Source organism: Rhinoderma darwinii, chromosome 8 (assembly GCF_050947455.1).
Source record: "Rhinoderma darwinii isolate aRhiDar2 chromosome 8, aRhiDar2.hap1, whole genome shotgun sequence".
In the NCBI taxonomy this organism is placed as follows: domain Eukaryota; kingdom Metazoa; phylum Chordata; class Amphibia; order Anura; family Rhinodermatidae; genus Rhinoderma; species Rhinoderma darwinii.
In genome coordinates this window covers 101,958,720-102,030,519 of record NC_134694.1, presented here as the reverse complement: position 1 = coordinate 102,030,519, position 71,800 = coordinate 101,958,720, and the positions used below count along the sequence as shown (strand labels likewise).

At 44.7% G+C, this 71,800-nt stretch overlaps 4 protein-coding genes and 1 long non-coding RNA gene across 5 annotated transcripts in view; 2 read left to right on the top strand and 3 right to left on the bottom strand.

Annotated features, from left to right (window-relative positions):
• LOC142660009 (vomeronasal type-2 receptor 26-like) overlaps positions 1-9,906 on the bottom strand; it is a 13,224-nt gene extending 3,318 nt beyond the window's left edge. The window contains exons 1-3 of the mRNA XM_075836660.1: positions 9,779-9,906; positions 7,805-8,096; positions 5,180-5,980 (exon numbers count right to left, since the gene is read on the bottom strand). Of these exons, the coding sequence (XP_075692775.1) occupies positions 5,180-5,980; positions 7,805-8,096; positions 9,779-9,906 (1,221 nt within the window). The remainder of the gene's footprint in view (positions 1-5,179; positions 5,981-7,804; positions 8,097-9,778) is intronic.
• A 9,976-nt stretch (positions 9,907-19,882) lies between these two features.
• LOC142658808 (uncharacterized) lies at positions 19,883-22,447 on the bottom strand. The gene is made up of 5 exons (XR_012850183.1): positions 22,199-22,447; positions 21,166-21,847; positions 21,000-21,073; positions 20,817-20,909; positions 19,883-20,027 (listed from the first exon to the last, which is right to left on the bottom strand). It is a non-coding gene; the product is annotated as an uncharacterized LOC142658808 (long non-coding RNA).
• Positions 22,448-25,709: 3,262 nt separating this feature from the next.
• LOC142660008 (uncharacterized) lies at positions 25,710-41,241 on the top strand. The gene is made up of 3 exons (XM_075836659.1): positions 25,710-26,212; positions 26,951-27,820; positions 41,195-41,241. Exons 1-3 carry the CDS (start codon positions 26,077-26,079, stop codon positions 41,239-41,241), a joined length of 1,053 nt encoding a protein of 350 aa, XP_075692774.1. The 5' UTR covers positions 25,710-26,076.
• A 383-nt stretch (positions 41,242-41,624) lies between these two features.
• On the bottom strand, positions 41,625-44,603 carry LOC142658807 (3-galactosyl-N-acetylglucosaminide 4-alpha-L-fucosyltransferase FUT3-like; the record flags this gene model as incomplete). Its single annotated transcript, XM_075834427.1, has 2 exons — positions 41,625-42,790; positions 44,488-44,603. Coding segments are annotated over 2 exons (1,212 nt in total), but the record flags the coding sequence as incomplete, so codon positions are not given.
• A 13,061-nt stretch (positions 44,604-57,664) lies between these two features.
• RSPH6A (radial spoke head 6 homolog A) lies at positions 57,665-65,090 on the top strand. The gene is made up of 7 exons (XM_075834425.1): positions 57,665-57,903; positions 59,246-59,480; positions 60,685-61,143; positions 61,233-61,520; positions 61,610-61,754; positions 64,164-64,281; positions 64,752-65,090. Exons 1-7 carry the CDS (start codon positions 57,803-57,805, stop codon positions 64,984-64,986), a joined length of 1,581 nt encoding a protein of 526 aa, XP_075690540.1. The 5' UTR covers positions 57,665-57,802; the 3' UTR covers positions 64,987-65,090.
• The last annotated feature ends 6,710 nt before the right edge of the window (positions 65,091-71,800 follow it).

Genomic DNA, 71,800 nt, shown 5'->3' with positions numbered 1-71,800 from the left:
TATGATTTCGGCGATATCAAATATGTATTTTTTTTTTAAATACTTTTTTCACAAATAAAAGTACTTTATATTAAAACAAAATTTTGATTATAATTGCCTCATTCTGAAAGCTATAGCATTTTTTAATTTTCCATTGACTTAGCTGTATGAGGGTTTGTGTGTTTTTTTTGCAGGATAAGATATAGTTTTCATTGGCACCATTTTGGGGTACTAGAACCTATTGATTCATTTTTATTCTTTTACCCACAAAAAAGAGTTCAATCGTTAATCAATAAATTCTATGTACCCCTAAAATGGTGCTATTAAAAAATACAACTTGTCCCGCAAAAAACAAGTCCTTGTACAGCTATGTCGACGGAAAAATAAAAACGTTATAGATCTGAATGCGACGATGGAAAAACTTAAAAAAATTGCTTGGTCATTAAAGAGGCTCTGTCACCATATTTTGCAACCCCTATCTGCTATTGCAGCAGATAGGCGCTGCAATGTAGATTACAGTAACGTTTTTATTTTTAAAAAACGAGCATTTTTGGCCAAGTTATGACCATTTTTGTAATTATGCAAATGAGGCTTGCAAAAGTCCAAGTGGGTGTGTTTAAAAGTACAAGTCCAAGTGGGCGTGTATTATGTGCGTACATCGGGGCGTTTTTAATACTTTTACTAGCTGGGCGCTGTGAAGAGAAGTAACATCCTCTTCTCTTCAGAACGCCCAGCTTGTGACAGTGCAGATCTGTGACGTCACTCACAGGTCCTGCATCGTGACGGCCACATCGGCAGCAGAGGCTACAGTTGATTCTGCAGCAGCATCAGCGTTTGCAGGTAAGATCGACTTACCTGCAAACGCTGATGCTGCTGCAGAATCAGCTGGTGCCGATGTGGCCGTCACGATGCAGGACCTGTGAGTGACGTCACAGATCTGCACTGTCACAAGCTGGGCGTTCTGAAGAGAAGAGGATGTTACTTCTCATCAGAGCGCCCAGCTAGTAAAAGTATTAAAAACGCCCCGATGTACGCACCTAATACACGCCCACTTGGACTTGTACTTTTAAACACACCCACTTGGACTTTTGCAAGCCTCATTTGCATAACTACAAAAATGGTCATAACTTGGCCAAAAATGCTCGTTTTTTTAAAATAAAAACGTTACTGTAATCTACATTGCAGCGCCTATCTGCTGCAATAGCAGATAGGGGTTGCAAAATCTGGTGACAGAGCCTCTTTAAGGCCTAAAATAGGCTGGTCACTAAGGGGTTGAAGTGAAGGTTAACCTATAAATAATAATTTGTTTGTATTTTTTAGATTTATTTTTTTTTAGCATCCTTTAAAGAGGCTCTGTCACCAGATTTTGCAACCCCCATCTGCTATTGCAGCAGATCGGCGCTGCAATGTAGATTACAGCAACATTTTTATTTTAAAAAAAACGAGCATTTTTGGCCAAGTTATGACCATTTTTGTATTTATGCAAATGAGGCTTGCAAAAGTCCAAGTGGGTGTGTTTAAAGTAAAAGTCCAACTGGGCGTGTATTATGTGTGTACATCGGGGCGTTTTTACTACTTTTACTAGCTGGGCGTTGTGTATAGAAGTATCATCCACTTCTCTTCAGAACGCCCAGCTTCTGGCAGTGCAGACACACAGCGTGTTCTCGAGAGATCACGCTGTGACGTCACTCACTTCCTGCCCCAGGTCCTGCATCGTGTCGGCCACATCGGCACCAGAGGCTACAGTTGATTCTGCAGCAGCATCAGCGTTTGCAGGTAAGTAGCTACATCGACTTACCTGCAAACGCCGATGCTGCTGCAGAATCAACTGTAGCCTCTGGTGCCGATGTGTCCTCGCTCGTCCGACACGATGCAGGACCTGTGAGTGACGTCACAGCGTGATCTCTCGAGAACACGCTGTGTCTGCACTGCCAGAAGCTGGGTGGTAACGAAGAGAAGTGGATGATGCTGATTCGTCAGCATCATACACTTCTAGTCACAACGCCCAGCTAGTAAAAGAAGTAAAAACGCCCAGATGTTACACACACAATACACGCCCAGTTGTATATAACTTTAAACACGCCCAGTTGTACTTTAGAAAGCCTCATTTGCATAAATATAAAAATGGTCATAACTTGGCCAAAAATGCTCGTTTAAAAAAAAAATAAAAACGTTACTGTAATCTACATTGCAGCGCCGATCTGCTGCAATAGCAGATAGGGGTTGCAAAATCTGGTGACAGAGCCTCTTTAAGCAGTTTACCGGTATAAATAACATTCACTTTAATCAGCGGGTCGTTACGATTGCGGAGATACCATATTTATATAGTTTTTTTTATGTTTTACTACTTTTACACAGTAAAAACACTTTTCAAAATTATTTGTTTTTGCGTCGCCATATTTTAGGAGTAATAACTTTTTTATTTTTCTGCCGATGTGGCTGTATGAGGGCTGTTTTTTGCGGGAACACTTGTAGTTTTTGTTGGTACCGTTTTGGAGTACATGCGACTTTTTGATCGCTTTTTATCAAAAATTTTTGAAGGCGGGATGAACAGAAAATTAGAGTTCTGGTATTGTTTTTTATTTAATTTTTTTACAGTGTTCACCGTGCGGGTTAAATAATGTAATTGTTTTAAAGTTGGGGTCGTTACGGACGCGGCGATACCAAATATGTGTAACTTTTTTACTTTTTTTCATAATAAATTATTTTCTAAGGGGAAAAAGTGGGTTCTTTAATTTTTTTTACTTGGGACTTTTATTTATATCAAACTTTATTAAACTATTTTTTTTTTTTTAGTCTCAGTAGGGGACTTTACTGTGCGCTCTTTTGATCGCTTTTATAATACACTGCAATACTCCTGTATTGCGTTGTATTATTATTGCCTGTCAGTGTAAAACTGACAGCCATCTGTTCGGCCATGCCTCTGGCATGGCCTACCAGGCAATCACTAGAGGCAGACCTGGGGGCCTTTGTTAGGCTCCCGGCTGCCATAGAAACCATTGACACCCCGTGATGCAAACCACTCAGATGCGGCACTCGTTATTGAGGGCGTATAATTTATTGTGCATATAATATATTGATTAACTTTTATTAGCTTTTATTTTAGGAGAGAACTGAAAATAAGTGGCTATTCCAGCATTGTTTTTTGCGTTATAAATTTACGCCATTCACTCTGCGGCATAAATAACATGTTAACTTTATTCGATGGGTCGGCTCGATTACGAGGATACCAAATATGTACAGGTTTTATATGTTTTCCTACATTTACAGAATAAAAACCCTTTTAAAAAAAAATTACTTGGTTTTTGCATTGCCGCATTCCTAGAGCTGTACATTTTTATTTTTCTGTCTATGTAGCCATATGTGGCCTTGTTTTTTGCGGGAAAGGGTGTAGTTTTCGTTGATACTATCTTGGTGTAAACGTGACATTTTTTATGGGTGGAATGGGATTAAAAAAATAATTTTGCTGTTTTTTTTTTTTGGACGCCGGTTTAATTAATGTGTTCATTTTATTGTTCGAGTTACGATGGCGGTGATACCATATGTGTGTACGTGTTATTTATTTATTTTTTAAACTTTTATTAAATAAAACCACTTTTTTTTTTTTTCATAAACGTTATTTAACTGTTTTATTTTTGTCCTTTTGACTTCACTTTGCGATCTTTTGATCGCAGATATAATGCTTTAGTATACTTAGTATACCAAAGCATCTGTCAGTGTAAAACTGACAGGCAATCTATTAGGCTGTGCTTCTGGCATGGCCTAATAGGCAGATGCTGAAGGCAGACCTGGGGGCCTTTGTTAGGCCTCCGGCTGCCATGGAAACCCATCGGCTGACCACGATCTCGTCGCGGGTTTGTCGATCGGGTGACAGAGTGAGCACCCTCCCTCTGTCAAACACATTAGATGCCGCGGTCGCTATTGACTGCGGCATCTAAAGGGTTAAACTGATGGAATCGGAGAGCGCTTCGATTCCGGCAGTTGCGGAAGGAGCCTGGCTGTGTATAACCACCGTGCTCCTGCCGCTGATCTCGTGGGTACTATCACTGCACCCACGAGATCAGAGTGACGGATTTATCCGTCGCTATGCGGGAACTAGCTCCTGTTTGTGACGGATATATCTGTCACCCGTCATTAAAGGGTTAAGTTGTATATGTGATGTTGACATGTTCTCCATGCTGTTGCACTTTGTTTATCTTTAAGAAAATTATCGGCAGATTTTGGACCAGGAAACAGGGCAGGGTCATTATGGAGCGTCTCTAAGATGCTTCTGGGAAAAGGGGTGGAGCTACAGCCTGGGTTGTCTGAGTCTGACCCCTCCCTATTGACAGTTGAGTCTTGGGCAGGATGAGGTAAAGTAAGGAAGCTCTGAGGCAGGAGCTGAGGGAGAGTTTGTGAGGTGAATATTCGTTGGACTTCACACATAATACTAGGTTACTAGGTCACTGGCCTAATCTAGCAAATTCTGCGGCCTTCATGCTGCTCTGAAGTTCATAGTTTGGTGCCACGCAGACGGAATTACCAACCAAAAAAAGTTGTGCATTCTGAAAGTGGAAACTGCATATCTAGAATACTTGAGCCTAGGGAGGGATCCGTGAAAACGGAAGATAATAGGACAGGTAATATTTTTCAACTGACCCCTTCACACGGTCCGTTGTATTTTAACGGCCATCACACGGACGTATTCAACGCCCGTGTGAATAAGGCTTAAAAGTGAGTTCACCAAGTAGCATCTGTGTCTCCTGCCTTATTGCACTACACCATCAAGGGTACCCCAACATACACCAGGCTGGGAGACAAAGATCCAAGTGTGTGCCCGGGAGACTACTACTACCACCACCATACTATATTTCCCCCCACTCTTCCCAGTGCCAGCCGTGGGAGAGAAGATTGGTTAGACGACCCTAGCCAATGTGAACACCGTGTCTTACTACTACCACTACTACTCCCATCCTCTCCACGCTCCCCTCTGGGCTGCCGCACAGGCAGCTCGAATTTTAACGTTTAACTCTATGTCTGTGCTAGGGATTTGGAGCCTGTAGTAGAAAAACAGAGCTATAAGCCTTCTAAAGATATATTAAATTAATCGGCTCAGAATATTGGTCCTAAAAACAAGGTGGATATTCACTTTAAGGCTAAATTATCTCTCTTGGCTATGGCGTATGAAAAGAGGTCCTGTTACTTTATAAACTCAAGGTACCTTCCATGGACGTTGGTAAGATAGAGCTGCTCCCTGTCTGTGCGATTCCTTCCAGTACTTGGATGCCATAAACATCTGGAGGGCGTGAGCCAGGGCATATATGGCATTATATACTCTATAACTTTCCACAAGTGTCTCTAAACCCATCAAAATCTTCTTCTTCGTCTTGTTGTGTTTGCAAGTATAGAGCAAACCATCTTTGCATCTTTCACATTCATATATGAAGAACTTATAGTTTGAAATAAAATTGCAAAAGGCGTAATGGTCCAATGTTACGTTCCAGAGGAAAGGCATGAGTCCAGGAATTTCCAATTTTTTCACCTTAATTGCCAAGGTTCCATGGAAGGGACTGAGGTCCAAGATGTCTAGGGTTGGGATCAAAAGATGGTCCATGTCTGTAAGGAGGATCCAGACTTTCTTCGTCTTTGTTAATTCATGTAGTAACAAGTATAAATTATATGTAAACTCCAGGTCAGCCCAGAAGATAATAATGGTCGCTGAGGAGTCAGAAATTACTTTGGCCATTCGTACATGTTCAGTGAACCTGTAGTTAGTGGAACTCAGGAACTTTTCTGTGAACTCAATACAACCCCCTGCTCTTGTAATGGACAATTTTATCTTCTGGATTGCATTTTCATTGCTTTCAACATCTGAATAAACTATTCCAACCCAAGTCCAACCAAAGTGCTTCAGCACTGAATTTAATGTATCGTGCAGGTGGACTGAGCTGGGGACAGTGCGGTAGAAATACGGAAACATCAACTTATCACTCAGAAGAGGGTCTGTGGCACCATAGCTGATCTGTAATGCAAAATAACCCATATATCACTGATATGTGTCCCCATACAAGGTGTCCATTAGTAAACAAATTGGACTGGAATTGATTTATTTATTTAAAAATATGAAAGGTTATGCACAAAAAATAAATATTAGGTGACCTCCTCCATGGCATCCATATATCCTACGGCATATGGACAGGGGTTGTCTTCATTAGACAACTTCTTTAATGCAATACAGTAGACTAAAGGGTTTTTCTGACTTTGAAAAAAATAACAGCAGCAAATGTTATAAAATAGCCCAAAAAAACAATACTCACCTCCCGGATCCCTTGCCAATCCATCACAGACAGTTGGCGGTTCCCCGGTCTTTGTTAACAAGCAGGCAGCACGTAACCGCTGCAGCAAATCCGTGTCCTCATGGGTCACGTGCAGTTCTATTGGCATCACCGCTCAGCAAGGGGAGCCATGATGCCAGTAGTATGACACGTGACTACTGATTGGCCACAGTAATCATGTGCTAGCCAGGAGGACTGGCTGCGCTGGATCGGCGGAGGATCAGAGAGATGGTTATAGCTTTTTTAACTATTTTCTGCTGTTTTATTTCAGAAGTTGAATGACCCTATTAATGGGCAGTTGTAATCGCGATTGTACTATAGAATATAAGAAAAAAGGTTTTAGCATTGTATTAGTCATTGCACATTTTTGTTAGGGCTCATGCACACTGTTGTATAACAGATATGTGGACATACTAAACGCTTTTGTGCTTCCAATTTTATACAAAATCTGTGAGGAAAAATTGTGGCATGCTCCTTTTTTGGAGGGGGGATATGGTGCTTCACAGAGGCCTCATGCGGAGTCTTTGCCATATACAGGCACAGTTTCTCACCAGGACAACCCCTATTAGGATATATGGACATCATAGAGGAGGTTCTCACCAAGCCAATCCATATAGGGGAAACATATGGCCAGACGCAGCTATCCCTGCCTGTTATGGTATGTTCACACGCTTAACAAAAAACGGTATTGTATATTCCCAGAAATGTAACGACGGGCTGGTTCCCGTTATACCCTCCTAGTTTTAAACAAATATATATAGAGGAAGGAATAATTATAAGATATAACTTTTTTAATTTTTAAATTCTTGTAAAAATGGAATAACAATGATGATATAGTTGCTATTAGACCGTATAGCATATACACAGTTTAGTATTCGACTTGCCAGGTATTGATTTTCGTTCCATATTAGATTCAGCAGGATTGCTCAGGATCAGTGGAGTTTCACAGTGGAATTCTGCCTGTCCCTATAGCCTAATATATTCCTAGCTGTTGATAACGTGCCAGGCAACCGTTCTGAGAACGACCCCGTTGTCTCTGCAACCTGTCCCTGTACTAATGTCAAATTAATGCTACGGAGCTGTTTTCAAGCGAAAACCGCCCCTGATTTTCAGACGTTTTTTAGGCAACTAGCGTTTTTTGCGGCGTCTTTTACGGACGTTTTTGGAGCTGTTTTTCTATTGAGTCAATAAAAAATGGCTTTTTACGACCCGTCATTTGAAAATGAGGCGTAAAAAACGGCCCGTCGGAACAGAACGCCGTATTTCCCATTGAAATCTATGGGCAGATGTTTGTAGGCGTTCTGCTTCCGATTTTTCAGCCGTTTTTTGGGACATTTACAGCTTGAAAAAACGGCTGAAAATAGCACATTTGAACATATCCTTACAGCCGGAACTTTTTGACTCTGAACCCTGGGCGATCAACAAGCTGTAAACGCAACTGTGAGGTTTCTTGAACACATTGGTCATAGATTTCTATTAGACAAATAAGCCGCATCCATAACATGACCTACCTGTGGGTAACCATAAATTCCAAATGTATTTGCCACTAAAACAGAAAGAACTGAGGATGCAAAGCCCACCATAGCAACCAAATGTCCTTGGCTCTTACATTTATAATTGGGAATTTGGAAGCCCCATCCGCTTAATATTTTTATGTAAGCTTCAAGTGTTTTAGCTTCATTTAACAATGATTCAAATAGGTGAAATCCCAAAGTGATGTTTGGTAGAAGATCTTCATTCCTATTAATTTCTTCAACGGCAAATAGTACAGTGAGAGCTGTTTGATATTTTTCTTGATAGACACTACATGGATAGTGACAGGGATAAAAATCAGCATGAGGGAACATGTTCTAGTTAATATAAGTTGTGGTCGTGTCAGGATAGATCACGTGGATCCACCCCATGTGAATGTGCTAGAAACTTAAATCCAAGAACCTAAATAGGTGAAAAAGCCCTGTGACTACTCCATATGGCAGGTTCACAGCACCCAGAAGATGGACATCTGTGTACTGTAAGTAGGTGGTGGATGCATGTAATACATGGATAACCCAAATCCACCCGATCAAGAGCCACTAACAAGTCCCTCTAAGATGCCCACGTTCCCTATGGGGGACAACCCCAGTCCATATGTCTGGGGCCACCCTTTATTAGCCAGTGGAGAGCCACTCCAAAGAGCAGTTTCCGCTCTGGGGGCCTCAGTATGACATGTATTAAAAAGTGGAGAGGACCTGTCCCATGACTATTCTGCCCTTAAAGAGGCTCTGTCACCAGATTATCAAATCCCTATGTCCTATTGCATGTGATCGGCGCTGCAATGTAGATAACAGTAAAGTTTTGCTTTTTTTAAAAACGATCATTTTTGGCCAAGTTATGAGCAATTTTATATTTATGCAAATGAGCCTTTCTAATGGACAACTGGGCGTGTTTACTTGTTTTACTAGCTGGGCGTTGTGAATAGAAGTGGATGATGCTGACATATGATGCTGACAAACACTTCTATTCACAACGCCCAGCTAGTAAAACAAGTAAACACGCCCAGATGTTACAAACACAAGACACACCCAGTTGGAAATAAGAGAAAACACGCCCAGTTGTCCATTAGAAAGGCTCGTTTGCATAAATATAAAATTGCTCATAACTTGGCCAAAAATCATCGTTAAAAAAATAAAATAAATGTTACTGTTATCTACATTGCAGCACCGATCACATGCAATACGAGATAGGGATTTGATAATCTGGTGACAGAGCCTCTTTAAAGGGAAACTGTCATCAGATTTTACCATCCTCATGTGGTCCCACCAAACTCTAGGTCATGTACATCTAAATGTATGCCTGTTTGTCCCCAGTAGTGCAACATACCTTACAGAAAGCAGTTTTAAAATGTCCCGCACTGTATGTAAATGAGGCCTGAAGTGTCTGCAGGGCGTTTACTTAGCACAAAACTATCCAGCGTTTTCATCTCTAACCCAACCCTGCAGTGAATCGGCGCATTCATATGAACGCTCGTTCCCGATCATTGCCCTGTGTAATAAGGGCAACGATCAGCCGATGAATGAGCAAACGCTCGTACATTGGCTGATCTGTTGTTTTATGGAAAATTAAAAATCATCGCTATCGGCAGCACATCTTCCTGAGTAATCAGGGAGATACGCTGCCAACATGATGAAAATGTATAGGGACGAGCAATCGTAGTAACGAGCGCTCGTCCCTATACATATCCAATTGCTCCATGTGATAGTACCATAATGTAATATGTGTAATAGTATCTGTGTAATAGACGAAAGGGAAGATGAAGGATTTTAAATTATATAATAATTGTATTTGTACTGGGTGTGAAGCTTGAGTAACATATTATGTAGCAAATAAAGACAGACTTTAATGTAAAAGGGGTGATGGACGTGCGATAATTTAGTCATTACAATCTATCGAAATCCTAACTCAATTATTACAGAAGGACAAGACACAATGGCTCTATTACTACTTACAATAATGAATTTCCATTCTTTGGTTTCTTGGTGAAGGTCAGCTTTCGATTATTACGCACCAACCCATTCACTGATACAATGGCACCAATGATAATTTCTCCGGGATGGTATAACCCATGTGATGCCATGTTGTTTTCCGCAACACTTGATGTTTGCCGAATGAAGAATAAAATACATGACAATATAAATAACCGCATATGTGTGTCAGATACAAAGTACATTATTAATCCAGCTTTTCGTACCAAACGTCAGAATAAAAAGAAAGATTCTTCTGCTCTTTTTCTTTTGGATATGGGTTTCGGATAAATATATGAAAGGCTCCATAAGCTACGCACACATAAACCGAATGACTTTGTCTCATTGATGTCGGTAATAAATGTAGGGCAGGAACCAAACATTTATAAGCCCGAGATCTGTGGAGACGACATGGTAGATCCTTTTTCTGTAACTTACTCCAATTATTGAAGTGACAGGTTGTTATTTTCCTATATTCAGATACAGCTAATATTACGTTAGTCACTGTGAACACCCACAACCCTCCCAGCAGTGTGCTTAAGAAATGTCTGGAATATGAAAAATAAGATGATTATAGTGGTTTGTCACCAAGAGCATCTGTGCTCTCTAGACGGACAAGTTTTTTATATCACGTCTAGAAAGTTGAACTCTATAATAATAATCATGAGCAAACTTATATCTATGTATATTTTACTTTATTTCTTTACGTGACTGATTTCATTAGCGCTCTGGGATGTGTTTGTAGATACCACGAGCTGGAGATCTCTGATTCATTTGTCCATTTTGGTCTTGTTTGGCGCTATTTCGTTTCAGTTTATGAGGGCTGGATTAAGTCTGTTAAACAAAATATTGTGTGGGCCTTCTTTTGGGAGAAAACTGTGTTATACAATGCCCAAATAATACCTCATATACAGTTCCCAAATAACAGTGGTAGAAAATGTACAATTAAAACCACCATACAGTACCAAAATAATACAACCTTACAGTGCTTAAATTACCGTAAATTGCCTAAATGGCGCAGGGTGTGGACCCACTGGGCCGTACCGCGTAGCGGGGTAGCAGCTGGCCAACAAGGTACAAAACAATGTCTATAGTTCAGAACGGGTACCTGAGACAATGTAGACAGTAGCGGAAGCACGACTTGACTTTCACAGCAGGTGGCACCGTGGATGCAGCGGAAGACACAACTTGACTTTCTCAGTAGATACGATAGCACAGGGTACAGACAGCAGGAACGGGTAACACTGGGAACTAGGAAACACTGGGAGACCATTTGCAAGACAAACTTAGGTATACAACAACGCTCAGACGAGGAACACAAGTGGGCAGAGCCCCTTTTTATAGTCCAGCAGCCATTTGGACTAATTATTGGTTGGTGTCAGCTGGACGCGTACTGGCCCTTTAGGGCCGCGCTCGCGCGGGCGGGCGCGCCCTCCCGGAAACAGTCCGAGGACCCGGAAGTGAGTGCTGGCGTCTCCCTGGAGGGAGCTGACGCCAAGAAGACAGATGTCCGTGGCCGGGGCCGTCAGAGGGTAAGTCTGAACGACGGCCCCTGGCCATAGATATTACACTAAATAACATTACTGTACAATGTCTAAAATACCAATGTTACACAGAGTCCAAGTACGACCCAATAATTGGCACTAATAAGTGCTATACAGTGCCAAAATTACACCATCTCTATCTCATATACTTTACATTCAATCATGTATGCATAATTCACAAACTTTGATGAAGAAAGAAGTCAGGATTCCATCCAAAATACAAATGCGTTTTATTTCTCCATATCCCATATCCCAACATCATACTGAGCAAAATATTAAAAGCATCACTACGCGTTTCGAGCTTCCCTACCGCTCTTAGTCATAGCATAATGTTTAAAGGCTATGTAAACCCTTGAAAGGGATTTATTTTTTTAAATAATAAAAATGTCTATCAGTGTGTTTTATGCAACTTTCAAATTAGTTTTTATTAAAAATTATTATTACTTTTTGAGATACAGCTGCTCTGTATTCTGTATATAGAGCAGGTGTATCGTTCACTCAATGCTGTATCCGTCAGGTTCGCAGGACTGACTGGTTCAGTGAAAGCGTGTCCTGCGTGTCTCTGACAATCAGTATTGAGCTGTTATCTATCACATCTAAGTTCATAACTTACATGTGCTAGATTACAGGTGGATCCTGCGTGTCATAGACAAGCACGACCCGCTGACACTGAACCTGTCTGGTCCGCGGAACTGACAGATTCTGGTCTTAGCGAACAATATAACTGCTCAGTATACAGAATACAGAGCAGCTGTATGTCAAAAAGTAAAAATATATTTTTATAAAAACTAATTATAAAGTTTCACCAAACACACTGATAGACATTTTTAGTAAACAAAAAAAAATCCCTTTCAAGGGTTTACATAGCCTTTAATGACCCCTTAACGTCTTTTCAAAGAGAAAGCACCTGCGTTTCTTGACCATAATGCATTACAGATACCTGTGTTTTCCAGGTGCTCTCTCCTAAAGTCATGAAGGGATCATTAAAATATTATGCTATGCCTAAGAGCGGTGGTGACGCTCAAAACTCTTAAACAATGTTTTTGATATTTTGCTCATTATGATGTCAAGATACGGGCAGTGGCGTAGCTATAGGGGTCGCAGCGGTCGCAATTGCGACCGGGCCCAGAAGCCAGGGGGGCCCGCAGCCCCCCACACCACATCAATGAAAAGTTACTATAGTAACTGGGGCCTATGTAATAAACTACACGGGCCCCGGTTACTATAGTAGCTGACAGTACTTACCCCTCCTCTTCCTGGAGCGCATCGGAGGTTCTGACGTCACAGCGCTGTGCGCAGCGCATAACGTCACGATGCTATGCGCTGCGCACAGCACCCCGACACTTGATAGAGTGGGGACCTGCGGCCAAAGAGGAGGTAAGTTTAATGTCTTGCTGATGGGTTGGGGTCAGACACCCGGGACCCCCGCCAATCAGTTGTTTTGAAGGGGTTGCAGCCGCTCGTACGAGTTCTACTTCCCCTTCATTCCGGTCACTTTCTCACACTGAATCACCGACACGGACGTGTCATCGATTCACAGTGTGAGCAAGTGAGGGAACTGAAGGGGAAGCAGCACTTGTACGAGCTGCTTCAACCCCTTCAAAACAGCTGATTAGCGGGGGTCCCGGGTGTCTGACCCTAACCCATCAGCTATTGATGGCCTATACTGAAGATAGGCCATCAATGTTTAGGGACTGGACAACCTTTAAAGCCTACCGTGTGTTAGGCTTAGGTACAGGGCCCCGGCTTATACTGCATAAGAATACTGTCTGCTGTACCCTGTATCTAAGCCTACATTAGGCTTAGATACAGGGTCCAACATACAGTATCACACATGCACATGGGCCCTGTATCTAAGGCCCTGTTCACATCACTGCTGCCCTTCCGTTGAGAGGTTCCGTCTGGTTAACCCCTCAACATAAAGGCAAACGGAAACCTTAGCTTCTGTTTGCATCACCATTGATCTCAATGGTGATGGAAACTTTGCTAATGGCTTCCGTTTGTCACCGTTGGGAACGGGTTCCGTTGTTTTGTCGGAATCCGTAACGCAGTCGACAATGCAAAACAACGGAACCCTGCCACAACGGTGAGAAACGGAAATCTTTAGCAACGTTTCCGTCACCATTGAGATCAATGGTGAGGGAAACTGAAGCTTAGGTTTCAGTTTGCCTTTCTGTTGAGGGGTTAACCCGACGGAAACCATCAACGGAAGGGCAGCGGTGATGTGAACAGGCCCATACTAATGGTTTTTTTTGTGTGTTTTTTTACAGGTTCGGTTGTTGGACTACGTCGGATTCGAGGACTACTTCAATGACTGCTTTTTTTTATTCTCAATAAAATGGTTAATGAGGGTTGTGTGGGTTTTTTTATTTCAATAAATCAATTTTTTCTATGTCTTTGGATTTTTATTTTTTTTAACTTTATCGCTGCCAACTTACTAATGGCCACTGACAGATTGACAGCATCCATTACTAAGGCGGGGCTTAGTGTTAGCCGGTGAAAAGGCTAACACTAACCCCCATTATTACCCTGGTACCCACCGCCACCAGGGGTGCCAGGAAGAGCCGGCAATACCCGACCATCTGTAGTGATGGTTGGATACTGGGGTGACCGCAGGCTGGTATTATTAGGCTGGGAAAGGCCAAAAACAGTGGCCCTTCCCACCTTGGTAATGCTAGCCTGCTGCTGCTGTTTTGTATCTGGCTGGTTATGAAAAATAGGGGGGGACCCCACATCATTTTTTTTATTTTTTTTTTTTAAATAAATGGACAGTACGATGTTGGGTTCCCCCATTTTTATAACCAGCCAGATACAACATAGCAGCAGCAGCCTAGCATTACCAGGGTGGGAAGGGTCACAGTTTTTGGCCTTTCCCAGCCTAATAATACCAGACTGCGGCCGCCCCAGTGCCACTACAGATGGTCGGGTACTAGATCATACCCGGCTCTAACTGGTGGTGCTGGGTACCAGGGTAATAATGGGGATTAGTGTTAACCTCTTCATGTCTAACATTAAGTCGTCCCCCCCCTTAGTAATGGGCGTTGTGAATCAGCCAGCGACAATTACTAGGGCAGTAGTTATAAAGTTTAAACAAATACAAAGACATAGATAAAATATTTTATTGAAATTAAAATTGAGAATAAAAAAAACGCAGTTATCGAAGTAGTCCTCGAATCTGAAGTAGTCCAACAACCGAACTTGTAAAAAAACAAACACACAAAAATAATTAGTATCATGTCAAAAAGGAAAATAATTATTATTCTTACTTTTCCTGGGTCCAGCGCTGGAGCTGGAATGTCAAACATGTTTTCAGTACGGGACAGTTGTCCGGCAGCGAGGCAGGGACTCCTAGCGTCGTACATAACTATGATGCTAGGAGCCCGGCTCCCTGCACTGTGTTCGGTCCGGTACTTGCGGCCAAAATACGTCCGTCAATTACGGATGTAATGACCTCGTGTGAACATACCCTAATCCTATCATGTGTGATACTGTCTGCTGAGCCACTGTATCTAATCCTATCATGTGTGATACTGTCTGCTGGGCCCTAAATCTAATCCAATCATGTGTGATACTGTCTGCTGGGCCCTATATCTAATTCAATCATGTGTGATACTGTCTGCTGAGCCACTGTATCTAATCCCATCATGTGTGATACTGTCTGCTGGGCCCTATAGCTAATCCTATCATGTGTGATACTGTCTGCTGGGCCCTATATCTAATCCAATCATGTGTGATACTGTCTGCTGAGCCACTGTGTCTAATCCTATCATGTGTGATACTGTCTGCTGAGCCGCTGTATCTAATCCTATCATGTGTGATACTGTTTGTTGAGCCACTGTATCTAATCCTATCATGTGTGATACTGTCTACTGAGCCACTGTGTCTAATCCTATCATGTGTGATACTGTTTGTTGAGCCACTGTATCTAATCCTATAATGTCTGATACTGTCTGCTGAGCCGATGTATCTAATCTTATCCATAGCTTTATGGTCGTAGCGCTATAGATATGCCATCGGCCCTGAGAGGTTTTGGGGGGGGCCCAAGAAGAACCTTTGCATTGGGGCCCATGAGCCTTTAGCTACGCCCCTGGATACGGGATATGAAGAAATAAAACAAATTTGTATATTGGATAAACCACAGAGTTCTGACTTCTTTCTTCATCCAAGTTTTTGCTGACATAACTGCGGGGATGAGCCTGTGGTAACCCTTCCATTGCTGTCATCAAGGTGGTTGAAGTCAGATGAGCTGACAACCCCTTCAAGAAATGTGTGAGGAAGGGGAGAAGATGGGCACGTGTGCCGCAGATCGGCACTATCTACATTTGTAAGTTGAATGTGGTTTCAAGTTATGTCCCAGGAAAGGCCATTGTAAGTTGAAAATATTGGAACCTGAGGCCGTTATAACCTGAGGGACCACTGTATAGGAAATAGGACTATTTTAATTTGGTAAGATAACAAAAAGGGTACATTTTTCCTCGGCTCTATCCTAATAGAAAATTAATGTGTAAACCCAGCTTTATTCATACTTTACATAAACAACACAAGTTGTCATATGAATCAATAGTTCTTCCACAACTTCTCCCAAAACCCCTACTGTCACTCCTCTATTACTTTGAACTGTCCTCAGAATTACCTGTACATCTGGTTTACATACTCATTAACCCTTTACGAGGTCCGCCATGCTTGTGCACTAATTATACTGTTTTATCTATAAGGGTATGTGCACACGTAGTGACCATAAACGTCTGAAAATCCAGAGCTGTTTTCAAGGGAAAACAGACCCTGCTTTTCAGACGTTTTTTGACCAACTCGCATTTTTCGCGGCGTTTTTCGCGCCGTTTTCGCTGCGTTTTTTACGTCCGTTTTTGGAGCTGTTTTCATTGGAGTCTATGAGAAAACAGCTCCAAAAACGTCCAAAGAAGTGTCCTGCACTTCTTTTGACGAGGCTGTATTTTTACGCGTCGTCGTTTGACAGCTGTCAAACGACGACGCGTAAATAACCGGTCGTCTGCACAGTACGTCGGCAAACCCATTCATATGAATGGGCAGATGTTTGCCGACGTATTGTAGCCCTATTTTCAGACGTAAAACGAGGCATAATACGCCTCGTTTACGTCTGAATATAGGTCGTGTGAACCCAGCCTTAAATGTGACAGCCAGATACATTTGGAGCTGTCAGGCTGTCATAGCCCCACCTGTTACTGCCCTCACTTAATGATATATTTAAGAACAACTTATGTATAATTAAAGGATAATGCCATATTTCTGTAACTATTGCTCATTTTTTACAATTCCTTAACTATTACTCCATCAGAACAGACAGAAGAGGTAAAAGAAATGAGTCAAATCTTATTTCATTCATATAAGAGTCAATAGACATAATCGACACATTCCACTCTCCATGGACATGGATACATGAAAACATACAGTAGTGATAGCTGATGAAGACTAGGTCCATGTAGTCCATTGGTGGCCAACCTGACAACTATTGTGGGGGTCTCAATTAAGGCCCCTGACATAAAAAGAGAGGCCTATTCCTATTTTTGGTGAAACACTTACGGAGGGTACACAGATCACAGAGGAATAAAAAGAAGCCCATACATATATACATTTAGGCCCTGTTCAGTGGCGTAACTACCGCTATAGCAGCCGTAGCGGCTGCTACGGGGCCCGCGGCATGAGGGGGCCTGTGTCGCACGCCAGCACGGGCCCCCACCATGGCCAGAGGCTCCGCTAGCAGCCGCTATGGCTGCTACAGCGGGACGCCACTGAACACTACGGCAGAGCAGGGAGGTGTCTCCCCTCTCTGCCATTAAACAAAAGACATATATCCCCTATCCACAGGATAGGGGATACATGTGTGATCGCTGGCAGCGATAGGGAGAACGGGGGGACTAAAAAGTCCCCTGAAGTTCTCCATCAAAAACCTCGGACTTCCGGGGTCTGTGTCGGCAGCTCCGTAGAAATAAATGGAGCGCCGGTCGCGCTTGTGCGCATGCGTGACCAGCACTCCTTTCATTTTTATAGAGCTGCGCAGACTCCGGAAGTCCGAGGTTTGTGATGGAAAACTTCAGGGGACTTTCAGTCCCCCGTTCTCCCTATCGCTGCCAGCGATCACACATGTATCCCCTATCCTGTGGAGAGGGGATACATGTCTTTTGTCTTTTCACACTGTAGGTCGCATTTTTTTGGGGGTTTGGGGACGCTGTATGGCATTCCCTACAGGGGGGGGCTGTATAGCGTTCCCTACAGGGGGGGCTGTATGGCGTTCCCTACAGGGGGGCTGTATGGCGTTCCCTACAGGGGGGCTGTATGGCGTTCCCTACAGGGGGGGCTGTATGGCGTTCCCTACAGGGGGGGCTGTATGGCGTTCCCTACAGGGGGGGCTGTATGGCGTTCCCTACAGGGGGGGCTGTATGGCGTTCCCTACAGGGGGGCTGTATGGCGTTCCCTACAGGGGGGCTGTATGGCGTTCCCTACAGACCCCCCCTGTAGGGAACGCCATACAGACCCCCTGTAGATAACGCCATACAGACCCCCTGTAGATAACGCCATACAGACCCCCTGTAGATAACGCCATACAGTCCCCCCTGTAGATAGCGCCATACAGCCCCCTCTGTAGATAACGCCATACAGCCCCCCTGTAGATAACACCATACAGCCCCCTCTATAGATAGCGCCATACAGCCCCCTCTGTAGATAACGCCATACAGCCCCCTCTGTAGATAGCGCCATACAGCCCCCTCTGTAGATAACGCCATACAGCCCCCCTGTAGATAACACCATACAGCACCCTTCTGTATATAGCACCATACAGCCCCCTCTGTAGATAGTGCCATACAGCCCCCTCTGTAGATAACGCCATACAGCCCCCTCTGTAGATAACGCCATACAGCCCCCCTGTAGGGAACGCTATACAGCCCCCCCTGTAGGGAACGCTATACAGCCCCCCTATAGGGAACGCCATACAGTGGCCCCTGTGGATAGCGCCATACAGCCCTCCTGTAGAGAGCGCCATACAGCCCCCTCTGTAGATAGCGCCATACAGCTCCCCTGTGGATAGCGCCATACAGCCCCCCTGTAGATAGCGCCATACAACACCCCTGTAGATAGCGCCATACAGCCCCCCCTGTAGATAACGCCATACAGCCCCCCTGTAGATAACGCCATACAGCCCCCCTGTAGATAACGCCATACAGCCCCCTGTAGATAACGCCATACAGCCCCCTATAGATAACGCCATACAGCCCCCCTGTAGATAACGCCATACATCCCCCTTGTAGATAGCGCCATACAGCCCCCTTTGTATATGGCGACATACAGCCCCCCCTGTAGATAACGCCATACAGCCCCCTTTGTAGATATCTACAAAGGGGGCTGTATGGCGTTATCTACAGGGGGGACTGTATGGTGCTAGCTACAGAGGGGGCTGTATGGCGTTATCTACAGGGGGGCTGTAAAAAAGGCAATATGTACAAGGGGGGGATTGTGTGACACCCAGGGGAGGGGGGGGCCCAGTCAAAAGTTTGCTATGGGGCCCAGTCTTTCCTAGTTACGCCCCTGGCCCTGTTCACACTGAGTTTTTTGCAGGCAGAAAATTCTGCCTGTAAAAATCAGCTCCGGTTTTTTTTAAGTGGTTTTGCACCACAGGCTTTTTTGTGACGCATTTTTCCCCGCAAATTTTGCTGCGTTTTTTTAACCCGTTTTTTGCGGCGTATTTTTTGCTCTACACAGCCCCCCTGTACATGTCGCCAGACACAGCCCCCCTGTAGATAGCTCCCTGTAGGTAGCGCAAAACAACCCCCTTATAAGAGGTAGCCGGTCCTACTGCTGCCACTCTCTGCTCTGCTTTCACTCACCGCCAGAAGAAGGATGGAGTCTTGCAGCGGCGTTCTCACTGGTGTCGATGCCGGCCCGGGAGTGGACCAGTCCAGTCACCTGACCGGTGAGGTCAGATGACAGGTCAGGTGACTGGACTGGTCCACTCCTGTGTCGGCATCGATCCCAGTGAGAACACCGCCGCAAGACTCCTGCCTTCTTCTGAACGCTGCAGCGATCGGCTGTTTTGATACAGCTGCAGCGCCCAGCGGATCCGGGACGGTTGGGAGGTATGGTGGTAGGTGACGCCAGGCCCTTTCAGGCTGGGAACAAGCGCATGCACCCTGACAGACAGTTTAGAGCAGAGCGGCCGCATGTGCTGGCGTCTCAGAGGTGGGAGATGGCAGGAACACGGGTCGCGGCCGTCGAGAGGTGAGTGAGGACAGCGGTCCATTACAATTGTGATGTTCTGCAGCAGCTGAGGTGTGTATCTATGAGGTTCTGCAGCATCTGTTGTATATATTTTGATGTTCTCCAGAAGCTAAAGTGTGTATTTATGAGGTTCTGCAGCAGCTGAATTGTGTACTATGATATTATACAGCTTCTGAGGGCTGGATTATGAGGTTCTGCGGTAGCTGTGGTGTGTAGTATATATAGTAAACAATAACTCCACAGACCAGATATAAAGATGGTAAATAGATTTTATATTTAGAAATAATTTTCCACTGAATAGAATGTATGACAACATCCAGGACAGGAGATGTCGCTGTTCTCAGGATCACCGCACATGGTGGGATCAGTGTTCCTATGCAGCAGGTGAGGAATCCTCCGATCATGATGGACGTGACCTGGAAGTGACTTTTTATAGATTTCTGAAAAGAGAAAGAGAACATGTTATTATATCACATCTATGGATTCATGATAAATGTGGGCAGCGTTAGGGGTGATGTTTCTCGGTCACGTGATTGCAGTGTGACATGTAGCGCATTCTACCATGGACACAGCCGAAACGCTCCATCTGCTCCCCTGTCGGGTGATTTGCACATGCGTAGGGTCAGAGGTAGCAGTGCTTTGGCGCATGAGCTGTTAATAATGCCAGCGGCAGTCAGCATGCCAAGTCCTCTACCATGCTGCCACCTCTCCTCAATGCAATGGTAAGATGCGGTGCCCTGATATGTTTATACATCTATGGAAGTTAATGCCGGGAATTCTGTTCCTTTATTAATATGGTTTACTTGTTAGGGCAGCATATCCATCACCTCTACCCGGTTATGTCACTATTTCTGTGACTCTGCAATTCTTACTGTTATGTCAGTACAGGAGCTATTTCAGTAATTCTGTCCACTGGAAATATATATTTGTTTTGGCAGTGTCCCCATAACTTGTACAATCCTCCCCCATTTATTTCTTATATTGCTATGTATATTCTATTCTGTGCTACCTGAGGACGATGTGGAAAGTTTTCTTTTTGCAGCATAAATACAAGTATTTTTATTGTCTCAAGGCTTCTTTACTGGGGTGTTTTGTTAATGAGTATTAATTCGTGTGAACTGGTGCTTGTTCTGTTCTTCGTCCCACCGGGGGATAAGCCCCCATTGTATGCTGCCTGCAAACCCACGGAAAGAAACATTTTAGTGAGTAAATTTGAACTATCTACTTACTTGTAGTTCAGGTCGTTCTGATCCGATTTTTCTATTTTTTCCAGACTTGGTGATTCCTTCCTCCTCAATTATTTTCAGACTTGGAGATTCTTTCTGGAAAAAGGAGAAAATATACATTATTTCTATGTCACATACAATGTACATCTCATAGGACGCAGATAGAAGAGGGAATAGGTGACTTACCGTCTGGTGTTTTTGGGATCTCCCTGTTCATAGCCCTTCATGCTTGATGAGATGAGACCAAATCTGATGGTAAACTAAAGAGAGAACAAATTGTCAGGAAATAAAAATATTTCTTTTTCACCAGCTTTGAAAATAATGGAATATTAATGTATCTGCGGTCTCTTACCAGGGCTGGAATATAAGCCGGTCTCTTCCCCTGTCAGCGCCATATTCTTCACTTCCTTCTTGAAGCTGTTAGTTATTTTTAGTGCTTCATTGGAAGCAGCGGGCACGACACAGGGGGCACTGAGGGTTGGAGCGGAGCCAGGTAGAAATGCAGCCCTGATGGAAGTTATGGGAGCACGGCAGCACTGTGATCTGCTCCCCGATCTCATATTCAGTCATACAGATGATACATGACTGCGCCTCCTCTTCAGATGTTACATTTCTTGTTGGGAGGTTCTGGATTTGCAGCGTTCTCCTGCCGGGCCGTGGCGTTGCCTGTGGCGGTGTTGGCAATAAATTCACCCCCCGCCGTGTAATCAGCGTGTAATATAAATAATTTGGATTTTGAGGGTGTTCTGGAGAGCTGATTGGAATCTCCCTAGGGCTGCGGTTTGGTGGAATATGACTTGGTCCTGGAATTTCATATTCAGGTCTGGCTGCAGATCCACCTGCTGGACGGCTGCTCTCTCCTGTTCTCCTGGAGGGCTCCGCAGGGACGGGTCTTTGTGGAGAGCGGCTTCGCTCTCTGGTCCCTACTTGTCCGCTGCGCCGCGGAGGATCTCTGGTCCGTCCCCCTGTCCTCGCAGTGACAGCATTTGTGGCTCTTTGGGTAGACCTCAGTCTTTCAATAAATATGGCCTGACCTATAAAGAAATTGCAAATTTTTTAAATGTAATAAATTGTATCACTTTTTTAGCCATAGGGACGGACCCTGCTGCTGTTGCTGTGGGGTTTAGGGAGAGGGGAACCTTAGCATAGATTAGTGTTACTTCGGGATGAGTAAATCTGCTCTGTACATCTCTTCTCTGTAGACATCACAAGGCCGGGGTAGAACTGGGCTGAAGGTAAAACTGCCCCCAAGGGATAGGAATGGGAGGTGGAGAATGCGCTGTCTGTCCTAAAACATTGCCCAACAGACCCCAGGGATAACCTCTCCCAGGAAAGCTCCTCTATGGGGGGAATATTGTCTATCTCTATCTAAACATTTCACTTACCTTGATTTTCCGGTCGGCTCAGCCATGCGTCATTGTCAGCGATCAGCTGACGCAGCTCTCGGGCACTCATGGCTTAGTAACCCCCGAGGTTGGCTTGTTGGAAAATTGGAGAACTAAGTTCTCAGGTGGCCCCGGTGTTATTGGGCCTTGATCAAAGATCAATAAGAATCTCGGGAAGTAAACACTAGATATGTAATACAAACTAGTTCGCTCTTCCACAAACCAAAATGAAGTATCAGCAAAAGCATCAACTCAGGAAATGGCGGTGATGTCACAGTGCTCAGGCCTTCTATAACTTCAAGACATTATGACATCATATGTGTGACATCACAATCCACACCTGAACATATCTTTGTGACATCACAGCACTCAGGCGGCCATCTTGCTTGCTTGATTCATAGCTCTGTGACATCACAACACTCAGGCGGCCATGTTGCTTGCTGCTAACTGCTGAATATCAGAATATGGCTGAAAATTGTTCCTTACTGAAACATGTAGAATGGAAAGATCTCATCTGTTATAATACAATATGCGTGTATGTGTACATATATACTGTGTGTGTATATATATATATATATATATATATGATGTCTGAACACACACACAAGTGTGAGTGTGTGTGCGTGTGCGTGCGTGCGTGCGTGCGTGCGTGCGCGTGCGTGTGTGTGTGTGTGTGTGTGTGTGTGTTTTCTGATATGTATAGGTAGAAATACATAAAAATATAAGAAATACAATCTCCCCCTTCCCCCCCCCCCCCCCCCCCACTTTATTTATCCTGCTCGGTCAGTTACGTCAATTTCTTGATGATGTGTAATTTGTTCTACCTAGACATCTAACTGATCCTCTGGACTGTTGATTGTATTACATTGTTCCCCCTCCCTTCTTTCCTTCTGTTTTCCCCACAAACGGAATTGTTTGGAAAAATGTTCAATAAAAAGAAGTTTTAAAAAAAAAAAAAAAAGAAATACAATCTCTATCATTTATATATATGTAAACATTTCTAAGCATTTTATTTTAAAAAGGTAGGATACGATTTTTAGGTTTGCTCCAAGTTTGTAAAAAGCAGATAATCCACCTTCTATTAGATAATATATAGGATAATGTATCTCCTGCTGTAAATTATAAGAATATTAGACATTCTGTGACTATTTAAAAGCACAAGGTCACAGGTTACTGCAGAACCTCTTTCTGAAGAGTAAGGGCTTGTCCACAAAGTGGAACGCAGCAATTCTGGCCACTTTCCGCAGCAGGAATTGACACGCTGCAGTACGAAAAATACGCACCGCAGCTCAATTTCTGCTCTGAATTTTTACGCAGATTTGTTAAATCTCATCCAATATACAGCTACTGTATTCTGCTGTGTTTTTTCTGTCCGAAATTCCGTCCGGAAAAAACGCGGCAATTCCGCCCGGAAAAACGCGGCAATTCCGCAGTGTGTGGACGAGGTCTAAGGGGTAGTTTCCTGTTCACCATCTATTGATATGTAGCAACATCCTTTCTTTCATAAAGGTCTACAGTGGCTCAAACGTGTATTGTGATATTCTGCAGCAGCTGAATTGTGTATTAGGATTCTCTGCAGCTGATGTGTGGGGTATGAGGTTCTGCAGCAGCTTTGGTGTGTAGTCTGATATTATGCAGTTTCTGATGAGTATATTATGACCTTCATCAGCTGTAGTATATTTTATGTGGTTCTGCAGCAGCTGAGGTGTGTATATTGGTGTTCTGCATCAGCTGTGATGTATATTATGTGATTCTACTGCAGTGTGTGTTATGATGATGTTCAGCAGCTGAGGTGGGTATTATGAGGTTCTGCAGCAGCTGAGGTTTGTGTAGTGGTTCACAGGGTTCCCACCAGACTGGTGAACTAAGAGTCCAGCCGGCATTTACACTTGGAGGCTAGAAACTGCCGGGATTTTTGCAGAATAAAACAGTGTGTGCTCTTAGGTTATTTTATATTTGGATTGGATACTCCTCCTTTGCTAGACCGCCCAGCCCGAGAAACATCATCAGCGCCTGGACTAGGTCAAGTGTGAGATTGGTGCCAGCGGAGGAGGATACTGACTGAGGTACAGCGAGTCATTGTCTGACCAGAACTAAGGCCCCATGCACACGAACGTGCTTTTGCGGCCGCAATTCCCCTGAAAATCCACGGGAGAATTGCGGCCCCATTCATTGCCATGGGGCCATGCACATGACCGTGCATGGCCCAGGAGCCTGGACCACGGTAATGTCTTGTTACGGCCGTGTTCTGCGGACCAGGCTCATAAGAAATAATGGACGTGGGTGACACTCCGCTGCCGGCTGACCCGAAAATCACGGCCGTGCACATGGCTACGGTCGTATGCATGAGGCCTTAGTCATGCCTTCAGAGCCATACCCACTTTTTACCCATCGGGTGGATTTACACATACTTTTTTTGTGCAAAATTGCTGCAGCACTTACGTTGAAAAACGCAGCCATTCCGCTGCGGCAAAAATGCACCATTTCCTGCGGTTTTTATGGCAGCAAATGGTGCGTATTTTGCTGCGTTTTTCACAATGTAAGGAGATGGAGACGTCTCCTCTGAAAAATTTGTGGGACACAGTGTATGGTGCTATTATAATCAGGGACACAGTGTATGGCGTTACTATAATTAGAGGTGCAGTGTATGGTACTATTATATATAGGGACGTATTGTGAGTTATCTTTGTTTATAGATGCAGTGAGAAAAGTGAGAAGCCCAAGTCATCTGAGCGGAAAACTGCAGAAATGGGTTGTGGCCAGGAGAAGTCATAGAGGTCTGGACCGGATCGAGAAGAAAAGAGACAAAGAAGAACTAGAATCTGAAATGAAGTCACCGGTAAGTCACTTAACCCCTTTCTCTTTGGCCACTTTTGACCTTCTGACTGAGCCTCATTTTTTAAATCAGACATGTTTCACTTTTTGTGGTAATAACTCCGGAATGCTTGTACCTATCCAAGCGAATCTGAGATTGCTGTCTCGTGACTTATTGGACTTTATGTTACTGGCAAAATTTGCCCGATATATTCAGTATTTAATTGTGAAAAACACCAAAATTTAGCGAGAAATTGAAAAAATTAGCATTTTTCTCAATTTAAATGTATCTGCTTGTAAGACAGGCAGTTATAACACACAAAAATGTTGTTAATTAACATCCCCCATATGTCTACTTTAGTTTGATATTGTTTTTTGAATATCCTTTTATTTTTCTAGGACGTTACAAAGCTTAGAACTTTAGCAGCAATTTCTAACATTTTCAAGAAAATTTCAAAAGACTATTTTTACAGGGGCCAGTTCAGTTCCGAAGTGGCTTAGATATTAGAAAACCCAATAAGTCGCCCCATTTTAAAACTGCACCCCTCAAAGTATTCAAAACAGCATTTAGAAAGTTTCTTAACCCTTTAGACATTTTGCAGGAATTAAGGAAAAGTAGAGGTGAAATTTACAAAGTTCATTATTTTTTTCCAGAAATTCATTTTGAATCCATTCTTTTTGTACCGCGGAAGGTTTTACCAGAGAAATGCAACTCAATATTTATTGCCCAGGTTCTACAGTTTTAGGAAATATCCCACATGTGGCTCTAGTGCACTACTGGACTGAAGCACCGGCCTCCAAAGGAAAGTAGCACCTAGTGGATTTTGGGCCTTGTAGACACTGAAGCGCCTAGGGAGAGTGTCAGGGACTGCAAGGGGTTAAGAAAGGATGGAACGGTTTAAAATAATGCCCAGGACCAGGATTGGTCAACAAGGGGTAAGAGGGGCGTGGTTAAGAAGATATAAGGCAGGGGTTTGGAGCGGGAAGCCCTCTTACCTTCAAGCTGCAGTGGAAGAAACACCTTTGCTGCTGCTGTGGAGATTCAGAGCGTGGTCGTTGAGAAGATGGCAGAAGAACTGTTGCGGAAGGTGGCACAGCGGGTAGCGTCGGAGGGACCTGCCTGGCTGGAATCCCTGTTGGAGGAAGGAGAGAAGCGAGGATCTGAGCGGGGCACGGAACAGTCGGGAGCGGCTACCCGAGGTAGGCCGCAGCGCGTTACACGCCCTCCGGTTCGACTGAGCCCTAGCCCTGTTGCTATGAGGGGTGCTGTGACTGCTGCACAATCATGCGGTGGTCCCAGCAGGTCCCCTAGGCCTATGTCGACGGGTGCTTCGTCGGTCGACATAGTGCCCCCCTCCCCCCCGCCCACTCGTCGCGCTGGCGTCCTTCCCCATGGCGGTAAGAGGGCGGCTGTTAAACCGGCACGGGCACGGTACAACCCGCCTCGAGCTGCTGATGCGGGCGCGGAGGCAGCGGCCGACTATCGTGACAGCGGGGTGAATATGGCGGACTCAGGCGACTGGTCCGACATGGTCGCTTACCATGCGGCATGTTCACAGGAGCTGGGACTTGCTTCCGGGGCCTGTGTGCAGCCGGGGTCGGCGCCATCTTTCCCCGTGCTGTTCGCTACGCAGCCAGAATTGGCGGCGGGGGGAACAGGGGCGGGACGTCCTGGCAGGCGCAGTGCGGCCAGGACACAAGATGGCGGCTCACGAAAAAAGAAGATGGCGGCGGGTGCGGGGAGGCGGACGGTGAGCAAGCAGCCCAGCCAGGGGGCGGGGGCTTCTGCGGTGCCTGTCGCTTCTCCACCCCGGTCCCCCCCGGGCCCCTGTCAGCATGGGTCAAGGCCAGGGGGGGAGTGTGCTAGGAAAGATAGGGTTGAGGATGTTTTGGATTCTATTTGCCCTTCTCCTGCCTTGTCATCTTTCTCTCCTGCAGGTCCAAGAAGGGAGCGTTCCAGGCGAGGGAGGAAACGCCGGGCTGGTGGACATCGCCGGCACGGCCATCATGGACGTCGCAGGTCAGGTGACGGGAAGAGGCGTGGTCGACGGTATTCCTCGTCTTCCAGCGATGGTTTCTCCTCCTCGTCTGCGATGACGTCCGCATCATCCGGATCATGGAGGAGGTCGTCGAGGAGATCCTCACGGCCGCAGAGACGCAGTCGACGCTGGGAGGTGCAGCGCTTGTCGGTGGATCAGGAGCAGCTGTCCCAGGTTGTCCCTCCCGCCGGGCCGGTGGAAGAGGTGCAGGCCGTGGTTCCAGTGCCGCGGCAAGTGGCTGAAGGACCCTCTGGAGTCGGTGGGACCTCTGGGAGCGGTGAGTCGGCCTGCGGTGACGCATGGCTTAATAAATCTAATGCAGCGGGTGCGGATTTGATTTCTGTTTTGAAAGCCGTGGTGGCTGGGTTAAAAGTGAATGAGGGAACGTCGTGTCCCTCGGTGCCACCAGAGGGAGCTATGCCCCCGTCTGAAAAAGAGAATGCTTTAGCTAGTTTGACGTTTAGAGATTCATTGTTTTGTGGAGTCGCTCCTCTCGGGACTCATTTGTCAGCTGAGATCAAGGACAAGATTTGGAGGAATGAATTTGTGGATATTTGGTCCTTGGTCTCGGTGGAGCAGGTGACTGTCGACAAGGAGCGGGGTTTTGAGAGAGGGTCAGATAGGAAAGCGAAAGTAGCAAAAACATTTGGCAACTGGGTACAGTGTTACGCTACACTGGCTCATGTTATTTGCCAACGCTATCCTGGGAAAGGGGCCGAGTTGTTTGTCTATTTTGACACAATTTTCAGCGCCCACAGGCTGCACGGTGGTGCGGCCTGGTGGCGTTATGATGAAGAATTTCGGCGTCGTTTGGCTTTGTCGCCTGATATTAGTTGGGCGACGAAGGCAACGGATGTGTGGTTGCAGCTTATCTTAGCGCAAGGGAGCAGGCAACAACGCCCCTTTCCCAGTGCGGCCGCAGCGCCGGGCCCCGCCCCTGGAGTTGCGGCCGCTAGGCCCACGGGTGCCTGTTGGCTCTACAACGAGGGCCACTGTCGTTTCTTTGCCACGTGCAAATTCCGACATGAATGCTCCATCTGTGGGGGCGCTCATGCGGCGCTCCGGTGTTTCCGGAGAGGTAAGCAGCCGGTTAAGGCACCTCCTTCCGGCGCAGCGGAGAACGCCGGTGAACGTGCTCGAGATGGGCCCATGGTTAGAGCGGTACCACAGGAGGCGGGAAGCAGAGGTGCTCACTAGCGGGTTTTCGTTTGGTTTTGAGATTCCTTTTGAATATTCTGCGACATTGTCATTGGCTGACAATTTGAAGTCGATCAATGAGAATGTGGGCATTGCGCGGCTAAAATTGGCAAAAGAGGTGGAATTAGGGAGAATGGCAGGTCCATTCAGTGAGCCGCCGTATACGAATCTGCGAGTTTCCCCCCTTGGTTTAGTTCCAAAGAAGGAACGAGGAAAGTTTAGGCTGATTCATCACCTTTCCTTTCCTCGCGGTGGTTCTGTTAACGACGGTATTTCTAGGGCAGAGGCGGCGGTTTCGTATACGTCTTTCGATGTTGCAGTAAGGCTGGTACAGGCGGCTGGACAGGGGGCGTTGTTAGCTAAATCTGATATTGAAGCGGCTTTTCGTTTGCTGCCGGTTCATCCGGAATGTTTTCACCTGCTGGGTTGTTGTTTAGACAAAGGGTTTTACGTGGATATGTGTCTTCCCATGGGTTGTTCAATATCATGCAGTTACTTTGAGATGTTTGCGTCATTTTTAGAATGGGTAGTTCGTTTGGAGTCTGGTTGTGACTCGGTTATTCATTATCTGGATGATTTTCTTTTTGTGGGCCCGGGGGGCTCTGGGTTGTGCAGCACGTTGCTGAGAGTGTTTCGACAGGTGATGTCGCGTTTCGGTGTACCTATTTCCGAAGATAAGACGGAAGGTCCTGTTACTGTTTTGTCATTTTTGGGTATCGAAATAGATAGCGAGCGGATGATTTTTCGCTTGCCCGATGATAAATTGGCAAGGCTAGTGATGCAAGTTGACCAGGTCATGGGGTCGAAAAAAGTGACGTTAAAACAGTTACAGTCGTTAATGGGATTGCTGGTGTTTGCTTGTCGTATAATTCCAATGGGTCGTGTTTTTTCTAGGCGTTTGTCTTTAGCCACTAGAGGTATCTCGAAGCCAAATCATTTTATCCGGGTAACTTCTTGTATGAAGAAGGATTTGTTTGTCTGGCATTCTTTTTTGAGTTCGTTTAATGGGAGGTCGGTGTGTCAGGAAGCTGAGTTGTCTAATGTAGACTTGGAAATGTTTACGGATGCAGCCGGAAGTGATGGTTTTGGAGCAATTTTGGGCCGAAGTTGGTGTAGATCCCCTTGGCCTTTGCATTGGAGTGATTTGGGAGTTTTACGTAATTTGACGCTATTGGAATTGTTTCCTATTATAGTTGCGATAGAGTTGTGGGGTAATGCAATGGTGAATAAGAGGATTGTATTTTGGACAGACATCATGGCGGTGGTGCATGCGGTGAACGGGTTGTCGTCTAGTTCATTGCCGGTATTAGCTTTATTAAGACGGTTGGTTTTGAAGTGTTTGCGTTTGAATGTGTGGTTTCGTGCGAAACATGTTCCGGGTGTCCGTAATGTGATGGCTGATGCTTTGTCTCGTTCACAGATGTCCCGGTTTCGGGAATTGCACCCGGCAGCTTTGGCAGAAGGGGTGTCCCCCCCCCCCTTCACTTATGGGCCCTGGTCGAGGACAACTTATGAGGCTGTTGAGGGGTTCGGTGGTACCGGCGACTTGGAAGAGTCATTGCAGAGCGTGGGATCGGTGGTTGGAGATTGCGGGGAATAACTTCCCATCACAGGATGGTTGTCACCTGGACGTCACGTTAGCAAGTTTGGTACAAATACGTCAGGAAGGGGGTAGTGCGGCCACAGCGAGCAAGTTTTTAGCAGGGGTGGCCTTTATGTTAAAATTGTGGGGATGCAGAGATGTTACAAAAGAATTTGTAGTTCGGCAGTCTTTAAAAGGGTGGAAAAAAGAGGCGTGTTCCAGGGACACGAGGCGGCCAGTATCTTTTTCGCTTTTGGGTCGGCTTCTAGCCGTTTTATGTTTTGTGTGTCGGGATGAATATGAAGTGTCCTTGTTCGGCGCGGCGTTTTCTTTGGCTTTCTTTGCCGCATTACGGGTTAGTGAGCTGGTTCCGCACAGCGTAAGTGCAAGCGGTGGTCTTCTCGGATCGGATGTAGTGACGTTGGGAGATTCTCTCAGGGTCTGTGTGCGGCGGTCAAAGACTGATATGGTAGGGAGGGGGGCTTGGTTGTCGATTGGGAGGATTGGGGGGCAGTATTGCCCGGTAAAATGGGTCCAGGAATTCGTGTTGGTCCGAGTGCCCGGGGCTCAATTCTTGATCCATCAGGATGGATCCGCAATGTCGCGTTTTCAATTTGAGGCGATTTTTAAGGCCGGTTTGAAGTACCTAGGTTTGCCACCGGGCGAGTTTGGTACACATTCGTTTAGGATAGGCGGATGCCTTGGGCTTGGATTCAGCGGCTATCATGAGTCTGGGTAGATGGCGTTCTAATAGCTATAAGTCATATGTGCGACCTGATTTGGTTTTAAAGAGTGTGTAAGCTGGAAGTTTTCATAGTAAAAAATGTCGCCCCTTTCCCCCCCCCCCCCATCCCTGTTTTCCTTCCTTGTTTTATATGGAGTGTTATGTTAATCCTGCCTGTATCTTCATTTGACCGGAATGTAGCTTAATTTCTTTGTTAGGGTCGCGGCGCCCCCAAGTGTGGATCTTGGGGCATTCGTATGTGCATTGGGCAGCGGTTCGAGCGGGTCGAAGGCCATTAGGTCCGAATTTGGGCCTCGCACAGGCCGACGTCCATTGGAGAGGTGTCCGGGGATTACGGTGGGTGCAGTTACTGCCAGAAGTAGTGGCAGTTACAAGGCACACGTACGGACCTGTTGTCCTGATCATACATGCGGGTGGAAATGATATCGGCCAAGTAAAAATGGCTGAGTTATTGTCATTTATACGGACTGATTTGGCGCGTTTTCAGGATCTGTTCGCCCGTTGCGTGATAGTTTGGTCCGAAATAGTGGCGCGTACGGTGTGGCGAGGAGCGAGGAATATGGCAGCGTTGGAGAGAGTGCGCAGGCTAATCAATGTGCGGGTGTCGCGGTTCATTCGCTCTATAGGGGGGATTGGGTTGCGACACCAATCCCTGGAGGGGGATAATGCAGATCTGCTGGCGCCGGATGGAGTGCATCTGAATGATATCGGGCTTGATATCTTTTTATTGGATCTCTTGGATGGTGCCGAGAGAGGGTTGGCGTTGCTTGGTGGGGGTGGTCGGGGGACTGAGTAGGTTTCTCAGTTCCCCCTTCTTGGCGGAAAGTACGGCAGATGAAAACGGAGGTAGCACCCTACATGCCTGATGGAGACAGGGAGCATCGGCATTTCAGGAGGAGAGAGAGAAAAATAAATATATTTATGTCTTCATGCCGATGTTTGTAAATAAGAATAAAGCTGTGGCCACTTCCACATTTCCATAAAGAAGGTGTTGGTGTGTTAATTCAAAGAAGGATGGTTAAGGTCCTGGGCAGGTAAAGTGGATAATGGGTCCTTGCAGTCTTGTAGACACTGAAGCGCCTAGGGAGAGTGTCAGGGACTGCAAGGGGTTAAGAAAGGATGGAACGGTTTAAAATAATGCCCAGGACCAGGATTGGTCAACAAGGGGTAAGAGGGGCGTGGTTAAGAAGATATAAGGCAGGGGTTTGGAGCGGGAAGCCCTCTTACCTTCAAGCTGCAGTGGAAGAAACACCCGCCCTCCCTCCCCTGGTGGTTTTGGTTTTGTTTTTTAAAAGATTTTTCTACGGTTATATTCTTGTTCTGGCGTTTTTTCTGGTTTTTCGTAGATGTCACAGCTGGCGGAAAGTACGGCAGATGAAGACGGAGGTAGCACCCTACATGCCTGATGGAGACAGGGAGCATCGGCATTTCAGGAGGAGAGAGAGAAAAATAAATATATTTATGTCTTCATGCCGATGTTTGTAAATAAGAATAAAGCTGTGGCCACTTCCACATTTCCATAAAGAAGGTGTTGGTGTGTTAATTCAAAGAAGGATGGTTAAGGTCCTGGGCAGGTAAAGTGGATAATGGGTCCTTGCAGTCTCCTTTTTAATCGAATATATTTTAGGCACCATGTCAGCTTTGAAGAGGTCTTGTGGTACTAAAACAGTGGAAACCCCTCAAAAGTGACCCCATTTGGGAAACTACACCCCTCGAGGAATTTATTTAGGGGTGTAGCAAGAATTTTGACCAGCCAGTTTTTTTGCAAAAATTTTTTGAACTAGGCCATGAAAATGAAAATCTAAATTTTTTTCAAATAAAATGTAGGTTTAGCCAATTTTTTTTCATTTCCAAAAGAACTAAAGTAGAAAAAGCAGCACAACATTTGTAGAGCAATTTCTCCCGAGTAAAACGATACCCCACATGTGGTCATAAACGGCTGTTTGGATACACGGCGAGGCTGAGAAGGGAATAAGGGCTATTTGGCTCTTGGAGCTCAAATTTAGCAGGAATGGTTTGCGGTGGCCATGTCGCATTTGCAAAGCCCCTGAGGGGACAAGACAGTGGAAACCCCCAACAAGTGACCCCATTTTGGAAACTATACCCCTTGAGGAAATTATCTAGGGGTATAGTGAGCATTTTGACCCCACAGGTTTTTTGCAGAAATTTTTGGAAGTAGGCTATGAAAATGAAAATCACATTTTTTCAAATAAAATGTAGGTTTATCTAATTTTTTTTTTTCATTTCCACAAGGACTCACGGAGAAAAAGCACTGTAAAAATTTGTAAAGCAATTTCTCCCGAGTAAAACAATACCCAACATGTGGTCATAAACGGCTGTTTGGACACACGGTAGGGCTCAGGATGGAAGGAGCACCATTTGGATTTTTGAATGGTTTCTGGGCTCCATGTCACATTTGCTGAGCCCCTGTAGTACTAGTACAGTGGAAACACCCCAAAAGTTACTCCATTTGGGAAACTGCACCCCCTGAGGAATCATCTAAGGGTATAGTGAAAATTTTGATCCCAAAGGTTTTTTGCAGAATTAATTAGCATTAAGTCATGAAAATGCAAAAAAATATTTTTTCCAATAAGATGTAGTTTAGCACAACATTTTTCATTTTTACAAGGAATACAGAAGAAAAAGCACCCCAACATTTGTAAAGCAATTTCTCTCGAGTACAGTAAAACCCCATATGTGGTTATAATCAGCTGTTTACTTATATGGGAGCATTCAGAAGAAAAGGAGCGGTATTTATCTTTTGGAGCGTAGATTTTGCTGGAACGGTTTGCGGACGCCATGTTGCATTTGCAAAACCCCTGATGTACCAAACAAAAGTGACCCCATTTTAGAAACTACACCCCTAAAGGCATTTATCAAGGGGTGTAGTGAGAATTTAGACTCCACAGGTGTTTTGCAGAAATTAATACGCAGTGGATGGTGCAAAGTGAAAATTGAAATTTTTCCACTGATCTGCCTATTCACTGAACGATATGTTGTGCCCCTGGAGAATCTTACCCTATAAATTGTTAAGTGGGTTCTCCCGGGTATGGTAATGCCTTACTTGTGGACATAAATTTCTGTTTGGGCTAAGCTGTAGGGCTAAGAAGGGAAAGACCGCCATTTTGAGCATGGATTTTGCTTGGTAGTTTTGTTTGAGTTTTGCTGGTATTTCAGTTTATAATGTGGGGGCATATGTAATCTGTGCGGAGAACATCAGGGGATAATAAGAGGGTATAATAATGGGGTAAATAATACAATTATCCATAGATGTGTGTTACGCTGTGAAGCGATCCGTTATGCCAAGGCCAGTGTCGCACTGATAAACAGTTTTCTTTCTTATCCCCCTTTTGTAACACTCTGCACATTTTGGGGACTTTTTCTCCTTCGTAGTTTGGGAAATATTGCTGGGAAAGTTTTGCGCTGGTATAATACGGGCGCCCTCGCTTCCAGCTTATGTGCTATGTCCATTCCCTTTCCTAGTTCCTAAATACTAGTGCACTGAAACTGAAGGAATCTTCCCCTCCGGCCTGCGCATTGAGATGTTTTTCATCACCGCATTACTAGTGCCATAACTTTTTTATTTTTTTGTAGATGGAGCTGTGTGCAGACTTGTTTTTTGCGAGACGGGCTGTAGATTTTATTGGTACCATTTTGGAACACATACGACTTTTTGATCACTTTTTATTTCTTTTTTTGTTAAAGGAAATTACCAAAAACAAGCAATTCTGGAAATGTTTTTTATTGGTTTTTTATTCGGCATCCACAGTGCACCATAAATTACATGTCGACTTTATTCTGCGGGTCGATACGATTACGGCGATAGCAAATTTATATAGTTTTTTTTATGTATTGCAGCTTTTGCACAATAAAATCACTTTATTTATAAAATCATTTGTTTTCTGTGTCGCCATATTCTAAGACCCATAACTTTTTTATTTTTGCGTGGACAAAGCGGTGTCAGGGACTATTCTTTGCGGGACGGATTGTTGTTTTTATTGGTACTATTTTGGAGTAAATGTGACTTTTTGATAATTTTTTATAGAGTTTTTTGGGAGGAGATGTGACCTAAAAACAAAGATTCTGGTGTTGTTTTTCATGGTTTGTTTTTACGGTGTTCACAGTGCGGGATAATTTACATAATATTTTTGTAGCTTGGGTAGTTACGGATGCGGCGATACCAATTATGTATAGTTTTTTTAATTTTCTACGGTTTATCCCATAATAAAAGTCTTACTAGAAAGGCAGTTTATTTTTTATTTTTTTACTTGAAACTTCTGTGTTTTTATTGTTTTACAACATTTTTATTAGCTTTTTTTTACTTTTTTTACTTGTCCCACTAGGGCACTTGAGGGCCTGATGCCCCGATCGCTTCTCTAATACACTGCACTACATACGTAGTGCAGTGTATTAGCGCTGTCAGTTATTCACTGACAGCAAGCCTATGAGGACTCGCCGCAGGCGGGTCCTCATCGACTCCCGTACAAGGCAGACTCGGACGCCATTAATTAGCCTCTGATTGCCATAGCAACCCAGTGATTACGTCGCTGGGTTGCCGGTCGGGTTAAAACCCATCAGATGCTGTGCTCTATTGAGTGCAGCATTTGAGGGGGTTAATCAGCCGGATCGGAGAATAGCTCCGGTCCTGGCAGTTACAGGAAGGTGCCAGCTCTATAATACAGCTGTCACCCCATGGTGATGGTGCCGGCTCTGCTTCTGAGCCCGCACCATCACTGCGACGTAAATGTACTGCGGTTTGCGGGAACACCTTCCCGACAGCGCCGTATATATATGGAAGATGTCGGGAAGGGGTTAATGCAAATTTTTCTTCTGCCACTAATCAGTACTGTAGTCACTGTATGATCTGCAGTGAGATGATGGGGGAAACAGCAACACCCAGCATATCCTTACCATTGTTCGGGCCATGCTGGAAGCTGTAGTTTTATCCATGCAAACCTATACAGCAGGTCTTGCACTAAATTGAGCTGTATTTGTGCTGGTGCTGTATTTATGTACTGAGCTTTGTTCTGGTGTTGTATATATGTAGTGAGCTTTGTTCTAGTACTGTATATATGTACTGAGCTTGGTTGTGGTACTGTATATATGTACTGAGCTTGGTTGTGGTGTTGTATATATGTAGTGAGCTTTGTTCTAGTACTGTATATACAGTGAAGGAAATAAGTATTTGATCCCTTGCTGATTTTGTAAGTTTGCCCACTGTCAAAGACATGAACAGTCCAGAATTTTTAGGGTAGGTTAATTTTACCAGTGAGAGATAGATTATATAAAAAAAAAAAAGAAAATCACATTGCCAAAATTATATATATTTATTTGCATTGTGCACAGAGAAATAAGTATTTGATCCCTTTGGCAAACAAGACTTAATACTTGGTGGCAAAACCCTTGTTGGCAAGCACAGCAGTCAGACGTTTTTTGCAGTTGATGATGAGGTTTGCACACATGTTAGATGGAATTTTGGCCCACTCCTCTTTGCAGATCATCTGTAAATCATTAAGATTTCAAGGCTGTCGCTTGGCAACTCGGATCTTCAGCTCCCTCCATAAGTTTTCGATGGGATTAAGGTCTGGAGACTGGCTAGGCCACTCCATGACCTTAATGTGCTCCTTTTTGAGCCACTCCTTTGTTGCCTTGGCTGTATGTTTTGGGTCATTGTCGTGCTGGAAGACCCAGTCACGAGCCATTTTTAATGTCCTGGTGGAGGGAAGGAGGTTGTCACTCAGGATTTGACGGTACATGGCTCCATCCATTCTCCCATTGATGCGGTGAAGCAGTCCTGTGCCCTTAGCAGAGAAACACCCCCAAAACATAATGTTTCCACCTCCATGCTTGACAGTGGGGACGGTGTTCTTTGGGTCATAGGCAGCATTTCTCTTCCTCCAAAAACGGCGAGTTGAGTTAATGCCAAAGAGCTCAATTTTAGTCTCATCTGACCACAGCACCTTCTCCCAATCACTCTCAGAATCATCCAGATGTTCATTTGCAAACTTCAGATGGGCCTGTATATGTGCCTTCTTGAGCAGGGGGACCTTGCAGGCACTGCAGGATTTTAATGAATTACGGCGTAATGTGTTACCAATGGTTTTCTTGGTGACTGTGGTCCCAGCTTCCTTGAGATCATTAACAAGTTCCCCCCGTGTAGTTTTCGGCTGAGCTCTCACCTTCCTCAGGATCAAGGATACCCCACGAGGTGAGATTTTGCATGGAGCCCCAGATCGATGTCATTTTCTTACTATTGTACCAACAGTTGTCTCCTTCTCACCCAGCGTCTTACTTATGGTTTTGTAGCCCATTCCAGCCTTGTGCAGGTCTATGATCTTGTCCCTGACATCCTTAGAAAGCTCTTTAGTCTTGCCCATGTTGTAGAGGTTAGAGTCAGACTGATTAATTGAGTCTGTGGACAGGAGACTTTTAGGGTATGTTCACACGGCCTATTTACGGACGTAAATCGGGCGTTTTTGCCCCGAATTACGCCCGAAAATAGCGCCTCAATAGCGCTGACAAACATCTGCCCATTGAAAGCAATGGGCAGACGTTTGTCTGTTCACACGAGGCGTATATTTACGCGCCGCTGTCAAATGACGGCGCGTAAATAGACGCCCGCGTAGAAGAAGTGACCTGTCACTTCTTTGGCCGTAATTGGAGCCGCTATTCATTGACTCCAATGAATAGCAGCGCTACTTACGGCCGTAATTGACGCGGCATTCAAGCGCCTGCACATGCCGGTACGGCTGAAATTACGGGGATGTTTTCAGGCTGAAACATCCCCGTAATTTCAGCCGTTACGGACCCCCGCCGTGTGAACATAGCTGTCTTAAATGGTCACCTGTATAAGGCTGTCTTTAATGCAGGCGCCAAGTTGATTTGGAGCGTGTAACTGGTCTGGAGGAGGCTGAACTCTTAATGGTTGGTAGGGGATCAAATACTTATTTCTCTGTGCACAATGCAAATAAATATATATAATTTTGACTATGTGATTTTTTTTTTTTTTATATATATATATAATCTATCTCTCACTGGTAAAAGTAACCTAGCCTAAAAATTCTAGACTGTTCATGACTTTGACAGTGGGCAAACTTACAAAATCAGCAAGGGATCAAATACTTATTTCCTCCACTGTATGTACTGAGCTTGGTTGTGGTACTGTATATATGTACTGAGTTTGGTTCTGGTGTTGTATTTATGTGCTGAGCTTGGTTCTGGTACACTGTTTCCGAAAGTCCCATAGAACTTAATGGTAGTTACGTAACTACGCTGCTTCCGTAACTGCTATTCACTACTATGAGTTACAGAAAGTTCATGGTCAGGAAGTGGCTGAGAGGCAGCGATAGCAGAAAGAGGTAGAACAGGGTTTAGGGGGCCTGGTTCTAGAGATAGATGCGAGTCCCACCTCTGTGAACTGCACCTATCTGACAGGATCCACAGGATATGTCATAAATTTCCCATATGGGAAAACCCCTTTAAAGTGTAACTAAATTTCTAAAAAACTTCTGACATGTCATAGTGAAATGTTGGAAGTTTTGATCGGTGGGGGGTCCGAGCGAGACCCCCATGGATCACTAAAACAAAGTGGCAGAAGCGCTCAGGTGAATGCTCTGTCACTTCGTTTCTGATCTGCTTTTCTCGGAAAGCCGAGCAAGCAGTGTACGGACGTACACCACTCCGAGGAATGGCGATTAGTAGCGAAGCGGCGCAGCATTCAATCGTGTTCTTCTGCCGCTTCACTTTAGCGATCTATGGGGGTCTCAGTGCTCAATCCCCACACCAATTAGAAGTTATGACACATCACTATGACATGTTAAAAGTTTAGTTACACTTTAAAGAGAGGAGTTATCATTTTTTTTTATTATTATTATTTTTTTAATAAAACCGTCTATCAGTGTGTTTGATGCAACTTTCTAAATACTTTTTATTAAAAATAATTTTTACTTTTTGAGATACAGCTGCTTTGTATCCTGAATACAGAGCAACTCCATCTGGTGCTAAAACATGTATCCTTCACTTCAGTGGCACTTAGGGTATGTGCACACGATAACTGCATTTACGTCTGAAATTACGGAGCTGTTTTCAGGAGAAAACAGCTCCGTAATTTCAGACGTAATTGCTCGTACTCGCATTTTTCGAGGCGTCTTTGACGGCCGTAATTTGGAGCTGTTCTTCATTGGATTCAATTAAAAACGGCTCAAATTACGTCCAAAGAAGTGTCCTGCACTTCTTTGACGACAGCGACGCGTAAAATGACAGGTCATAATACGCCTCGTTTACGCCTGAAAATAGGACGTGTGAACCCAGTCTAACAGGTACAGTGTCAACGTGTTGGGGGGGGGTTGAATTGCGTGTAAGGGGGAAGGAGGGGCCCAAGTTGTGTCAACAGCCCGGGGCCCATGGTACAATTAATCCGCCACTGATCTGTGGGACCACCTTTATCGTCTTGTTTGCTCTATGGATCCTCCACCACGCATCCTCTTGCCAATGTGGGATGTACTGCAGTCAGCACGGCTCCAGATACCGGAGACAACCTACCAGCACCTTATTGAGTCACTCCCAGCCCGTCTAGCTGATGTCCGTGGTGCTGCACGCGGCGGTTACTCTGGATATTAGCTGCTGGACAAAATAATTTTACTCGAGTGTGTGTGTGTGTGTGTGTGTGCGTGTGTGTGTGCGTGTGCGTGTGCGTGTGCGTGTGCGTGTGCTTATATGTATTTTATATCCCAGACAACCCATGTGACTATATTGTGCCTTTTCCTTCTATACTTAAATATATATATATATATATATATATATATATATATATATTATAGAGCATTTCCATTAGAAATCAAGCCCTGGAGCTTTTATCTTTCCTCATCACTTTGTTATAACGATTTCTTCCGTCTTTTCCAAAAGGTGGTAGTAGTCAGTGAACATTGCAGGAGCTACTACAGTAAGGCTGGGTTCACACAGAGTTTTTGCAGGCGAAAAATCACCCTCAAAATTTTGTTTGGACTTTTGAGGCAGAATTTGCTATGCCTGCATGTCGTGAAATTGAGCCATTGAGCGCCGCAGGCAAAAAACGCAGCGAAATACGCTTTCTCTGCCTCCCATTGATGTCAATGGGAGGTCAGAGACGTAAACACCCGAAGATAGGGCATGTGGCTTATTATTCCCGCGAGACGTTTTTTCCGCTCGCAGGAAAAGACCGTCTCCGCCTCCCATTGAAATCAATGGGAGGCATTTTCGGCAGTTTTTTTACGCGTTTTCCCGCGGCAAAAAACCCTGTAAAAAAACTCTGTGTGAACTGGCCCCAACAGTTTTACAGTTTTTATTAATTTCGGTGTATTGAACACATCCTTTTAGGCTATGGCCCACATTAACTAATAAACAGCCCAAACTTAGACCAGGCAGTCACAAAATGCGCCATATTTATCCCAGTGGTGCATGCTGCATTATAATTTTGGCGCATCTTGCATGATCTGTTTCACACTCTTCTCTTCCTAATACCACCTTTGATTTGTCTTATTTTGCGCCATAATTTTGTGGCATTTCTTTGTGCATTATAAGTCATGCCTCCTTTCTGGTAAAGCCGTCTCCCTTTTTAGTGAGGTGCACACATCAAAATTAGCCAATTTGCGCCAACGTTTGCCATATTTGTCGACCCATTTTAGACCCAGACAATGTATTAAATCTGTTCCAATGTGTTTGTGTATGTGGTCTTTTACAAACTGAGATCTTTATCTTTCCATCTAGATATTTTGTTTATGGTCTAATTTTATAGTATGTCAAGCATCTTTGTTAATATTCTATATTCAGTTTTGCTCCACTGGGAACCTAGAATAATCAGTGTTTCTTCAAGTATCTATAGATGGCTGCTCTCCCCAGACAGTTATCAGGTCATTTTGTGAAAATAACCTTTCATAACTGCGTTATGATTGATGCTCTTGAGCACCTGTAATTATCTAACAGCTGTAATTAAGAGTTGGAAGAGAGAATGTTAAACCAGTTTTACCTGACAACAATGCTTTGGTGATTTACAAGTTTTTATAGTGGTACAATTTTAAGATTAGACACATCTTGACAACCAAAATTATTAATCGATTGTTACAATTTACTAAATTAGATAGATGCATTTACTGATTTGCATTGAGATTGAAAAAATATAATGATTCAGAAAACTGAAGGGTTTAGGCCTCATGCACACGACCGTAAGTGTCCGGTACGTAGAAATGACCCGCAAAAAATAGGACATGTCCTATTTTTGAATTTGCGGACCGTGCTCCTATCATTTATAATGTGAGCAGGGCCCGGAAATGCGGGTGACAGTCCGCGGCCGTCCATGCCGTAATCACGAATCGTGCACACGGCTATGGCCATGTGTACGAGGCCTTAGTCTGTAAGACCACCTTATATTGTTTCAGTTTAGATAAAAGACGGCTATGGGGGCGATCTAATTACAAATATATAATTGGAGAGTACAAAGATCTTTCTAATGATGTTTTTACACATAGGCCTCTAACAAATACAAGGGGCATCCTCTACGTCTAGAGGAAAAAAGGTTTAATCATAATCATCGAGGGGGATTCTTTACTGTAAAAGCGTTAAGACTATGGTACTCTCTCCTACAGGGTGTTGTGATGGTTGCTTTATTGAGCAAGTTCAAGAAGGACCTTGATGCCTTTTTAAAAAACCATAATATTACAAGTTATGAGTACTAGATTCTGGAGATGAGACGTTGATCCAGAGATTTATTCTGATTTCCATATTTGGAATCGGGGAGGAATTTTGCCTTCCTCTGGATTAACACGGTAGGATTATAGGTTGGACTTGATGGACCTGTGTCTTTTTTTAACCTTATCAACTATGTAGCTTTGGGTCAGTTTTTCTGTATTGCTTCATAATTACATAAATTACAATAGATTTTTATTAACCTAGACTTTTATGTTCGGGTCTTGCCTTCAGACCACTGTCTTATGATAATTACAATATCACAATATATGTAGCCATCTTAGGGTATCAATATTTCATTTAAAAAAATGTATAGTATACAGTGGTAGGTAAGACACAATTGAGCCAGGTACGTTGGGGTGAAACAAATGTTTTGTCTTATACAGTTTGTCTTTTATGCTTATATGTCCTCCAGAAACCACTTTTGCACACTAGGGATAACTTGGTAATCCGGGGCCTGTTGAAGCGCCCGGCAGGCTTTGCAGTAGTGGTTGTCCCATCCAGTTTCTCTTCTCACATGGTAGTGAGATCTCCAGTAAAAATACTTTTTGTATCTTTCTTCATCCTTATCTAGCTCGAGAAGATAGGAAGCTAGTTCCATGGGGCTTGAGAAATCATCTACATGAATGAAGGCATCTCCGGGGATGAAGCGCTCATAGTTTTTCCGAGATGTCCCCAACACAACAGGTACGGCCCATGAATCAAAAGCGTTTGACCATAGTTTTTCAGTAATATAGTCCTTATAGATTGAATTCTCAAATGCTAAGTAAAATTTGTATTTGGAGATGGTTTGATAAAAGTCATCCCAAGACAGTTTCATGTGTTTCTTCCCATAGACATCAATTGGAAGGTATTTCCTAAGTTCCTCATAATATATATTACGTCTGACACCTGGGTACCACTTACTAACCACCCAAGCAACAAGTTTAGTCTTGGCAGGGATCGAAAAGCTCTGAGGTTTCTTTAAAGCTTCAATTCGACCATAGGGTCTGTAGACATCAGAGTCTTGGCGGAATGTCATAGTCATATTAAATAGGTTATCCAAGAAATGAAGGTTCGTAATAATTAGCGGTGGTTCCATGTTGAACCATACCCAACGTTGATAAAGAGGCCGTGGTACTTGCGGTAAAGACCTTTTGTCATACATGATGTCCACATGGTGCATAACAACAGCATCAGCAATGCTATACAAGCTCCTGTTGGCCGTAAGTTTGCATCCAGAGATACCGTGTACACTCTGACAAGTGTCTAAAGGGAAAGGTTCTGAAAAAGGCCACACCCAGACAAGAACAAGAAGTTCCTTCTCTATCTTTTGTGATGAACTTATAGAAGTTTGAAGAGACTGATCTGTGGATTTGTGAATGATCCCTCTTTGCTTACAATCCACCGAGAGACTCAGTCTTCCCCAGTTCGACGAAAATAAGATCAAAATGAAAAGAATGGAGACAACGACTATGAGACTTTGATGCTTGAAGGGTTTTAAGATTGTATTTAACCTGTAAAAAATGAACACAAATTCATACATTGTTTTATTTCCTGTGATCTGGAATCTTCACATCTGTAAATGGAAACTTTTTCAAGAAAAGAACAGACTTCCAATTTTGTATAGACATCTACGTGCTTCCTTCTTGAACTCTGCATCATGTTGTTCCTCTGTAATTCCCCCTAGAAAATGATGAATAAATTGACAACTGGGTGTTACCAATCCCCTTATCATAGGGGTGTGTCCCTACACAGTCTCACTCTGTCAGCAATGATTGAACAGTGTCACTCTGTGTAGGGACTCACCCCAAACCGGTAACACCCAGTCGTCAATTTATTCAGAAATTTCTGGGGGGAAAACAGAGGAACAATACATCGTAGAGTTCTAAGAAAAGATACAGAATTACTATTTAATTGAGAATACGATTATTTACTAAAACAGACATGTCAGGAGAAGGGACAGGTCCCCGTTAAGAATTGTTTATATAATGGGGTAACAGAAAATCACAAAATACAAATCTGTGGTAAATAATATACAAGTAGCAGTGAAATAGGCATTACATGGTTCAAAAACTTTTACATTTAGGAAAGCCACCTTCTCCCTTGACCCAAAAGAGAGACTTTTTGGGTAACCTTCAGACAATAAGATTTACTTTTAGGACCTCCTTTACACATGTTTTGTATTTATAGAAAAAAAAATAGAATTGAAAAAGAGAAATGACAATGCATCTCACACAGATAGTGGAAGTTTCTGTAGAAGTATTCATTAAAAGTAAGGTTTACGGGTGGAAACAACCCTAAAAAAAAAACACCTAGAGCCAACTGTGTCTTGGGGGAAAAAAAACACCACTCTGGACAAAAACACCAAAAGAAAATTACAGGGGGAGGGATATATGGGAAATTTAGCAACAGCCTCTTTCTCCATGTCTCCTCTCCCTCTTTTTTTTTCCCCTTTCCTTTTAAATTATTATTATGTTTTTTCTTGTGGGTTTGTTTGATTGATTTTGACCGTTACGGTCAGTTGTAATATATAAATGATGATAGATAGACAGACAGACAGACAGACAGACAGACAGACAGACAGACAGACAGACAGACAGATAGATAGATAGATAGATAGATAGATAGATAGATAGATAGATAGATAGATAGATAGATAGATAGATAGATAGATAGATAGAATAAAATAAAGAATTAAAAAAATAAAAATGTAATTACAAAAAAAAACATATTGTGTGCCAAAAACATCATATTCCCCTATTGATTACCAGCAAATATCTGGGCGAGATGTTTTTAGCAACCATGAAATGTGCAGAAAAACACAATAAACCTACACACTGTGCGTGAATCCAGCTTTGAAGAGGAAATGTTACTCCAAATGAGATACCATCAGTAAGTGATTGGGTTCGATATAGGCATGCACTGGCTAGTAGAATTTTTTTAAATATTGAATTTCTAAAATTACAGCATTTTTGATGAAACTTGCAAAGGGGAAGGACAATTTTTACCAGTATTCTTGTTAGGAAATAAGGTTAAGATATAGTATAATAAGGGATATTTGAGTACTTGTATATACCACCGCTAATCTAGACTTTGAAGTATGAGCATTTCTAAATGTATAATTTTGACAATTTTATACAAAAAAAATTGTATTCAATTCTTTGGAACATTTCTGCTGCTTCATAAATCTAGGACCAGTGTCAATACTTACATCTTATGGAAAATCTTTTTAGGAACAGTAAGGGATGAAGCAAACATAGTGTGACCTTCAAATATCCTGGAATAAAATGCATCCTCCAAATCAGGATCTGTAGAGTCTCTTCTTCTTTACACAGCCCGGGCTTTAGGACTGGGAATTTCTGTGTAAGAACCTGCCGTTAAGTACAACATTACTAGAGGACAGGATTAATACCTGTCATCAAAGGTGTCAGAGTGACACAGGAACATTCATCTTCAATCTTGTAAACCTTCAAGGGCCTGACCTTCCCACCCAAGCTTCATCCATTTAATGATATGTTTTCCCGGTCAGGGGTGATTCACGACTTCCTGCTGTCTGGGGCAGACTATGAGATAGTTCCGCCCTTAGGCCTTATTCACACGGACATGTCCGTTTTGCGCGTGCAAAAAACGCTGCGTTTTGCGTGCTCAAAAGGTCCGTGTGGCATCAGCATATGGTGCGCGGCTGCGTGATTTTCGCGCAGCCGGCATCATCATGACACTCTGGTTTTCTGTTTTCATTCATAGTTTTTCTACTGTAGCGCGAATCACGCGCGGTACCCAGAAGTGCTTCCGTGTGCCAAGCGCGATTTGCACGCACCCATTGACTTCAATGTGTGCGTGCAGCGCGAAACACGGGCAAATATAGGACATGTCATAAGATTCACGCAGCGCACATACGCTGCGTGAAATACACTGACAGTCTGAACGGCCCCATTCACTAACATAGGTCCATGCGACGCACGTGATTTTCACGTGATTTTCACGTTCGTGTGAATAAGGCCTAAAAGGGGTTTTTCTGGGATTACATTATTGATCAATATTAAATCATGGGGTTCTGAGTCCCTGCACCCCTGCCGATCAACTGTTTGAAGTGTCCGCGGCACGTTTGGGCGAGTGCTGCGGCATCTTCATCGGCGATCTTTTAGTAGCGGCTGTGCTGGGTATTGCAGCTTTGTCCCAATCGCTCGTGAGTCAAATCTGTAATACCCAGTACAGCCACTAATGAATGTATGGTGTGCAGGTGTGTGGAGGACTGTGAAAAATGGAGAGCGCCGCCACCACTTCAAACAGCTGATCGGCAGCAGTGCAGATCTTCATACTCCCACCGATCTAATATTTATGGCCTATCCTGATAGGCCATTAATATTATAATCCTCGAAAACCCCATAACTATCAGCAGAACACTCGTTTGGTCGACAGCTCTTTCTACCATCTCTAATATAAACATGCATGCTCAGCACTGGGGTCACTCTGACTAATCACTGTCTGTGGATGTACTCTAGCTGTCATTATGGGGGCACTCTGGCCGCTTTCTGTCTATGTAATCTGGCTGTCATTATGGGGTCACTTTGATTGGTCAACGTCTGTGGTTGTACTTTGGTCATAATTATGGGGGTATTCAGGCTGCCATTATGGGGCACTTTGGTCACTTTCTGTATATTTACTCTGGCTGCCATTATGGGGTTACTCTGATTGGTCCCCGTCTGTGTTTTTTTTTTCTGGCTATCACTATGGGGTCAATCTGATGTCCCTCTCCGTGGATGTACTCCAAATGTGTAAGCCTCCGTTTGTTGTTCGTTTTCCATCAGAGGCTCCAGAATTCATTCATTGTCCTGCTCGCTGTGGTCGATCACTGGGGTTCGGGACCCACGTTCTCGCGATCGGTGGAGCCCACAACAATCCGAAAATTATTACTTATCTTGCGAATAGTTGAAAATTTTTGACCCTGATACAACTCCTTTAAATTATAATACCCCGTTAACCCCTTAATAACCAGAGTGTTTTGGTTCTAACTGACACATGACACATAGGGATGTTTTTAATACTTTTAGGGGTAAGTGTACTTTTTTTTTCTTTAGTTTATAGTTCTTATTTTTAAAAGTTTGCAAATTTGCACTAAAATAAAGTAATAAAATGGGTTCCCTATTTTGTTGCGGTCATTTCGATACATAATATGTGTCATCTCGAGTGAACGTTTTTTGTTTTTTTTCCATTTATCTGTATTCTTTTATATAATTTTTTTACTTATGTATGTATGTATTTTTGTTACCCAATATGACCCCAAGAGGTCATAAAAAAACCTCTGGGGTGCATTCAAACTACACTACCGTTCAAAAGTTTAGGGTCACTTAGAAATTTCCTTATTTTTGCAAGAAAAGCACAGTTTTTTTCAATGAAGATAACATTAAATTAATCAGAAATACACTCTATACATTGTTAATGCGCTAAATGACTTCTAGCTGCAAACGTCTGGTTTGTAATGCAATATCTACATAGGTGTATAGAGGCCAATTTCCAGCAACCATCACTCCAGTGTTCTAATGGTACATTGTGTTTGCTAACTGTGTTAGAAGGCTAATGGATGATTAGAAAACACTTGAAAACCCTTGTGCAATTATGTTAGCACCGCTGTAAACAGTTTTGCTGTTTAGAGGAGCTATAAAACTGACCTTCCTTTGAGCTAGTTGAGAATCTGGAGCATTACATTTGTGGGTTCGATTAAACTCTCAAAATGGCTAGAAAAAGAGAGCTTTCATGTGAAACTCTACAGTCTATTCTTGTTCTTAGAAATGAAGGCTATTCCATGCGAGAAATTGCCAAGAAACTGAAGCTTTCCTACAACGGTGTGTACTACTCCCTTCAGAGGACAGCAAAAACAGGCTCTAACCAGAGTAGAAAGAGAAGTGGGAGGCCCCGCTGCACAACTGAGCAACAAGACAAGTACATTAGAGTCTCTAGTTTGAGAAATAGACGCCTCACAGGTCCTCAACTGGCAGCTTCATTAAATAGTACCCGCAAAACGCCAGTGTCAACATCTACAGTGAAGAGGCGACTCCGGGATGCTGGCCTTCAGGGCAGAGTGGCAAAGAAAAAGCCATATCTGAGACTGGCTAATAAAAGGAAAAGATTAATATGGGCAAAAGCACACAGACATTGGACAGAGGAAGATTGGAAAAAAGTGTTATGGACAGACGAATCGAAGTTTGAGGTGTTTGGATCACACAGAAGAACATTTGTGAGACGCAGAACAACTGAAAAGATGCTGGAAGAGTGCCTGGCGCCATCTGTCAAGCATGGTGGAGGTAATGTGATGGTCTGGGGTTGCTTTGGTGCTGGTAAAGTGGGAGATTTGTACAAGGTAAAAGGGATTTTGAATAAGGAAGGCTATCACTCCATTTTGCAACACCATATCATACCCTGTGGACAGCGCTTGATTGGAGCCAATTTCATCCTACAACAGGACAATGACCCAAAGCACACCTCCAAATTATGCAAGAACTATTTAGGAAAGAAGCAGGCAGCTGGTATTCTATCTGTAATGGAGTGGCCAGCGCAGTCACCAGATCTCAACCCCATAGAGCTGTTGTGGGAGCAGCTTGACCGTATGGTATGCAAGAAGTGCTCATCAAGCCAATCCAACTTGTGGGAGGGGCTTCTGGAAGCATGGGGTGAAATTTCTCCCGATTACCTCAGCAAATTAACAGCTAGAATGCCAAAGGTCTGCAATGCTGTAATTGCTGCAAATGGAGCATTCCAAGACCAAAGCAAAGTTTGAAGGAGAAAATTATTATTTCAAATAAAAATCATTATTTCTAACCTTGTCAATGTCTTGACTATATTTTCTAGTCATTTTGCAACTCATTTGATAAATATAAGTGCGAGTTTTCATGGAAAACACAAAATTGTCTGGGGGACCCCAAACTTTTGAACGGTAGTGTATATATATATATTATTTTTTTCTTAAATTTAGCCACTGTACCTAGGGCATCAATGGGAGCGCTGTACTCGACATTATAGAGTGTGAAAGTAATTAAAATATGTTTATGTGACTCCATTTTGTGGCATCCATCTTGTAGCCTAAGCGAATCCATTAAGTGATTAAGAAGTCATCTGTTGCTTTAAGGCAGTATATTAATGCTGATCTCGTCTGTTTCTCAGCTATGTGTCTCTCTGTTTCTTATCTAAGTCAGCTACAAGAAATGTGTAACGGCCGGCTTGTAACTATAAACGGTATGAGAAGGCCATTTCATTATAAGGCTATGTTAACTTAACAAAAAATGGCTGAAAATACGGAGCTCTTTTCAAGGGAAAACAGCCTCTGATTTTCAGACACTTTTTAAGCATCAGGTGTTTTTTGCGCCGTTTTTTACGGCCGTTTTTGGAGCTGGTTTTCTATTGAGTCAATGAAAAACAGCTCCAAAAATGGCTAAAGAAGTGACATGCACTTCTTTTTATGAGGTGTTATAAAAACGGCTGCGTAAAAAACGCCACGTGGGAACGGAACGCCGTTTTTCCCATTGAAATTAATGGGCAGATGTTTGAAGGCGTGAGCCTCCGTATTTTCAACCATTTTTCGGGGCGTTTATGGCCCAAAAACGGCCAAATATAAGCCGTGTGAAAATACCCTAAAGAGGCTCTGTCACCACATTATAAATGCCCTATCTTTTACATAAGGAGATGGGCGCTATAATGTAGGTGACAGCAGTGCTTTTTATTTAGATAAACGATCTATTTTTACCACGTTATTAGCGATTTTAGCTTCATGCTAATTACTTTCTTAATGCCCAACTGGGCGTGGTTTTACTTTAGAATAACCGAGAAGTGATATAGTAGTGATCCCCTGCCAATTGTAGATAATTTATATATCAGACCAATATAGTACTAGAAGGGGGCGGATAAGAAAACACTAAATGTTTTGCCTGCATAAAAACTAGATATCTAGACCGAAAAAGAATAAGGATGCAATAACGCATGAGAATTTATCAAGATATAAAAAATATATATTTTATTGTTGAACGTATAAAATGGTCCACAGACACACTAAGGGTATGTTCACACGCAAACTCAAAAACGTCTCAAAATACTAACAGCAGAGCAAAGCGTAATCTCGCTGTAACCTGTCATTTACATTGTGATCTCGCGAGATTACACTTTGCTCTGCTGTAAGTACCACAGAAACGTTAACGAAGTGTCGGGATTGTGAATAGACATCCCGTCCTGGCTGGAAGGAATGTCTTTTCACTGTCTAAACACTTCAGTATTGTTAATGTGTCAGTATAAGGCAGCACATACTGATCTAGCAGGATCCCTATGCGCTGACGAAATTAATGGGGAGCAGTGTATGATACGGATTGGTCACTGATTGGTCAACATCACACACTCCTTTGTACAACGCCCACTTGGTCTAAAGTAAAAACACGCCCACTTGGGCATTAAGAAACGAATTAGCATAAAGCTAAAATCGCTAATAACGTGGTAAAAATAGATCGTTTTTCGAAATAAAAAGCATTACTGTCACCTACATTACAGCGCCCATCTCCTTATGTAGGAGACAGGGCACTTATAATGTGGTGACAGAGCCTCTTTAAGTGAAACAAAGTCAAATAAGAATTCATTTTGGCCTGGGAATATGGACGCTGTTTGTGGCAGGTGCAGAGATGGTGTAGAGTTTCCTGAGAATTATAGTTTTACATTTAATAGACTTTTATGCCTATGCTATTGGCTGAACCAGAGTTAACGTCACATGTGCTGAAATCAAGCTACTTCTTTTTCCAAAGATATTATTGTAATTGCTTCTGTAAATAAAGCTTAGAGGAGTATTTTTGGGTATACAAGCATGGTGTCTGTGTCTCTTACTTCTCTCCGATATATCGATATAACCTATGATTAGGATCTGGACAAATGTACTGGGCGAGTGTCAGTTAATACACTCATCTAACTTCAGTCTAATATATTTTGGCCATGATTGCGTCAACATAGAGTACTCTGGCTATCACTGTGGGGGAACTCTGGTCACTGTCTGTGAATTTACTCTAGCTGTCATTATGGGGGCCACTGACTGGATACTGTGGGAGTACTCTGGCTATCACTATGGGGTCACCCTGACCTCACTGTCTGTGGTTGTACTCTAGCTGTCATTATGGGGGCACTCTGGATACTGTGGATGTACTCTAGATTTCATTAGGGGGGCACTCTGGTTACTTTCGGTGCATGTACTCTGGCTATCACTATGGAGGGGATCTGGCTGGTAATTGTAAACGTGTATGAATACAAAAGAAAATATTTTGAGAGCAGAAGTGTTCTACAACCTCAGTCTCTTGTGCTGTGGTGAGACTAGACGCATGTCTGCAGACTTGTGGAGTTGTAGGCTAGTCTCACAGCAGCTGTTATTATAACACTACATGACCTGCCTAGGTAGAGTCGTGTGTTAACCTTAAACCATACTATCCCCCACCCCCATTTAGTAACGACACATGACACCGAGGTTGGATGTGAAATGGCCACAGCAGCCGTTTATTAATTTCACAGTTTTATAAAAACAATTTAAATCCGAAACATTCGGATAACTAGTTAGGAATCCACCAGAGAATTCCTCCTAATAATTCACATGACCCAACATGGGTCAGAATCATAAATAACAATTAAACGTTAACATTAACCCGAGCAGAGGAAGTCCTTGAAGCCCCTTCAGATGTTCCTTTCAAGAACACACCGAATTAGCCATCTGCAAACCACTAATTACCTCCAGCCGTAAACCAGCTCGGAAGCACCGTTCACCTCTGCAGATGGCTCCAACCACTAGAAGTCCACTTCAAGGGGATAACACCCGTTGAAGCCCACTTCAAAGGGATAACACCCGATGAAGCCTTCAAGTGACATACCTTCTACCAGAAGACCACTTCAAAGGGATAACACCCGATGAAGTCTTCAACCATGTACCTTTTTTGGGGGACGCATACCCCCGATGCGACCCCCCCACCATTTTGTACTGACTGGCCTCAAGGACTCCCCCCGCCAGCTGCCATGACAACAGAACCTACTCCGGAAAAAAAGAAAAACATGTTAAATAAACACACAAAATAAAACACAACGCTCATATACGGACGTACAGAAGACCTAAGGAGTAACAAAACAAGGGTGGGAGGGTGGGAGCTTTGCTTCTTGTGTATTACTCCTCCCGCTGCTTCCGGCTCAATGCCGAGAAACAGCGGGAAGCGCAGTAACGGCCCCCCCGTCCCCCCTAGCTCCTCCCCGTCCCTCCTTCAGCTCCTTCACCTTTCCCTCACCTCTTAACATTAACCCTTTCCCTACCAGGACGGTCATGTCGGCTTCCCTCAAGCCTGCAGCTGCGTCCAGCCTCTTCTTGACCTGCCTAGGTAGAGTCGTGTGTTAACCTTAAACCATACTATCCCCCACCCCCATTTAGTAACGACACATGACACCGAGGTTGGATGTGAAATGGCCACAGCAGCCGTTTATTAATTTCACAGTTTTATAAAAACAATTTAAATCCGAAACATTCGGATAACTAGTTAGGAATCCACCAGAGAATTCCTCCTAATAATTCACATGACCCAACATGGGTCAGAATCATAAATAACAATTAAACGTTAACATTAACCCGAGCAGAGGAAGTCCTTGAAGCCCCTTCAGATGTTCCTTTCAAGAACACACCGAATTAGCCATCTGCAAACCACTAATTACCTCCAGCCGTAAACCAGCTCGGAAGCACCGTTCACCTCTGCAGATGGCTCCAACCACTAGAAGTCCACTTCAAGGGGATAACACCCGTTGAAGCCCTCAAGTGATATACCGACCACTAGAAGTCCACTTCAAAGGGATAACACCCGATGAAGCCTTCAAGTGACATACCTTCTACCAGAAGACCACTTCAAAGGGATAACACCCGATGAAGTCTTCAACCATGTACCTTTTTTGGGGGACGCATACCCCCGATGCGACCCCCCCACCATTTTTTACTGACTGGCCTCAAGGACTCCCCCCGCCACCGCGAAACAGGCCTTGACCACCTTAAGCCTGTGAGTTCCTCCACACCACCACCGCCCTTTCTATGCCTTCTGCTATAGCCAAGCTCCAAATATCAATGCCAACCTCGGTCAGATGAACCCCGTCACTCCTCCAGAAATTCCCCAATCCTGACTCCAAATCCCTATGCCTCACGCAAATGCCCCCGTTCTTTGCCACAAAACGGGACACCGCCCGGTTAACTTTTATCCGAGCCTTATTGACTCTCTCCACCGATCTAGCTAACCGCCAATGCTTCCTTGGGACTATGTCCGACCACACTACCACCAACTTGGGATAAGATACCCACAAACACAACAAATCATGTTTGATATCCCGCACCAACTCACGAAAAGGGCGGACTCCTAAGTCATTCCCACCCACGTGCAACACTAAAACCTCCGGAACCCTATCAAGCCGCACATATGTCTGGAATTCCGCCAACACCCTGTTCCACGACATACCTCTAAACCCCAGCCAATGCACAACCGCATCCTGTCGCGGAATGCGCAACTGGCGACCATCCGGGCGGACGTCCGCCCTCAAAGCCCCCCAGTGCACGTACGAATGACCCATCAACCACACCAGACAAGGAGGCGAATCTGAAACGGAAAACACAGTTAGGCACCACCATATAACATTTGCAAGCATAAACAACAAAATTACAACATATGGGGGCGGACATAGGACTTAAACCTTTTTGACTCCCAACGACCAATACGCCTCACCCCCTCATCATCCAACCCCCAGCGCCCTGCTTCCGTTGCTGCGCCAATCCGGAAGGAATGAGATGAATATGAGCTTGCTGCAACCCCAACCGCCGTCAAACATTTTTTAAAAACAGCTCCAAACTGAAACCTGGACAAGAACGACCCGTCCACATGACGTAACAAAGGCAAATCTGGAGACCCCCTGTTTTTTGTAAAACCCCGCATGCACTCTACTGGGCACATGACCGACCCCGGGAGAGCGAACAAAACTATCAGTTTTCCCTTCCCTAATTGGTCAGTTTTTGATCTACGCAACCATACCTCCAACCGATCTGCAAAAAGGCTCACCTCCCCAGATCTCAGCCCCCCTGCCTGTTTAGTACTTGGCGACACCAACTCACCTATTCTAAATGCTCCGAAGAACGCCAACGAGAAAGCCAACCGAAACAAATCCATTTCATCTGAAGAACGACATACCGATGCCAATGAACCGCCCAACAAGCCCAGCAAAGCAAACGACACCGGCCTTCTACTATCCGCCTCCACCCTACCTCTGCGCAACCCCTTCAAAGCCTGCGATACCAGAAATTCCTTCGATACATCCCGCAAGCCCCGCAACTTAAGCCCAAACGCCACCGCGGATATAAACCGGTTCACCTTCGCTACTGAAAACCCCCCCTCCCAGGCATCCCCTAACCAATACAAAAGTGCCACCAACCTGTCTCTATCCGTATTAACATCACCCAACTCTCTTACCCACTCCTCCCACTGCCTCCAACAAGCAGCATAAGCCCTCCACGTCGTGCGCGCCAAAGACCTTTGTAACAGCTGCTCTACGGGACCGATACCAGATCCCATAGATGATCCGGACACGCCAAACCGAGACGTTCCGCTCCCGGGGCCAATTGCCGAAACCGGTCCCACTGCGAGCGAGAAAGAGCATCAGCAACACAATTCCGTACACCCGGGACATGCACCGCCACCACCCACGCGTTCAGCGACAAACACACCAACACTAAATGTCGCAACAATTGAACTACCGGAGGAGAGGACGCCGTGATGTTATTAATGGCAAGCACCACCCCCATGTTGTCGCAGTAAAAACGGACCTTCTTATCCCTGAGCCTGTCCCCCCAAATGGTAGCCGCCACCACGATGGGAAACAGCTCGAGCAGGGCCAGATTCCGCGTCAATCCACTGGACACCCAGCTAGCCGGCCATTGACCTGCGCACCACGGACCTCCCCCGTAAGCTCCAAAGCCACCCGCCCCAGCCGCATCCGTGAAAATATTCAGATCACTCGTATCCTGCGCTGGGGCCATCCATAGCGAGCGACCATTGTACTGGCCCAAGAAGTCATCCCAAACCTGAAGATCAGCTCGGTGCTCCTCCTTGAGCCTCACAAAATGATGCGGCGCCCGCACTCCCGCCGTTGCCGCCGCCAACCTTCTACCAAACACCCTCCCCATCGGCATAATCCGGCAGGCGAAATTCAACTTCCCCAGCAGCGACTGAAGCTCCCTCAGCGACATTTTCTTCCTTCTACAAGCCCGTCGCACCTCCAGCCTCAAAGCACCCAGCTTATCCGCCGGGAGCCGACACTCCATTGCCACCGAGTCAATTTCGATTCCCAAGAAACAAATCGTCGCTACCGGGCCCTCCGTTTTTTCCGGCGCCAAAGGGATCCCAAAATCCCTCGCCACCTTCTGCAGGGCATGAAGCAAGTTACCGCAAACCGGCGAACCCCCCGGGCCAACGCACAAAAAATCATCTAAGTAATGGATCAACGAATCGACCCCGGATACTCCCCTCGTTACCCACTCCACGAAGCTACTAAACGCCTCGAAGTATGCACAAGAAAGAGAACACCCCATCGGAAGGCACCGATCCACGTAAAAGGCCCCATTCCAAAAACCACCCAACAGCCGTTGGCTTTCTGGATGCACCGGCAACAACCTGAACGCCGCCTCGATGTCGGTTTTTGCTAGCAGCGCCCCCGGACCCGCAGCCCGCACTAACCCCACCGCCTTATCGAATGAGGTATAAACTACGGAACACAACTCGTGATCAATCCCGTCATTTACCGACGAACCTTTGGGATACGATAAATGTTGAATCAAACGAAACTTTCCGGGCTCGCGTTTAGGGACAATACCCAAAGGGGACACAACTAAATCTTTCACCGGCGACTCCACAAATGGCCCCGACATGCGCCCCAACGAAACTTCTTTTAACAACTTTTCCGACACGACTTCCGCATGCAAGTAAGCCGATTTTAAATTTCTCCGCGTAACCGGAACCTCATAAGGAGGCGGAGGAATAACAAAACCAACACTAAACCCTTCATAAAGCAACTTAGCTGCCGCCCTATCCGGATACTCATTTAGATAAGGGGCCATCCTTTCCACCCTCACCGGCGACACCCCCTTGACCAGCCCCGTGCTGGTTCCCGGACCTCTTTTTCCGCAGACATTTTGCCGCCCCGTGTGATGCCCCATTACACTCGGAGCACACGTGCTTGAACTTGCACGTGGCCCCGAACTTGCACTGGCCTTCATTGAATTGCCAGCAAAACCCCGCCTTTCCCCCGCCGCTTGGTCCACTCTGACTAGTCTGGCCTCCCTGGCCACCGCTCCCGGGAAAGGGCTGCCTAACCGGAGCCGTAACCCGTAACCAGAGAGCAATATCCTTCTGGTCCCACCGAATCGCCGGCCGAACCGCCTTCCGCTGACGGAATTGCTCATCATATCGCAGCCACGCCTGACCCCCATACGCCCTATGAGCCTCCCCAATAGCATCAAAATAACGCCGAACAATTTTCCGGCGCCTTTTCCCCTATCACACTAGCCAATATGGCGAACGCCTGCGACCAATTAACGAACGTCTGCGGGATAAGCCTATACCGCCGCCGTTCCTCCTCGTCCTTTTTACTCTCATCCCGCTTGCTCTTATCCAAATTGAATTTAGCCAGCGGCAAGAGAGAAAAAATTTCAACATATTCATCTTTCCAGATCCGATCACGCACCTCCTGCTTTAAATGCGCCCCCAACGGACCCTCAAAACAAACATACACCTCCCCCCGAGCACGATCGTCCATGCGCACTCGATCGCCGTCCTTCTGTGCCTCAGTCTGCACCGACACCGCGACCGCCTCTCTAACCGCCACCACAGGACGCGCCTGCAACGATCCCACTTCCCTGGGGCCTTCCCAAACTACCGCAGGGGACACTTCCGTTACTACCGGCGCCGCGGCCCTATCCAGGCGCCCCACCAGCTCCCGTAAGCAACCCACTAAATCTGCCAAACCCGCTCCGTCGCGTCCGCCCGCGCCACTACCGGCCCCCGATGCTATGCTAGCAGCCCCCCCGCCGACACCCGACATAAAAATCGCTGGATAAGACAATAATGGAGTTATACACTCACCGGGCTGCACAGGCGCTGTGTTCCCGTCAGCCGGACCATCCTGACCTCGACGATAGACGTCCAGTTCACCTTCCTCCAGTTCTTCTCTCGCCGACGACTGTCCCTCCCAACGACCTCTTCGGAAAGGGGATGAGGACGCGCTGACCGATGGGCCGGCAACCTGCCGCCCGACCGCCGGGACCCAGACTTCCGACCGGACCTGTTGCCTCGACGTCGCTGCAGATCTAGTCGTCCGTCTAGACGATCCTGACGAAGCCTGCCCCCTGGCCGGAACATCACCATGCGGGGCGGCCGTACCTTGCTCTCGACATCTTCCATCTGATGGGGGAGGGGTGACAGGGAGCCCGGCCTGCGACTCCCTGCTTACCGCCGGACCCCGTCGCGGCCTGGGATTCCTGCCAGGACGCAGGGCCTGGGAAGGGGCGGTCCTCCCAGCTGCCTGGCCTGCAGCGTCCGGGATCGGGCTCCCTCTGCGACGCCGTGTCCGCGGGACTACCTCCGGACTCAGGCGCTCTGGAGGTCGGGACCGCCGAGAGGGACGGGTCGACACAGCCTGCATCGCCGTCACCCCTGCTACCGCTCTCTGCCTGCCCAGCGCAGGAGCGGTTGTTGCCGACTCCCCCCCCGCCGCCATAGCCATGCTCGTAGGGGGGCCGGGGGAGGGGAGCCTGTCCCTTACAACAGACCCCGAACGCCGTGCCCGACGTGGCGAAACGGCGTCCGGGATCCGCGTTAATGCAGCCACAGTCTCCTCCAGCCATCCGGGACCGTGGTGCACAGCAGCGGCACGCAGCCGCTCTAAAATCAGGGCCTCTGCCATACTAAAAAGCCGGGCAACGGGGAGCTTTGCTTCTTGTGTATTACTCCTCCCGCTGCTTCCGGCTCAATGCCGAGAAACAGCGGGAAGCGCAGTAACGGCCCCCCCCGTCCCCCCTAGCTCCTCCCCGTCCCTCCTAGCTCCTCCCCGTCCCTCCTTCAGCTCCTTCACCTTTCCCTCACCTCTTAACATTAACCCTTTCCCTACCAGGACGGTCATGTCGGCTTCCCTCAAGCCTGCAGCTGCGTCCAGCCTCTTCTATAACCTGTTATTAGCACCGAACAAGTCATATTATTAATATCACCTCACAGTAATCTGCTAGTATTTAGACTATAAAACACGTCTACTCCGGAGAGTAATGTAAACTACAACTACCAGCATGCAATGCAACCAGCGTTAGATCACATGATCCGGAAGTGTTGACAGAGCGCCTAGCAACGGAAGACGCACGGTCGCCCTATCAACGGCAGACGCTGAAGTCGGATACCGCTCGCAGCTGCTCGGATACCGGACACTACTCTCTGTCGGCGTCGTTGTCAGGATCATTGAAGATGGCGGAGAACCCGGCTGTGGTCGCTCCAGATCCGCGGGAGCTGCAAATTAATTATGCCAAAGCTTATTTACAGCAAGCGGGTCCATCTGGAGTCAGCCTGTAAGTGGGGAGGGTTCAGATGTTACTACGTGTCCGGAAATAAAGCAGGCGGGCATGCTGGGACTTGTGGTTCCACATATATTAACTAGTGCTTAAAAGTTTTGATAACTCTCTATATTGGTTGGTCAGTGGGCCCCCTATCAAGGAGGTGTAATGGGGGGAGGACCACCTATCATGGGGGTGTAATGGGGGAGGGTCGTCTGTCATGGAGGTGTATTGGGGGGAGAACCGCCTATCATGGAGGTGTAATGGAGGAGGGCCGTCTATCATGGAGGTGTAATGGGGGGGAAGGACCGCCTATCATGGAGGTGTAATGGAGGAGGGCCGTTTATCATGGAGGTGTAATGGGGGGAAGGACCGCCTATCATGGGGGTGTAATGGAGGGATGACCGCCAATCATGGGGTTGTATTGTGGTATGGCCGTCCAATCATGGGGGTGTAATGGGGGGAGGACCGTGTGTCCTGGAGATGTAACGGGGAGGACCGCCTATCATGGGGATGTAATGGGGGGATGGCTGCCAATCACGGGGGTGCAATGGGGGGATGACCGCCAATCATGGGGGTGTAACGGGTGGAGGACCGCCTATCATGGGGGTGTAATGGGGGGGTGGCTGCCAATCATGGGGGTGTAACGAGGGGGTGGCTGCCAATCATGGGGGTGTAAGGGGAATGGCCTCCTGCCAATCACCGCTCTGCAGAGTTGTACATTGAAATCCATGGGAAACTGTTTGCAGGCGTATTTCAAGTGTATTTTTGAGCTTATAAAAGTGTTTTACTCTCCGAAATGCACCTGAAAAAAGCCGCGTGAACATACCCCCACTTCTTTTTTACAAGGCGTATTTTGCGTCAGAATCAGCACTAAACAATGCCCAAAATCCCCCCCCCCCCCCCCCCATTGATTTAAATTGGAGGTAGAGGCTTTTTTTTCCCTGGGTGGTTTCTGACCGCTAGCGGGAAAAAAGCATCACGCCTTATCTTGGACTTATACTTTTATTGAAATCAATGGGAGGCTGAAAAAAACGCACCATTAATTTTGAGCGTTTTGTAATGTGGGTTTTAACCCCAAACCGCCACAGTTTTTGTATTTGCTTAATAAAAAAAGTTTAAAATAAATGGAGGACTCGGGGCGACCAATATGTCAACCGTTACAGATTTCACTAGACTTGTCCTATAGTCATAGATGGGAAAACGTTCCTGGTTATGTAGCAATTTGGGAATAAATCGCTGCATAACTATGCAGAACTGCCATTCAGGACTTTAGAGCATGAGCGGACCAATCGTTATACCGTATAGATGAAGATGTTACCATAGCAACATGTTAACCCCCGTATTTACTCCACAGATATGAACACCTCTCTGCCCTTCTGTCCCGGATCCTGTCAGAGCGCCCCCCTAATGCACTGGAGACTCTGGAGCAAATGAGTGCAGAGCTGCACTGGTCTAGACTGAACAAAGGACTTGACTCGCTGCGCCCCCTGTCAGAAGACTCTCCTACGTTCAATAAGGCAGAATCTCACCGTGCGCTGTTTTCTCACGGTGCAGGAGAAGCTGATGAGATTGAAGGGGATGGTGAAATGGTGAGAACACAAGGGGCAAAAGTTAGAGGCGGAATAACCGCATAGCATGTAAAGGAGATGGTGGTTTCATTACATGTAGCAGAGCTGAGTTTGTCATTTGGCTCACAATGCAGCCCCCAAGTTAAACCGCAAATTCAGCACTACTGCATTTATAAATAAAAAATTCTCAAGACTCGTGGGCTGCTCCACAGACATATATGAGTCTCTATAATAAATTCGATATATTGTAAAAACATTGGAAAGAACACTCCTAACCAAAATATGAAGCTCCAGTCTGCAACCACTTTCAACAATATATTAAAGAAATTGCATAAATATACCCAGGCATATGGATTATTTAGAGGGATCCACCTCTATTAGCCCGAGCGGAGAACAGCTCCTTCTCTGGAGGACCCAGCACAGTCATGTATTACATAGTTGCCTGTTCAATTGAATGGGCACCATGTAATACCACATTTTTCCTGCAGTGGCCGCTGCTAGGGAAAGTCTTAGCTGCCTGCAGCTCCCCCAGAGGTAACGGCTGATTGCTAGGATTTTAGCTGGCTTTCCTCAGTGGGTCTTCATTTAGAAAAAGGAAATCCAGATAGGTCACCTCCTCTAAAGGATACTGGCACCGTTGACCATGTTTTGGCATGGTCATCTTTTTGCCTTTACACACTTCCGTAATGCTTCCGATTCATCGATATCTTACTTGCATGACTGTTTACATTTGGCGATTTCTCAATATTGCGATGAAATTATAGTCACATGGTACCGAGACGGGGGCACCATAGTCTAGATGGGTGGTTTATTTGCCAGACCATCAATCGATTGCATTTAAACACAGCTATTTGCAGATCTTACGACCAAAATGTTTCAGCATAACTGATCTGTGATGATCGCGACTTCAACTATCGAACGTGGTTGCTTACGAGTATATAGAGGCTAACATGATAGAAATGAATTGAATCGTACGCATTATAATGAGGCTCAGCGATCTAGTGATTGGTGGGAAATGGAAGCGGGACGTGACAGCAGACATATTAAGGTGCTACAATTTAATGTGTCAACCAACTGTAGACTATAAAAAGTATATTATTATCTGCTGTACAATGGGGTCTTAAAACTTGATTGACAGTTATATTCTGTATTTCTGGCACTCAGGAGCAGTAGCTGAATATGTTACCCAAGATTTCTAAAATGTACCTGTTATTTTCATTACTAGATAGACTCGCCTCTTCCTAACCTGTATGACCTTGCTCACCTTCTCCAACAAGGAGGGGTGAATTTAGGGCGAGATGAGACAGTACGGATAGCCCTTGCCATGAAACGACTCACTGACACACGTCCACTACAGTATTGCCGCTTCTGGGGCAAAATCTTTGGTACAGGGGGTAGTTATTTGGTAGCAGAGGTGCAGTTTCGAGAAGGCGAAGATGAAGAGGCCGAGGAGGATGCAGAAGAAGAAGAAAAAGCAACAGCTGAGGAAGATGAAGATGAGGAGGAAAAGGAAGAGGCAGAAGACTTGCCCCCTAAATCTACTTACCATCCGCCCCCTGTGGTGCCTCGTGAGGAAAATAGTACAGGGACAAATAAATATGTGTACTATGTATGTAGTGAAGCTGGGGCAGAATGGATCAGACTTCCACCAGTAACACCGGCACAGATAACAGCCGCACGAAAGGTAACTGATTGTTTTCTTACCTTGTCGTTTTCAATAATGTCTTTCCTTGTAGCTTTCTGTGTCTTACATTCATCAATCTGTGACAACAGATCAGGCGTCTCTTCACTGGGAATCTTGAGGCCCCAGTCATTACCTACCCACCATTTTTGGGAACAGAAGCTAACCTTCTACGTGCACAGATTGCCCGAATCTCTGCCGGAACCCATGTCAGTCCTTTGGGCTATTACCAGTATGGAGAGGAGGAGGGTGAAGAAGAAGAGGAAGGGGCAACAAGGGACACTTATGAGGAGAACCCTGAATTTGAGGGCATTCCAGTGACTGACCTGGTGGAGAACTTATCTAGTTGGGTTCATCATGTCCAGCATATCCTGCCACAGGTGAGAAGACTGTCAGCCATTCATTTATGTAGCAGTTGGGTCTACTCTACTTTTGTGTTGTCTTTACATTTTATTTTGTCCTCTCTCAGGGACGTTGTGTCTGGTTTAATACTGCTGTGAAATATGAGGAGGAAATGGAAGAAGAGGAAGGAGAGGAGGAAGAGAAGGAAGATGAAGAGGAACCAGAACCTGAAGTGGGGCCACCACTACTCACCCCACTCTCAGAAGATGCAGGTACCAGCACTTCATCCTCTTATCAGAGCTGCATTATTTAATACAAACATGAAATAGCAATTTTAACCGGTGTGGAATTATAACAGGATACCATCAACTTTTGTGTGTAACTATAACATTAGGGTCTGGGAAAAAAAGTTTGCTCTTCTCCAGAAGAAATTACACAGTCTCTTTGGTGCCATCTATGTTTCAATACCCTGTAAGTTAATGTCCAATCCTTTATTGAGCCTTGAAACATGACTCGGGTTGAAAGGCAAACAAGAGAAACCCATCTGTAGACAGCACTGTTTCAGAATTCTGCTCCTCATCAGTATAATGAGTTCTGGTTTTCTGTGTAAGATGCGTTTGATGCAGCTCTTGGAAGGTACTGATTTTCCTTGCAGAGAGCCAGCTGGTAGGGAGTCTAAAGGGCAACGCTCCCTGTGGAAAAAAATTATACAAAATAGTTGAATCTACGCAAGGAGAATCCGCACCTTCAAAGAGCTGCGTCAACGCCATCTCATTTGGCAACAAGAACAGTACTCTGTACTGATGAGGCGCAACAACTCCGAAACAGTGCTGTCTACAGATTGGTGGGTTTGGTTTGGCTGTTAACCCGAGTCATGTTTCAAGTTTAAATTAAGGGTCAGACTGTGACTTACAGGGCAGTCACCAATAGGTGGCACTAGAGCGATTTATTTTTTTTCTATTTTGGAGGAGAGCTGTTTTGTTGATAACATTAGGGGTGATTGAAAAATTGCGCCTAAATTTACGGTTCTGGCGTTGATTGGTTGTAGCAAAGCACTACATTTAAACATCTCTCAATTTTTCTTCTCTTCAAGAAGAGAAGTGGCAAGAACTTTGGTAAAGGGGGAGGGGGGACCATACTACACTCCTTCTTGTGGAATCTTGGTGCTCCAGCAGTGCCATTCAGTATAGAACAGAAGGGATGGTGGCACATAATGATATTTATTCTAAAATCAGTAATATCTTTTCACTCTAAGACCTTATTCACACGAACGTGTGCGTTTTGCACACGCAAAAACGCTGCGTTTTTTGCGCGTTGCAGTTCCGTGTGTCTTAAGTGTTTGCTGCGTGGCTGCGTGATTTTCACGCATATGCCATCCTTATGACACGTGTTTTAATGTTTAGAAAAAGAAATTAAGAAAGTGGTTTTATTTTTCCCTTCATTTCTTGATCTACTGTTGCGCGAATCCCGCGCGACACACGGAAGTGCTTCCGTGTGCTGCGCGTGATTTTCACGCATCCGTTGACTTCAATGGGTGTGTGATGCGCGAAAAACACCCAAGTATAGGACATGTCGTGAGTTTTACGTAGCGGACCCACGCATGAAAATCACGCAATGTCTGAATGGCCCCATTGACTAACATAGGTCCGTGTGATTTTCACGCGCGTATCACGGACGTTAAACACGTTCGTGTGAATAAGGCCTTAATGCCGTAGTTGGGTATAGATATTGGCTTCTAACTGTGGGGTTACACTTCTGGACAGTTGACATTGCTGGACCAGCATACCTGACCTGTGATTCTCATCAAGTCAACCATTAAAAGTGGTTGCCTACAAGTATTATTTTGAGATTATCGGAAGTGCCGTTCAAAATTAGTTGAATTGTATGCATTATTGAAGCGTTTAATGGTACCGGCGGCCTCAAAACTGCTGACCATGTGATGAGGGGGAGGGCATTGTAAACATACCTTTTGTCTCGGGCATGGTTGGGTAAAGCGGAGAGTACAGATATTGGCTCCTAGCTGTGAGGTTACACTGCTGGAGAGGTAAAATTCACATTCCAGGACGAGCATCAACTCCTAATATATATTCTGCAGTTTGACTATGCAAATCAGACAGAGATGTTGTTTATCGGGATTATCAGCACAGGGCAACTATATTCCCCATCAGGGCATATAGACCTCATAGAGGGACACCTCTATTAGCTAGAGCGGAGAGTTGCTGCTAGTCCTGGTGATCAGCTCACATTGGGGCAGACGCCATACAAAAGAAGTTTGTCCGTAATATGTCTAAATCAAACACCTTTCTTCCCTGCCTCATTTCATTAATATCCTGACATTTCAAACATGTAAAACGCCTGTAATTGTCCAAAGAACCATAATCAGACAGAAACCACCCTGGGCCTTTGAGCTGGGACTAGTGATGTCATTACATCAGGGAGCGATGATGTCATTCGACACTCAGCTAATAAACAGGCTGAGTAGCCTCAGGTGGGATCTAACACTCGGCCTATCTGCTTGACCGTTCAGTCCACTCCTATCGTGAACAGTCACTTTATATTAATATAAAAAAAAAACAACAAGATAATATTTTGGGGGGATGCAACGACTGTTCTGTACAACCTCTTAGTTCATTAAAATGTCTTCCTCTGCCTGTATAAGAATCTTCCTCTTCTCCATCCAGAAATCAACAATACACCTCCATGGACGGCTTACCTCTCCTCCCAGCACATTGTTCAGTACGCTCTCGCAGTTCTGCGCTCCAACCTGTGGCCTGGAGCCTACACCATTGCAAGCTCCAAGTATGTGTTTGCTTTCTCCTTTAAGTCTTGCAGTTTTTTTATTTTGGGGATAACAGATAACAGAGCTAGTAGTTAGGACTGATAACAGAGTACAGCAGCAGGTCTTGGCCTTGACTGCACAGACTTCAGGTGGATATTGCTGTTGAGGTATATGACATAGATCATTGCAGTAAAGAACAGCAGCAACATGCAAAGTTATCAATTCTTCACCATTCTTAAGATCTCTGCCTGCTTTTAGTGAATAGAAACATTCTTGTTTTCATACAGAGGCTGAAAACATATCTTTATACGGATGAGATCTCCATCCAAATATACTGCTTTTCCTCCTAGAGTTTTAATTGGAAATTTAAAAAAATGTATTGTGGGTGGTAAGGGGTCCATGAGCCATATTGCCCTGGGGTCCAGACGATTTTCTGTCTCTCTTTTTGTTTTAGTTGCATTTATCACTTTTAAATTTGGTTCATTCACAGGAAATTTGAAAACATCTATTTTGGTTGGGGCATAAAGTACAGTCCTGAAGGATACAGCCCCCCTGCACTTCCTCCCCCCCAACCAGAGTATCCAAGTGGGCCAGAAATTAGTGAAGGAGTAGACCCCACGGTAGAGGAGGAAGAAGCCCTGAAGGCTGCACAGGAAGAGGCCGCAGCTGCTGCTGAAGAGGCAGAGGAGGAGGAAGAGGAGGAGGAAGAAGACGATGATGATTGATACTTTAATAATCTATTTGTATTTCTTTCTGTTAGGGCCTGTTCACATCAGCGTTTGCTTTCCGTTCCGGGGTTCCGTTGGAGGTTTCCGTCGGGTGAACCCAGCAACGGAAAGTCAAACTGAAACCACAGCTTCCGTTTCAGTCACCATTGATATCAATGGTGACGGAAACATCGCTAATGGTTTCCATTTGTCACCATTCCGGCAGGTTTCCGTTTTAACGACAGAATCAATAGCGGAAGCGACTGCACTATTGGTTCCGTCGGAAAAACGGAAACCTGCCGGAATGGTGACGAACGGAAACTATTAGAAATGTTTCTGTCACCATTGATATCAATGGTGACTGAAACGGAAGCTGTGGTTTCAGTTTGACTTTCCGTTGCGGGGTTCACCCGACGGAAACCTCTGACGGAACCCTGGAACGGAAAGCGAACGGTGATGTGAACAGGCCCTTACATAGAATTAAAGCTATTTTGACAGTTTGTTAAATCTTTGTTATACCAAGTGTTATGTAACTCCGCCATACATCACATATTGGAAGTCAGGTAGCCACCTTTTCCACCAAAAAAAGAGCTACCAGATAAAAAAAAGAGAGCGTGATTTTGGAGGACTGGCTTTACCCAAAGACCTTTTGTTATTTAATATCCCTGGTGGTCTAGGGCTGTAAATGGTTTATCTCTGGTGGTCTAGTGTAGGGAAGGAGTTAATATAAGCCTCCATAGTGGCCAAATGTGGTGAAGGCATTATTCATACCTGGTGTCTAGAGTAATAATCCCAGACTCCTGTGACAGGACCAACAGATGCTCGATCAGATTGAGATCTGGGTAATTTGAAGGCCAAGTCATTATCCTGCTGACCGGTTTCTTGGAAAAAAATGAGAAATGGGGGGGAGGGAGAGGAAAAAAAAGAAGAGACACAGGCGCTCCTCTAAGGTAATTATCGTACATGGGTGAGCAGAAGGAAAGAGTGTGTAGACGGAGGGTTCTATTTGCACTCACCTTCTGTGGTTGTGAAAGATGGTCGGCACAACTCAATTGTATATCTTGTTGAGTCGATTGACTCTAAGTGTACAGTTTGCAGGCCTCCGGAGTGGGCGCCGGTAGCTGGTAGACACCAGGATTTTCTGGTGGGAAATTATACCAAACAAAATTCGAAAGAGATTCCTCCTTCTTGAGGTGCTCCTGTATTGGATATAGTTGACAGAGTGGCTCGTGGCAGAAGAGCAACTCCACAGTTTGAGGAATAAAGATTTATTAGTTTAAAATATAATACATATGTGAATAGACAAAATGCAACGCGTTTCGACCAGGCACTTAGGTCTTCATCAGGCACATAATAAAGATCTCCAACTTGGCTCTTAAATACTCTCTTATCGATTACCACGGCTTGGTCAAAAGGTATCGGTCTTAGTGGTTAATTTCCCTGATGTCGTGTTTCTGTTTTTGCTCGTAAAAAATACACCACTATGACACTGCTATCATCTGTGCGGGCATGGGTATAAGAAATGCCCCCTCTAGTGTATTTCTTTATACAGATGCCCGGGTGGATCATGACAGGGCATTTCTGTTACTGTTATTTTGGAACTGTGCAGTCTTTTCTACAATGTCATGAGTAGAGCATTTTTCATAAGTGTCTGTTCAGGACAACTGCTTACTTCTACCAAGGCAGCTAAATAGGATTAGGGCCTGTTCACATCAGCTTTGGCTTTCCGTTCCGGGGTTCCGTCGGAGGTTTCCGTCGGGTGAACCACGCAACGGAAAGTGAAACTGAAACCACAGCTTCCGTTTCCGTCACCATTGATATCAATGGTGACGAAAACATCACTAATGGTTTCCGTTCGTCACCTTTCCGACAGGTTTCCGTTTTAACACCGGAATCAATAGCGGAGTCAACTGCGCTATTGATTCTGTCGGAAAACCGGAAACCTGCCGGAATGGTGACGAATGGAAACCATTAGCGATGTTTCCGTCACCATTGCTATCAATGGAGACTGAAACGGAAGCTGTGGTTTCAGTTTCACTTTCCGTTGCGGGGTTCACCCGATTGAAAACTCAGACGGAACCCCGGAACGGAAAGCGAATGGTGATGTGAACAGGCCCTTAGTTTGCTCTTATGTTTATAGCCCGTGAATAGACTTTACTATTTATGGCCAATAGGTGGCGCAGTTGCACTATGGTGAAGTAGGATCATAGGGGAAGATTTTGGGATCTACATGTTACGGTTCATTTTTATGAAGCGCAAAAAAAAAAAAAAATACTCAGTGCTCACATTTTGCATAGCTTGGAGCTCCTGTAACAGGGCTTCCAGCTCCTATGTGCCATTTATAATACTGGTGCCTTATGTGGCAGAGAGGCCAATGGCCCCCCTCAGGCACCAGGGCCTGGTGCAACTGCTACTTATTCACCCCCTAACGCTGCTGCCCTACTTACCGTACATTTTTCACAGTGGGTAAGTCACATATCAGATGAAGTTTTGCCATTTTTTATGTTATAGTAGGCCTTGTTCACATCACATTTTTCCCCTGCATTTGAAGAATACGCTTGAAATTGATGTCTATTGCGCCGGTCACCGAAAGACTATTATGCAATACGTTAAACGTATACGTCATGAACTCCCTTGGCTCATTTCATGACATGTCCGTTTATCAGATACCATTATAGCCTATAGGTGACGGATGACACTGTTTACCATAATAACAGATGGGTGATGGATGGCTCACTTTTAAAGGTATACGTCATGAAAAACTATTGAAAAGCTCATTATGCCTGGGACATATTCAATATAGTGGCATAGGTCCCCCATAGGCTACCGTGTGGTATACAGGTTTTTTTTGCAAGATCCCGCAGGATAGAATAGCGTAGTCTCTTTTGTCCTCTATTAAGCTAATGGAACCCTATGGAAACGCAAAGGTAGATATATTCACTTATCTCTACCTGTGCCAGCTGGAGAATCACCCTGTCATCCGCTTGACATCGCTGATTCGTAGGTGTAATAACTACTTACCAAACCATACACGTATAATGTGTAGTATCATATACACCTCTGTATAAAGTTAATGGTCAGAATAGCTCACAGACACCACCTACTGCTCACATGTGGGACTGCAACAAATGGTTTGCAGTCCATTTTCAATCCATCCTATAATAAAATTAACCTAAGCAAGGACGGAAAAAAATACAGACTTGTGAATTGTTATATTTTTTTCATCTTTATTTACCAGGTAAATTCACACAACACGTATATAAATACAAACATCTAAGAGAAACACTCGCACAAAATACACACATATGTTCACTTTCTTCCAAATATATACAGTCATATATACAATATGCATATATACATAACCTTGGTAGTAACAAAAGATAAATAAAATATATTACATCTGAATTTCATATATATCTATATATATTTATATATAAACAGGTATATATACATTTATATAGATATTTTCTTTAAAAATAAAACACTATTGTGCATAGATATTACCGAACATGGCAAAAATTCATTCAAATATCATGTAAACGAAATTCTCAGAGATCGATTTTGGTGATTTGCAACGTGGGACATACATTTACAGGTATAATATATGGCAGCATGCAGTGAGTAAACTGATTGCTTGTCTGAGTACGCAAAGCTGACATTCAAGGAAAAAATACAGTGAAATAAAAGATCAGATTAAGATTCGTTAAAAAAAAACAAAAACTTAAAATTGGGCTTTTCATTTAAAGGGGATCTCCAGTGCTTCTGCTTCGTAATATACAATCTGTACAAGCTCATCCTTCTAAAAAAGGAGAAGAAGGTTGCCCACAAAAGGGCAGCTTTGACACAACACCCAGACCCCTGTGGTTCTGCTATTTTGATCCAAGCTCCGGCCAGTGGATCTATGGGGGAATTCAAGTTTATTTAAAATGTTTTTGGTAAATCTTGCCATAGATATGAGACGGCAAATTATTTGGACAGTGACAAGTTTTGGCATTTTAGCTGTTTACCAAAACATATTGAATATACAGTTATATAATCAATAAGGGCTTAAAGAGGCTCTGTCACCAGATTTTGCAGCCCCTATCTGCTATTGCAGCAGATCGGCGCTGCACTGTAGATTACAGTAACGTTTTTATTTTTTTAAAACGAGCATTTTTGGCCAAGTTATGACCATTTTTGTAGTTATGCAAATGAGGCTTGCAAAAGTCCAAGTGGGCGTGTTTAAAAGTAAAAGTCCAACTGGGCGTGTATTATGTGCGTACATCGGGGCATTTTTAATACTTTTACTAGCTGGGCGTTCTGATGAGAAGTATCATCCACTTCTCTTCAGAACGCCCAGCTTGTGACAGTGCAGATCTGTGACGTCACTCACAGGTCCTGCATCGTGTCGGACACATCGGCACCAGAGGCTACAGTTGATTCTGCAGCAGCATCGGCGTTAGCAGGTAAGTCGATGTAGCTACTTACCTGCAAACGCCGATGCTGCTGCAGAATCATCTGGTGCCGATGTGTCCCCGCTCGTCTGACACGATGCAGGACCTGTGAGTGACATCACAGATCTGCACTGCCAGAAGCTGGGCGTTCTGAAGAGAAGTGGATGATACTTCTCATCAGAACGGCCAGCTAGTAAAAGTATTAAAAACGCCCCGATGTACGCACATAATACACGCCCAGTTGGACTTTTACTTTTAAACACACCCACTTGGACTTTTGCAAGCCTCATTTGCATAACTACAAAAATGGCCATAACTTGGCCAAAAATGCTCGTTTTTTAAAAATAAAAACGTTACTGTAATCTACATTGCAGCGCCTATCTGCTGCAATAGCAGATAGGGGCTGCAAAATCTGGTGACAGAGCCTCTTTAAAGTGTAGACTCTCAGCTTTAATTTGAGGGTATTCACATCGTAATTTGAGGAAGGGTTTAGGAATTGACAGCTTTTTAATATGTAGCTGCCTCTTTTTCAAGGGACCAAAGGTAATTGGACAATTATCTCAAAAGCTATTTAATGGGCTGCATGGGCTATTCCCCCGTTAATCCATCATCAATTAAGCAGGTAAAAGGTCTGGAGTTGATTCCAGGTGTGGCATTTGCATTTGGAAGCTGTTGCTGTGAACCCACAACATGAGGTCAAAGGAGCTCTCAATGCAAGTGAAATAGACCATCGTTAGGCTGAAAAAAAAATGAAGAAATCCATGAGAGAGAGAGCACAAATCTCAGGAGTGGCCAAATCAACAGTTTGGTACATTCTTGGGAAAAAAAAAAAGAATGCACTGGTGATCTCATAAACTCCAAAAGGCCTGGATGTCCACGGAAGACAACAATGGTAGATGATTGCAGAATCCTTTCCATGGTGAAGAAAAACCCCTTCACAACATCTACCCAAGTGAAGAACACTCTCCTGGAAGTAGGTGGATCAGTATCTAAGTCTACCATAAAGAGAAGACTTCATGAGAACGAATACAGAGAGTTCACCACAAGGTGCAAACCATTAATCAGCCTCAAAAATAGAAGGGCCGGATTAGACTTTACCAAACAACATCTAAAGAATCCAGCCCAGTTCTAGAACACCATAAAACTAAGATCAACCTGTACCAGAATGATGGGAGGAAGAAAGTATGGAGAAGGCTTGGAACGGCTCATGATACAAAACACTCCACATCCTGTGTAAAACATGGTGGAGGCAGTGTGATGGCATGGTGGGGGCAGTGTGATGGCATGGGGGGGGCAGTGTGATGGCATGGTGGAGGCAGTGTGATGGCATGGGGGGGGCAGTGTGATGGCATGGTGGGGGCAGTGTGATGGCATGGTGGAGGCAGTGTGATGGCATGGTGGAGGGAGTGTGATGGCATGGTGGAGGCAGTGTGATGGCATGGGCATGCATGGCTGCCAAAGGCACTGGGTCACTAGTGTTTATTGAAGATGTGACTGAAGACAGAAGCAGCCGGATGAATTCTGAAGTGTTCAGGCATTTACTTTCTGCTCAGATTCAACCAAATGCAGCAAGGTTGATTGGACGTCGCTTCACAGGACAGATGGACAAAACATACTGCGAAAGCAACACAGGAGATTATAAGGCAAAGAAGTGGAATATTCTGCAATGGCCAAGTCAATCAAAAGATCTCACCCCGATCGAGCTGCATTTCACTTGCTCAAGACAAAACTTAAGGCAGAAAGACCCACAAACAAGCAACAACTGAAGACGCTGCAGTAAAGGCCGGGCAAAGCATCACAAAGGAGGAAACCCAGCGTGTGGTGATGTCCACGGGTTCCAGACTTCAGGCCGTCATTGCCTGCAAAGGATTCTCTACAAAATATTTAAAAAAAACATTTTATTTCTGGTAATGTTAATTTGTCCAGTTACTTTTGAGCCCCTGAAATGAGGAGGTTGTGTAGAAAAATAGTTGCAATTCCTAAACGTTTCACAGGATATTTTTGTTCAACCCCTTGAATTAAACCTGAAAGTCTAAACTTCAATTGTATCTCAGTTGTTTCATTTCAAATCCAATGTGGCAGCGGAGCCCAAATCATGAAGATTGTGCCACTGTCCAAATAATTCTGGACCTAACTGTACATCTGCCATGTAGTCGCACTCAAAGGCATTGGATTGTTGGTTGGATTGTGCTGAAATTAAAAGTATCTGCTGACAGAAATCTTAAGTTTAAGACATGAAGTATGCTATTTGCTTGGTTTGACAGCCCAAATGACAGGAAAATATATTGGACAACTTGGGGGTACTATAAAGCAGAGGTTGTACTTGGGTCTCCTGGGCTCTAATGTAAAATCTGTAACAGGGCCCCTCCTTATAATACTGGTGCCTGCTTCTGTGTCAG

Coding starts and splice junctions, on each gene's coding strand:
- RSPH6A (XM_075834425.1), top strand. CDS start 57,803: ATGGCGGAGAACCCGGCTGTGGTCGCTCCAGATCCGCGGGAGCTGCAA. Junction 59,481..60,684: donor TTGAAGGGGATGGTGAAATG/GTGAGAACACAA, acceptor TTTCATTACTAG/ATAGACTCGCCTCTTCCTAA. Junction 61,755..64,163: donor CCCACTCTCAGAAGATGCAG/GTACCAGCACTT, acceptor TTCTCCATCCAG/AAATCAACAATACACCTCCA.
- LOC142660008 (XM_075836659.1), top strand. CDS start 26,077: ATGGCAGAAGAACTGTTGCGGAAGGTGGCACAGCGGGTAGCGTCGGAG. Junction 26,213..26,950: donor GTCGGGAGCGGCTACCCGAG/GTAGGCCGCAGC, acceptor TCTCTCCTGCAG/GTCCAAGAAGGGAGCGTTCC. Junction 27,821..41,194: donor CGCCCACAGGCTGCACGGTG/GTGCGGCCTGGT, acceptor TCTCTCCTACAG/GGTGTTGTGATGGTTGCTTT.